The sequence below is a fragment of the Corvus hawaiiensis genome, chromosome 26, assembly GCF_020740725.1.
Source record: "Corvus hawaiiensis isolate bCorHaw1 chromosome 26, bCorHaw1.pri.cur, whole genome shotgun sequence".
In the NCBI taxonomy this organism is placed as follows: Eukaryota; Metazoa; Chordata; class Aves; order Passeriformes; family Corvidae; genus Corvus; species Corvus hawaiiensis.
This window is the reverse complement of record NC_063238.1, coordinates 20907317-20969188: the sequence shown is the minus strand read 5'-3', so window position 1 is coordinate 20969188 and position 61872 is coordinate 20907317. Positions and strand designations below refer to the sequence as shown.

General features: G+C 42.0%; 1 protein-coding gene across 2 annotated transcripts; it reads left to right on the top strand.

Annotated features, from left to right (window-relative positions):
* Positions 1–3339: 3339 nt before the first annotated feature.
* On the top strand, positions 3340–29256 carry CDH17 (cadherin 17). Of its 2 annotated transcripts, XM_048287153.1 has the most exons (18): positions 3340–3427; positions 6016–6085; positions 8762–8860; positions 9519–9656; positions 11307–11445; positions 12641–12799; positions 13465–13664; positions 16015–16146; positions 17000–17150; positions 17852–18067; positions 19348–19424; positions 20694–20885; positions 22099–22343; positions 24071–24201; positions 25115–25351; positions 27184–27300; positions 27407–27523; positions 28402–29256. In XM_048287153.1, exons 2-18 carry the CDS (start codon positions 6041–6043, stop codon positions 28506–28508), a joined length of 2502 nt encoding a protein of 833 aa, XP_048143110.1. In that variant the 5' UTR covers positions 3340–3427; positions 6016–6040; the 3' UTR covers positions 28509–29256. The 2 variants fall into 2 exon arrangements, with proteins under 2 accessions (XP_048143110.1, XP_048143111.1); XM_048287154.1 differs by lacking the exon at positions 3340–3427 and having other exon boundaries at positions 5758–6085.
* The last annotated feature ends 32616 nt before the right edge of the window (positions 29257–61872 follow it).

Sequence of the window (61872 nt, the reverse complement as noted above, 5' to 3'; positions counted from 1 at the left end):
TGGGGTATCAAGAGTAGAAAGGGCAAAGTTACCAAAAGAGAGGAAGAGATGTCAAAGGAAGGTTTGAAGAACACCTTAAATGGAAGGAATATGGGGTCCTTTAACACTTAATATGTTCTCAAGGCTATGAGAACTACAGAGATTTGACTTAATAATTTGAGACTGAATTGTTTGTATAGAAGGGTAAAGTGTTTCAGAAAGAATAGTCAGGAAAATAGAACTGTCAGGAAAAAAAGTGAAATGTTGATGGGCATGCATGTACATATTTTAAAGTGCTGGGTACAAGAGATAGCAATGATCTAAATATCTGGTAATTATACTATGATGAGAATCCACAGTCCTCACAAAGGAAAAGAGGAAAAAGTAAAAAAAATTATAGTGGACTTGGAAAAAGCAGACTTCCATAAAATAAGATTATTGATAGGAAGAATTTCATAAGAAACAAACCAAAGAAAAGCATTAACAGGAATGACCAGCTCTCTATAAATGGACTGAATGACATACATCCCAATGCAAAAATGGTGTTAGGAAGGTTAGTAAGAATAAACTAAATCAGAGCTAATCTTTGCTAAATCAGAGCTCAGTGTTCTCAGTCTCACGAAGAAGCTCAGACAATCATAAGTAGGTTACACCACTAAACTGACTATATAGAGTAGGCATATACAGACAAAATCATAATTATGTCAGTGCAACTATCAGTGCAATGAAGATAACATGAAAATACATTATAAGTGCATTGGTAAGAGGTACATTGTTCAGGAGATACTTTTCGTAGGAACCTTTCCTCAGCGGTGTTGTAAAGTCTCACCTGGGAGAATATGGGGGCACAGGTCATGAGCAAAGGTAGAGTGGCTGAGCAGTGTACAGAGGGCATCCATGTGAATGAGCAGCTGCTGAAAGTACCACAGTGGATTAGCTATGGAAACTAAGACTGGTTATTATTTGCATTTTTTACCATCAGGGAGGTTGCAGGTATAGGTGGCTCTGCCTCACGAGAAGTAAAGGAATTAAGTCAATAGAAACTTGAGTTTCTTTTAAACGTTACTTTTCTACGCTTCTTTTGCCTCCAGTGGTACTAGCTCATTTTGATGCACATTAATTATGTTGTGAAATTATCATACCCTAGTAGTTCCATAAAAGAAATATTTTCTAAACAAAAAGAAAGGGAAAGAAGCTGACATCAAGCAGCTCCAGCTAGTTTGGGACATGAAAGGGGTATATGGAGAGATATCAGCTGAGTTGAAACCAGGAGTAAAAGTAAATAGACAAAATGAAAAAATTAAAAAGGAGCGAGGCAGAAATGACAAAGGTGATAAATGGGAAGGGCGAAAAGGATGTGACTAATGATATGAGCAGTTTTTTCTGGAAAAACTGACTCATTGAACAATGATTCACACAATAAACACCTGGACATTTGGCTTTTTTTCATCGGATTTACTCAGAGAAACAGCTGGCTGAAGGACCCAGTTTCACTGCTGAGTTTCTTTTTGTGATTTTATCTGTGGCACAATGTTATGACTGTTGTAAAGCCTTAAGTGCTTCTGGACTTTGTAATGCATTTGAAATGGGAGATTTTTTTTTCTCCTGTGTGGGTACAACATGTAAGCAGTTGCTCTGCTCCTGGGAAACTCTTTCAGCCAGAGAATCTTACTGGGTATGACACACTCATCTCTGACTTTAAATAATAGGGACATTCAATTAAGCATATTAGTTAGCACATTTGTGTATTTGTACTTCAAGTAATACACTGCACTTCCCAGTAATTGAACTTACGAGCAGAGACACTAGCACTTGAAAGACAAATGCTTGACTTGTTTATATGGATTGAACTTCTGACATCATGACTTGGTTACTCTGCACTTGTCATGTGAAGGAGGGCTAAAAATGTCATTAGGATTTTGTGTATGTGAATTCGGTTCTGCCACATGAAGTCTTGCTGTTTTAAAATTACCACTTCATGTTGAAAGTACTGCTCATTCATATCCAACTAGCACACAGTTAAACTGCATGTAGGTCACTTAAAATCAACATATTTCCAAGAAAGTCAATTTCCCTCTCCTTATTATATTTATTCTGAAATCATGAACAAGGAGTTTTAGTGCTTTATTCAAAACTGGTTTTGAGCTGTGCTGTAAAGATAGCTCACTGCTAGCAGACAGCTTTGAGAAAATCTAAATCATTCTGAGTGCATGAGCGAACGGAGAACACTTATGTTTTAAAGCATGCTGAAAGCATAGCCTAGAGGTTTTTTCCTGGAGAAACAAACACTGATTTTGAGGGAGAAGTGTGATCTGAAACACAAACAGAAGGTCTAACTTTTCCCAGAACTGTACACCTTCAACCTGCGATCAATTCTAAACCTTTCTTTAGATGCATAATTCAGAAAAGAGTGTGCTGCACAAATAATTCAACAGTGTTCAAGAGCAATCTGACAGACTGAGGAAACTGAAAACAGGAATTAGAACCTGGATGAAAGCTAATGTTTCTCAAGACAATAAAATAAAGCTGTTCAAAACTTCTGAAATTAGCATGATTTTATTTAAAAGTGAGATACAGAAAGCATAGCATTTAAAAGACTGTAATTTTTTAAAAAACTTATCTTTTTTCCAAATATATTTTATTTATTATTTGTTTTACCATCATCCTTTACAGCCCAATTGATTTCAGTTCCCTTTACTGCAGGTGTCATAATGCAGAGACTAGTGGGGACTAGTTCCCTTGAAAGGCTGCAAACATAAACTGACATGAAAGATGTCACACAAGGGAAAGGAATGATTGCATCCCTTATAAGTACTTGGAAAAGAGCCGACAGAGTGATTTGCCCAAAGTTACCCAAAGTAAATTTTTAGCAGAGCTCAGAGAGAATTTGAACTTTCCAAGTTGAGGACTGAAGACGTATTGTCATAACTAGGCTGGGTCCTTCCCATGAAAGGATCTGCTGTGAAAACCAGCCACCTTTATGTCCAGATTCTTGTTTTCTGAATTTGAATTATTCCTGCAACTAAGCAAGTAGCAAACATGCTCTCCACCCAAGACCCATGCCCTCTCCTCTCCACCTGCTCTCCTACAGAAAGACTGTATTTCACCTGTGGCTCCAACCTGTGCCCTGCTTGTTCTCTTCTCACAGCCCGACTGAAAAAAATTAAATCAGAAAGAAAATCACAAAGGACATAAAAATATTGAAGACTGTAAATTACCTTGGAGCTACATTGCTTCCTTACAGGGCTGCCATTTCGTACCACACCTAGTCATTAGAATCAATAATTGTCCATGCAGTTAATGTTTGAGCTGCTGAAACTCTGAGGGCAAATCTGAGGGACTGTAAACTGGATAAGCACAGACAGACATCACCAACCTGTGCAAAGGTGATTCCCACAGCTGAAAGAAAGAAGCATTTTTAGAGCAAAATAAGCTTTTCATGTTACAGGTAAGGGATGATCTAACAGACATTTCACAGAAAGATTTTAAAAGCAAGGGTTTTGCTAAAGGATTTTCAGGCAGTGTCAGCTGTCCCTGTAAAATGGATGACTGCTGTGCTAAGGCTTAATCTGGTTTATATTTGATTTGGATCAATTTCCTCTGTTTTCTCTTTGCTGAATTTGAACATCTGAAATCAATCAACTAAAGAAAATAATATTTTTTTCCATGGAACCAAATACTCATGATTGTTACTGATCTTTAACCTCCGGGAATATTCTTTGTTCTCTGAATGTTTATTATTGAAAGTCGCTGGAATATTTGTATGATGGTTATCCTAGAGATTTCTCTTCAGTCATGGGAACTGTGAGGGATTATTAGGGATATAGCACTGAGATGAAACTAAGAAATGAAGGAGAAAATATGGCTCCAGTCCTCAGCCAGATCTCAAGCTGCTTTTAGTTAAGCTGATGCTATTCTAATCCTGAAACTGCTTATTGCTGAAAACTTTTGTATGAATCTATGTATATTGGAACTCTATTCTGAGTGACAGAGGAGTACGGATTTTGGGGCTTTGGTCCTTGGCAGTGAGATGTTTCATGAGACTTCGTAAGAGTTTCCAGCCAAAAATTAATGTTCAAGGACTGATCAAGACTTGCAACAGGCACCGCAAATGGCATGACATAAGGAAATTATGCTTATGTTTAAAGAGAAGGGAACATCAAAGGCACTTGTCATGCAAATTGTGAAATGGTTACATTTCCACTGCTGCATTTGGTAGTCAGATCTGGACAGGATAACCTGGCCATGAAAAAGCCACATTTAGGAATTAATTTTCCAGCATTTTCTGTCCCCTAAAGTAGGGCTGGATGTGTCCCTTCCTGAAACTTCCTCCTCTCCATAGTAGATCTTGCTCCTTCTCTTTTCCCTGAATGTAGGGTTTGGTACCCCAGACCACCCCGTACGATTTTTCCTCCCTTTTGATGGCCTCCCCCAGTATTTTCAGCTTCCTGGTGTTCCTGCACCACTGGCTGGCAAAGGGGCACCTCCAGCTGTACCTCCTCCAGAGGGGCAGAAAAAACCCTGCAGGGAGGCCCTGGGCACAGACTGCAGCCTTACAGGATGGAGAGGGCACACCTTGGGTACTCTGTCCCACCTGCCACCCCAAATTAATAAGGAATGAGTTTTTTGAACTTCCCACCTGGCTATTAAGTGCAGCTGAAACTGGCCAATATACTCAGAAGAGTGCAGCAGGAGGGGAGGGGAGAGGCTGTTGTACAGGTAGACGAACTAAAAGAATTTTCATTGACTGTGTTGCCAGAATATCAGCAAGAGTTCAAAGTGTCTTCTCCTTCTCTCTGCCCTGCCTGTGCCACTTCCTCTGGCTTCAGGGAGGCTATGAAGGACCTGTTAAGGAGGCATCACAGCCAAGCAGCTACAGGGCACTCAATTTCAGCCTTTGGCCCCTGAAAAATTTAATGATTTTCCTGATCACTTCTGGTTTCAAAAGTGTATCGTATTATTTTCTTCCAGTACCCACACAGACAGCTCCAGCCCAAGGAAAGAGCCCAGTACTTTCAAAGGGTGTAATTGCACACACAATATGACCCAGCTCAGAATGGGATTTGGATGATAAAGTCCTGTGGCATGTCCTAGAATGAATGTGTGCTGGAGAGAACAGCAGTGTGGGTAGCAATTTCTGTATTTACAGGTTCCCTTTTCGTTTAGCTATCGAGGAAAGAAAAGGAGGGTGGAAAATGGTGTGATGGGAAGCACAAGCAGGAAGGCATCTAGAGGGAGCTGTGCCTCCACACTGTGTTCTTCCCCTTGGGGGCCTCCATGGGACAGAGCTGTGGAAGGATACCTGTAGGTTTGAGCCATATAACATGAAGCACCACTGAAGATAGTAGCACAATACGCCAGCTTCACCTCTTTCCAGAACTGGCCTCATGCTCTTTGTTAAAATCTAGAAGCAGTAAGGAAATAGGATTTAATTTTGAGAAAGCCATCTAGTTTTCAGGAGGATGTTAACACAAATTGCAGAAGTGTGTGCTCAACATTTCTTTGAAATTTGAGGCAGAGAGTGCTCCTTGGACTTGGAAATTTTGTTTCCAGTAGCCATGTTGTTTTAGGGGGTGCAGACACCTTAGACTTCCTTTGCCTCTGCAATCTGCAGGAAGCAGATTTTTGGAACCAGAAGACAGAGACCTCAGGATAGTCTCTGCAAGACTTTTGTCCAGTGGTTATAGCATTTCCTGTGAACGCCTCATTGCTTTCAGTACAGCAGAAATGAAAATGCGTTTGCGTGACAGAATCATTGTAACAGTGTGGTTGCACGGCTTGAGTTTTTGTTCAATCTTTGACAACTCTTTGGGGCTCTCATGTTGCATCTCTTGCACTGTTAGGTGCAGACCTGATGGTCACAGCCTTCCAGGGACACCAGTGGTCTCGCCTCTGACGGGCAGAGCTGCACCTGCTCCTTCGGGGCTCACTCCTCAGCTCTCTCCCTGCAGCTTCAGGAAAACTCAGCTGTTGCCTTAGTTTGCAAATCGACTGGGCCAACTCTATGGGGTTAAAGTGACTGTAATCTCTTTGCAGGAGCTGAAGCAAAGCATATTCCAGTATGCTTAAGCTGTGTGGACTTCAATTTCTGCTTCTCATTCACTCGGTGAGTTTCCTTTGTTTATCTGTGAGCAAACGGCAAAGGTTGCCTGCGAGCCTCTGAGCTCCGTGGGGTGTGCCAGCCTGCAGGTCAGGCTGGCAGTGGTGCCAGCAGAGCAGCTGTAACTCTGAGTGTGGGAGTGTGTCCCCGCAACATGTGTGTGACCCCACAGGAAGCTAAGAAGACATCTCAGTCATTAGGGAAAAATACTTCAAAAATCTTAGAAGTCACCATTTTCCTTATTGTGTCTGCTTCTGCTTCCTCTTTAGATATCCCCGTTTCCAATATTAAAGATTTAAAAATACTGCCACAAATCACCAAATTGTGAAGACATGAGTATCATGTGTTCTGCATTATAATCCATACATGTGCTGACATATTAAATGTATTCTAAGACACATAACAGCTCATAGTTTATAAACTTCCCGTTAAATATGTATCCTCATTATTTGGTCTATGTGAATCCCTTTTCAAAGGATTTTCTGGAACTGAAATATATTAATTATACTCTTTATGGACCTTATGTATTAAATTCAATAGATTTACTGATGTTTGTAAAGGCTATAGCAGTGGTGACTTCTACTTCACAATTGAAATTAACAGAAAAGATTGAAAAAATGAGTCAAATTCAAGTTCAGTAAAAAATGTCTCAGAATATGGAGACCTTGAGGGGTGAGTGAGCACCTCCTTTTCACTTCCCATATCACAAGTGGCTGCTTGTGGCAGTGCTGGCCCCCCATGAAGCCACTCTGCAAGAATTATAGCCGTCTTCAGAAGGGATGCCAATGGATATGGGCCAAGAGGTAGAACCTCTTCCCCCTTCAGTTCCTGAGTAGTGATTCATGCTGTAGAAATATATTTGGAGATAATTATGGTCCACATAAAGTAATTTTAATCAACAGAAGTGATATCGTTGACTTGTTTCATAGGCTGCACTTTGAACTTGCTGGGTTTTATAGCATCAGCCTTTGCTCCTCCATGGCAGGGAACATGATAAAGAAAAATCTGTCCACAAAATGGCCCTGGGAGAAGCCTCCAGGAGCCAGGCTGTGCCAACCTGTGTGACATGGGAATAGCCATAGCAGGTCAGATTCAGGGTCCTTGGCAGAGGCCAGCAGTCAGCATTTGGCAAAATATTAAAAGGTAGCTGCAAAGTGAATTTTCCTGGATGCATAACTATCAGATGGCATTTCTTGATATTCTTCTGCTGACACTAGTTTTCACTAGCACCCCTCCCTCTCCTTCCCCAGCTCTCTGCTTTTCCCATTTTCAAAAGGAGTCACAAAGCCTTGTAGGCGAGGGAGGCAGTATCTCTGGCTATTATTAGGAGGAATATGGAATTATTGAAACACCACTTGTGACACACACACACAGAGCAGTGCTTTAGGGTAAATTGTGCTGAACTTAGCTGTGTTTTTGTCATAGCCAGAATTAAGCTTTCCCTTGGTAATATGCAGACTGTGCTTTTCTGTGAGAGATTGAATGGCTGTCCCAGCAGCAACAGGATCAGATCCAGAGGAAAAGTCACGCAGCAGAGAGCACACACTCAACTCTGTGGGGTGATGGACAGGGTGGCAATGATACTCTAAATTTGTAAAGCAAAATAAATTAATTTTTACTGTGGGAGAAAAGAAATTTTACCTGTGCAGACAAATAATGGAGCCCTAGTTCTGACAGGCAGCTCCTCAGTGTTGTCAAGATAGGAGGTTGAGAGAGGGAATTTGGGGGAGCTTGGTCTGGCCTTTGAAGAAACAGGTCAATTATCTGAACCACAGTGTGAATTTTCTTGTGTGCAAATGCTCCCCTGAGAGGCTGATTTTTGCTTTGCTTTTTTGTTTGGAAGCAAGAACAGCCCTGAAATATTAGGGCAGGAGTGTGGAGGTCTATGGGCATTGGGGAGTGTGTGATAATAAAACTCATAAAAATTTGGCAGAAAAAACCATTATGTTAAGACACTGCTAGCCATTAGGAAGAGAACAGAGGCTGAGACAGATTTGTATGACATTTTTGCCATCAGGTAAAAGCCAAAGATCAGAAGGACATGTTTGTTCTCTTTGTGGTTTGCATTCACTTGCAATTGATGTGAAGGCACAGGGCTCAAGTGGCTTGCCCAGATGGCTGTGGCATAGGGGGGTGGCATAGGGGAACCAGGGAGGGCCACCTCATTCCCATACAAAAAAAAGATTTGAATTTACTGGGGAAATTACAAAAGGTGAGCCACAGCTCCTCCCCATCCCCAGATGTGATGTTCGGTTTCCAGATACACTTATTGTCACAGGACTTTGTGGCTTCTGGATGGGATGTGGATGGTCCTGCTGGGGACACAGAGGTGATCCAGCAATAATTTTATGAATTCCCTTTTTGCTCTTAGTCTACATTCATCTATTTTATTCTTCTGTTTGCTCTTGAAGGCAGATCCAATCTCATTTAATTATATAGTGGTCAGAAAAGGTCAGGGCACAAGTCTTTGTTCTCAAATTAATTAATAAATCAAACTTCTTTTAAAAATTACGTACACTAAAGAAGCTGGAGATGTTCAGTGCAAACCTGTAGGAGTCTCTACCATTCTTCTATAGCAAAATAACTTGCAGGAGGCTCAGTGATGGAGAGCTGCTGTTTGTGTGTGGTGATAGCAGACATCCCTCATCTGCTTTCCTTCTTCCCTCTCTCTCTCTCACACAGGCTATGTGGCTTAATCTGGAGGGCCTGCTTGTAAGTGGGCCTCTGAAGGACACGGACTTCTCTGTTCACGAAGGAGGGGGTCCACGCATCCTTCACCAGGTGATCAAGTGTCTCGTGTTATCCACCCCGGTCAAAAACCCCATAGCCTGCACACAGAGACCACATACAGAGCGTAGTCCTCTGTGCTGGTGGGAAGAACAATCCCCTGAGAGGATCTGAAATTAATTTTTAATTCCTCTCTATGGGAATTCAAGAGTCTACATGCAAAGAGTAGGAGACAACCCCCCCCAAACACATTTTTAAGAGAATATTCTAAGACAGGGATTAATAAAATCGGCATTCCTAGAGAATTTCTTTCCATGTAACTTGTGTCATCATTTTCCTTTGACTCTGAGGTTTTCCTCCCAAAGCCATAACCACAGAAGGACAGATCCAGCTCCCAGGCAAATGGAGGATGTGTGTCATTTTTTTCCATTCCTGTGCTCAGACAAAGCCCTGTCCTAAGCAGACGTTTGCTTTGGAAACAAGCTGCAGTTGGGATTTCTTGCAGCATTCAGGAAATAATGTGAAAACTCCTCTGTTGAGGATCAGACAAGAGCAGATTTGTTTGAGCAGACTCTGGAATATCATTCTCCCAGCCAAACACACTGTTTGCAATAGATTTTAAAAGTCACAAAGGCATGAAATTATTTTTATTATGGTGAAAATGCAGAAAAAAAGAGATGATTTTTCCCTCTGTTTTTTTTTGCCATTGTAGTTCACACTTGAGCCACCTGCTGTGAGTTTCAGAATATCTGGTGAAAAAGCTGGAATTATTGACATCGAGCCGAAGTCAGGCATCCTGTATATCAATGGGTCTCTGGACTGGGAGACCAAACAAGTGCACAAGCTGCAGGTAAAAACTCAATGAAAAATAGGAAGGGAGAAGTATTCACATTCACCCTCTTTTGGTAAACCTGATATTAATAGAAACCTGTTGAAATTCCGAATTCTTTGTTTTGCCTAAGTTTACAGGCAGCTTTTTCATTTTTAATATCAAGATTTGCTGGAAGACACACGGTTTTGTAGTTCTGAAAGACTGAACAGGAAAATGCTCCTTTGCAGAGGAAGGCGATGTTGAGAAAACAAAAATTGTGATGCCAGCACCAACCCTTTACTGCTCCTAATATGATGGAAATACTTGACTGAAGTAAAATCTAGCCTCATGAATGAGTTTCTCTTGTTATTCCTGAAGACTGATAAGGTGAATTCCATGTCTGGAGTGGAAAAATAAACTGATGTAATCATATAGAAAGCTTGTAATATATCTGGTGACAAACTGAGATTAGCTCAGTTGGTTAGAGTATGGTGCTAATAATGGTTTGATCCCTGTATGGGCCATTCATTTCAGGGTTGGACTTGATGATCCTTGTGGGTCACTTCCAACTCAGAATATTCTGTGACTCTGTGAAACAGTGTGAGTAAAAGACATTTAGGCAGAGAGGCACAGATCTAACCTCTGTCAGATAACAGCAGAAAGATGTTTGGCAGATGTTAGACTCTAAGGGACAAAAGAACTTTGTGCGCTATTACACCCTTTTCATGAGGATCTCACTGGTGTAAACACTACTGAGAATGGGGCAGTGGATAGACAGTCTTTGGGTCTCAGTATAGCCTTGTGCTCTTAAACTATGTCCAAAATGATATTGTCTTTTTCTGAGGCACTAGCAGCTGAGAAGTAGATGATCATGAGAGGATCAATATCTGAACAGACAAAGTACATGATGATTCTTTTAGCTAGACTTAGCTGTCTTTCTAAAAGTCTAACACGTCAGGTTTCATGGTTTCATGGTCTCAGCTCTAAAGCACCCTTGGATTGGAATTAGAGAGGACAATTTTCTAGACCCAGAAGTTAATAACTCTAAGCATGTGGATCATTTATAAACAAGAAGTGATGACAAAACAAAAAAATTATACTTGGTTATGCATAAATAATCATTATTTTATCTATTATGTGCAAACAAAATGAAGTGTGACAGATATACACTTGGTGCTTTAAAGAAGGCTATAAAATGAGTTGAATTGTTTGGAAAAAAGTAATTAGAAATAAGAATTGATTTTTCTTTACTAACCCTTATAGCAAGCTATTTACCTGATATATAATAGCAATTAGTTATAAATGCTATATCATGTTGGGTTTTCTCCTTGTTTGTTAGAAAGTATATATTTCTGTTTAAAGAAAAAGATGAATTCTAAGCTGTGCAAAAATACAAGTAGTCTGCTGAAACTGGAAGTGGGAAATTGTCCTCTGAAAGGGGTCATCAGAAGCAGGAGTGGGGTTTTTTTTTTTTTTTTTTTTTGTTGGCATTATATACTGTGGCAAAACTTTGTCAGGGAGCTACAGTGGCAAATTTGTCCTTGTATGTGGAACTACCCAGTGATGGCTCTCACCAGATTTCAATCACAGTGAGAATGACCTGGCATTTGACATCCTGATATTAATTTATGCCTTTTAACTTATCTGCATGAAAATATTTCTTTGCTGTTCCTTTTTTTTTCAAATCAGGTGGAAAGTCTGGATGAAAGTGGAACCGTAGTTAAAGGTCCAAATGCTGTTACGATATATGTGGAGGATATCAATGACAACCCACCAGAATTTAACCAGACAAAGTACTTTGGAGTAGTGAGGCAGAACTCCCGTCCAGGTAATTATCACCATAAATAAATATTATAATAATATTATAGGTAATAGGAAGGTAGGTAAATTAAGCAGGAAGGTAAAGTGGGTGCTATATAAGATGGAAAATGATCCATTTTCCTTCCCATAGGACTGTACAAAATCAGGATGAAAGCCTCTATAATATAATGAAAGGGCAAAGAGGTGACCACTATGTGGTGTAAATGGATGAGTGCAATCAGAAATATATTTTAGTACTTTTTGCAAGTATCACATAACAGGTAAATATTGCTGCTCTCTCCGTTGCACTGAAAACAACTCCCTTATGCTAGAAGGGGTTTAAAATTTAAAGGCTACCAAACACTATACAGAAAGGGAATGCTAAGGCTATGTGAATCTTTACATATCTGTGAAATAAAGTGCCAGGGTAGATATGGGGTATGTGCTCACCATGACTGATGCTTCTTAGAACATGAGCTGAACCTTAGCAGTTAGAAGTCTTAGATTATGGATTGCAGTGATCCAGTCCAGGAATTATGCAAGTATCAAAGAGCAGTTTGAGATGTCTTGGAAATTAAACTAAGGACTCATACAGCTGTTATCGCTGTAACTATGGACTCAAGAAGAAACTTTTGCTAAAGAATGTGCACGTAAACCTCCATGGGGTCAGAAAATCATTCTGAAACACCTTACTGTATTCTTAACTGCATCCAAGTCAAAAAGATTTTGAATGTTGCACTGGTGCTCAAAAGGTAAAAGTTGAGTTACATTACTGCGTATTTCCACTTTTTTTTCACTGTATGATTGTTCTTTAATTATATCTGTGTTTCAGGCTGTATGCCACTTTTATCAAGGTGCTTTGGATTAAAGTGATTTGTGTAAGAACTACAAAGTGGCCTTAAAGAGAGACACCAGTGATCTTAATTCTGGGTTCAGGCACTCTTGTGTGATAGATAGCTCTATGCTGATTTAACTCTGTCACCTTCTTCATCAACTGGTCTTCACACCTATTGTGATCCTACTAATCAGAGCTGGTGGAGGGTTGATTGTGGGATGGCATACAGCAGTGTAACCTCTACATATGGCTTCCCGTGAGAGATGCATTACGGAACAATGGTAGCTCCTCGTAAGTTGCCTTCCTGGCTTGAGAGGTCTGCTTGAATGGATTATCTGTTGGGGTTCAGTCTCCTCTTTTACCACTGTTACTTCTCCAACCCAAACAGGCAAGCCCTTCATGTATGTCCATGCCACTGACCGCGATGATCCTACAACTCCCCATGCACATCTGTCATACAGCATTCTCCATCATTTTCCCAACCCTTATGAAGAAATGCTATTCCAGATTGATAATGTAACTGGAGCAATCTCACCAAGCAGGACAGGTATGTAAAAAGATTCTTGCTTGCAAAGAGCAAGCATGAGTTCTGGGGTGTGCATAGCAACAAAAAAACAACACAGGTCTGATGCTACATTCTGAATAAATGTGGTCAGTGGGACACTCTCCACTAAAGCCCTGGTTTTGGCGAACTTGTTTTTTGTCTCACGAAATTCAAGGGAAGCTAGCAGAAATGGAGATTGAGATTTAAAAGTACACTGAGAAGAGAGACAGATCCTCTGGCCTTCACTATGAGATATCTTGGAATTAATTCTCTGCCTTGAAATCTAGAAACCCAAAAGCAGTAACATGAAAAATGCAGAGAAAACTCAGCTGGCCATGTGATCCCAACTAAATTGCAGTGATTTAGAAACACCCATCTACTCTGTTGGGCTGAACAAGTGCCTAAGTGGGGTGAGGGCTGTTCAGTGATGCGTCTGCACAAAATGAGACCACAGCACAGAGGCCCCATATGATTACATCCACATGATGCTATGCAGCATTGTTCAGAGGAGCCAGAGGAAGTGGTTTGCTGAGATTTGTCACAAAGGACCATCTAAGGAGTCAGTCTGAAGCAGTTAAAGAACCACAGTGCATGTTGGAGGCAACGGGCAGATGAACAACCCCCACAGCCTCTGTGTCATTTCTCTTGACTCTTTGCTCTGTCTCTAGGCTCTTATTACTTGGATCCTCAAAAGCAGGACACCTTCACACTTGTTGTCTCTGTGAAGGACATGGCAGGGACGACAACAAATGCTTTCACCAGCAGTGTTGATGTGATCATCACTGTGAGGGAGAGCCTGTGGAAAGCTCCCCCCACCATCCACATCGAAGAAAACTCAACCCAGGCCCACCCTGTCAACATCAGCAAGGTAGGTTCCTTGACCACACTCCCTGAACAACTTCTTGTGACACACAATTGTTTCCTCCCCACTAACTGTGAAGGTGTCCTCACTGCATTCAACACCAGGTTCTTCAGAAGGGCTTTGACACCTCACAGTTATTTTTTTTAACATGGCATCCTGTGGAAATGATTGTTAGTGGAGGTCTCGTTGACTTTTTGTTAGTATGAAAGTTAATAGTTTGAAGGTGACTGAGATACAGTCAATATGAACACTAGAGTGACTGATCTTGTTTGGGAGCATAATCCAGTCCCAGGTCCTCCAGGCTTTGAGCAAACCATGAGTTTGTTGGAACTTATTTTGAGGTTACTTCTTCCACCTGCAGAAGAGTGGGGCAGGGGACCAGCTCCACAACAGCCCTGCTGTAGGCAGTCCCCCACACTCAGGGACACCTGCTGTGACCAGTTTTGTATCATGCAGCACAATTTCTACATCAAAAGTACCTAGAAAAGACTGAAACACCCTCCTTCACATCCTGCATTCCCACAGTATTCCTCTTTTTACAGTTCAAGCACAAAATATGTTGCTGATAACTGTAGACCAATAGCAGTCAATACATGAGTACATATTAACTAACAGTCCAACAGCCTTTCAGAAATACTTGACTTTGAAAAATGCCTTGGCAATGACACCCCCAATGCTGTCACCCTTGAACATGGCAGGATTCCATGGATCCTGTTCACAAGAGTAACTGGCTTGGTGCTATTCCCATTGGCCTCAGTGACAGCCCAAGGAAGTCCAGAGCAAAAACAGGTGGAAGGAAGACTAATGTGGAAGGGTGCACCCATTTTGGAGTGACTTGTATATAAATTTAGTGTGGTAGTCAATGGCATGTTGATTCTGCCTAGGGGAAAATGAAATGCAGTTGCTGCTATATAGAATATAAACATTAATACTGACTCCTTCATTAATCTGACAGTCTGTGTACTTCATTTCATTTTAAATGTGCAGCACCCCAGAAGAGATCCTGCATCACAAGCTTTGGTGAATGTAGAGTGTGCATATACCTATGTACAGATAGGTGGCAGGTATTTGTTTTCACAGAATCACAGAACCATAGAATATGCTGTATTGGAAGGGACCCATCAGGATCACTGAATCCAACTCCTGGCCCTGTCCAGGACAACCCAAGAGTCACACCATGTGCCTGAGAGCATTGTCCAAATGCTTCTCGAACTTGTGAAGGCTTGGTACTGTGACCACTTCCCTGGGGAGTCTGTTCCAGTGCCCAGTGACCCTCTGGGTGAAAAACCTTTTCTTGGTATCTAACATAGACCTCCCCCAACTGAGCTTCCTCAAGCCCTGTCACTGGTCATTAAAGTGGAGAGATCAGTGCCCTCCCCTCTGCCTCCCCTGGTGAGGATGTTGAGGTCTCCCCTCAGTCTCCTCCAGGCTGAACAAATCAAGTTCCTCAGCTGCTCCTTGCTAAGGCTTCCTCTCCAAACCCTTCACCATCCTTGTGGCCCTCCTTTGGACACTCTCTAATAGCTTAATGTCTTTTTTATATTGTTGTGCCCAAAACTTCACACGAGACTCAAGGTGAGGCCGCCCCAGTGCAGAGCAGAGCGGGACAATCCCCTCCCTTGCCCAGCTGGTGATGCTGTGCCTGATGCACCCCAGGACACGGATGGCCCTCCTGGCTGCCAGGGCAATCCTGACTCACATTCAACTTGCCACCAACCAGGACCCCAAGGTCCCTTTCTGTGGCGCTGCTCTCCAGCCTCTTGTTCCCCAGTCTGTCTGTACATCCAGGGTTGCCCCATCCCAGGTGCAGAATCCGGCACCTGCCTTTGTTAAACTTCATACAGCTGGTGATTGCCCATCTCTATAACTTATCAAGGTCTTTCTGCAGGGCCTCTCTGTCCTGGAGGGAGTTGACAGCTCCTCCCAATTTAGTGTTGTTTTGGTTTTCCACTTCTCTGAATTACATAAAACAAAACAAGAGGCAGGAACAGACAGCGTAAGGAGATGGAAATAATTAGTATCAAGATATTCAAATGCAAATAATGCTTTTTTTCCTATAATCACTATTTATCTCCGTATCCCAAAACCCTTTTATAAAAAGATATGTGTTGTAGCCCATCTGGACAGATGGAGAAACTGTGGTAAAGTGGCTTCACCACACAATTCAGAGAGCAGGGGCAGATTATCAGTCTGATTTTCTGCAGTTCATCCCAAGAGCCTGCCAAACTGTTAATTTTCTGGTTTATGAAGCTAACAGGAATGCGATTGTTTCTGTTTGTGGTCCAGAAATGATCCCTGTTAAATCAGTCTACACTTCTGACTTCCTTTGCTGACTTATTTTTTGGGTTTTTTTTAGGTGCAGTCAAATGAACCAGACGTAATCTATGGCATTTTTGAAAAAGAAAAGCTGCCGAGGCTCCCATTTTCCATCAGTAAGAATGGGGATATTTATGTGACTGAACCACTGGACAGGGAAGAAAAGGATACTGTAAGTAAACACATAAAACTTCACTGTTGGCAGACATCATAGCAGAAAGCTAATTATTGGTGTGGGAGTAACTATGAGAAAGCTCAATAGAAAAGAAGGGGGACGGGGAAGGGGAGAATACATAAAAGCTTTGTTTCTTGTCACTTTTGGTTGGAAATGATGTGATAGATGTGAAAGTTCATCCAACTACTACACTGTAAACTGCCTTCAGGTTCTGACCCTACAGTGGGTCTGGCAGTAGCAAACACTGCCCACAGCATACGTACAGTGTACAACATGGACCAGCTATGGCAGGGTTGTAGGTGCACGAGTAAGAGGTAGGTGGTGGGATTTGTGGAGTGCAGGAGATCTGGATGTTTCAGATTTACTTCAGACCTCGGGGACCTCAGGTATCTTTACACACCAGAAGCAGAATTTAACTTGGATTTGCAGCTGTAAAGTTACCTTGAAGTTACCCATCTAGGAGTCTTTTAGACAGAAAATCCTCTGTTCCCTTCTGTTTTTGGAGGAAATTTGAGCAGAGCATAGGTCAGAGACCAGATATGCTGGATAAATTCTCTCTCCGTATGTGACAGATGAATTTGCAAAATTGCAAATATGAGATATTCCTGGTTGTCCTAAATTTTTGCAAGAGTAAGGACACCGTGGAGTGAAGTATTAAGGAATTTTAAAATCTTTTGAGAATTCAGGCCTCAGAAAGTAAGGGGTGATGGAAGAGTTCTGATTTAAACAGAGTGAAAATACTGAACAAACTCATGAGAGGATATTTCATATTCCCATAGTTACATACTTAAATGCAAAATACTGTCACAGTGGACGTTCAAACCATCTAATAGTTATATTCTTGTTGCAGTATACGTTCTTCGTGGTCTCAAAAGATAGCAAGGGAGAACTGGTGGATAAGCCTTTGCAAATTCAAGTTATTGTGGAAGACATCAATGACAATCCCCCTGTGTGCCAGCAGGCCCTCACCGTAATTGAAGTTCAAGAAAATGAAATTGGAGGTAAGAAAAGAGCTTCTGTTAATTTAAACACCTCATTACAGTCCTGTTGTTGTTTCCAGCTGTGTGTGAATAAAGCTAGACATTCTGATCCCAAAGAGTAAAATGTGGCTGCCCTAGAGAAATGTTCTTCTGTGCAAATAACCCCCCTGTTTTTCCTTCAGTAATTCATGTGGAAAGGATTTCAATAACCTGAGAAGGACAGACTCTAAACACCTACTTTAAAAATGCTGTTTCATTTAAAACATAAAACTGCATTTTCCCACAACCACAGTTTTGGATAACTGCTTAGACTGTGTAAAGAAAAACATCCCTTTTATTACTAATAGAAAAAAAATACTGTTCTTAAAGTGGTATGAGTCCATTTTTCCTCAGCCAGCTGCTCCTCCAGCATAATGCCTTTGACTTCAATGGACCATTACCACAATCTGTCCTAAGCCTTGACATCAGTCATTTGGTTTCAGGACTGACGAGTTTGCTGTTACAGTCTTTTGAACTGCCCTGACCCCAAAACCAGCACGTTGGGATGCTAAAGGAAAAACTCCCAGAAGTGAAATGATTGTGTCCTTTTCAGTGTTTTCCATGCAGCTTCATTTTTATTGATGCTCTACTCTTTGCACTGGTGTCACAGTTGTCACTGTGTACTTCTGTGGAGAAACAGGACCACTGCATTCTCTCTGACTCTGATCTCTACTCTGCTACAGGAAGTCATATTGGCACCGTGTTTGCTAAGGACATGGATGAGGAGGACACCCTTAACTCTCGTCTGCAGTTCAAAATCCAAAGTCAGGAACCTGAATTTCCTGAAAAGAATCTCTTCTATATTCAGCAAGACACTGGGAATTTGCACTTAACTGGCCGTTCCTTAAGCAAGCGTGATTCAGCCAAGTATTCCTTGAAGGTCCTGGTGTCAGATCCAGGTATGTAAAGCCTGCTGTTATACATTGGAATAACTCTGTTCACACTGGCATCACTTGTGTTCAGTGTCCAAGGGATGTGGGGAGACAAGGAGGATTTGCTGAACAGACAGTAGCACTGAGAGCTGTCTTGCTCTGGCATGGTACTTGCCCTGCTCTTGAGATGCAGGGAGATTAATCATGATTCATAATGCAAGCATGGAAGACAACCAGCTCTAGGACAGAGTGTGGCTAGACTGGGAAGCTTGTTAACAAGTACTTCAGTAAGAGATTTCCTTCCACAGGGAGGAAAAAATGAAGAGATCATGACTGTGGTTTTCCCCCAGGTCTTTCAAAGGGACTTCACTGAAAAAAAAAGAAAAATCAAGAAATTAAACACAGCTGCTCAGACAGTCCAGATAATATTTTAAAACATTAAGAGAAAATTAGGCTGAAATTAAACTTCAAAAATAATCTTGTCCCTTATGTAAATTCCCAGGAGTCCTTTGTGATTCACTGAATGGAAAGGAAATCGAACTCCATACCAAAGCTCAAAGCTTTGTGCTGGAGACCCAAGAGTCAGGCAAAACTTGTGCATGAAGGAACAGGCATGTAAAAAAGTAGTGTGACATGTCTGTAAAAGAAATGGCATCATTTAGGCAGATGATGGAAAACCTTGCAGAAGGAGAAGCTGGTGGTTTGTTTTGGATGCTTATTTGAATTCCACCCAAACAATGTTGTTTAGAATTTTCCATAAATTTCAGCTCATGAAGTATGTTCATAAAGCACTAAAATCCATCTATATATGGATAGCACATGACCAGATATATTATGCTTTTAAAATCACAACCTGCCATTGCTAAGGGTGCCCCTGCTCAGGTAGCGATTAGATTTACATGGATCTGAAGTTTAAGTCTGCCTTTAGCAAAACTGATGGTGCTGCTTGATGACCTGCCAAGAAGACAAGGTAGCATCACAACCCAGGGCTTACTTTTTGACATGGAAAAGTGATACTGAGATGGCTAACACAATTCCCAGATATCATCATCCTGGTAAATGGATATGGTTTTAAAAAGTGAGGGAAATGAAACAGGATGGGGCAGTGCTGAAGAAATTGGGAAGATCGATGGTGAGATAGAGAGTGAGGTTGTCACTGACTAAGAGATATCTGAGGTAAGTTCTTCTCTCAGTGCTTAGATTGGACAATCTGGCAGTGCTGCTTTTTGCTCACAGTGAACCCATCTGGAGGAAAGTTATTTTCAGTAGAATGGCTGGTGTGACATTGTTTGTCTCTTTCCATGCAGGATTCCAAACAATCTGTGACGTGGAAGTACATGTCATCGACATCAATGATCAAATTCCCATCTTTGAAAACTCAGATGTGAGTATTTTTGACACCATTTTGGGTGTTCCAATAACTTTTGACAAGTGTTTGAGCATGCCTTCAATGTCTATAGAATGTCAATGGGAAACTAGTTGTTTACAGAACATATAACAGAGTAACTACTAGTGAAAATAAAGGCAGAATATTGCTGCAAGTCTGCATATAAGCTCTATCTAGGCAGTGAGCAAGGAGACAGACTAAGAGCTAATTATGAAATCTATGGTAATTTTCTCAATGGAAAACTATGTGTACAGAAAGAACTTATTCTATTAAAGCAGTTTATTCCAGAAATGCAAGTTCTAAAGGGAAAGGGGGAAGAAAAGGCTTTAAAATTAATCAAACAGCTAAATGGAAAAAAGCTGGCATCTCCCGAGCACCTTTACAAACACAGCACTAGTGTATCCAAAACAGCCAGAAGGTGAATGGGAATCAAAATCCCTACATGGTTTGACCAGAAACAGTGGCCCTGTGATCCATGCCCAAAAACATACCTGGTTTCAGAATTGGTGTCAGGCTCTTGCCTTTTCCTCTGATGGAGGTGCTGGCATCTGGCAGAGACTTGCAGACATTTCGTGACTTCTGCCAGATGGCCCAAGCCTCCTGACAGACACTGGAGTGGCTGAAGTACCTACACAGAGGTCTCCCAGCTCCCACCATTCCTGCAGGCTGTGTAGGTGGTGGGCTCAGGAGAACTGCCTGGCCCACCAGGAATAGGTGTCCTTTTGGGGAAGCTGTGCTGGTTTTTGGGCTTTGCAGACTGCATTGCCCAGCTCTCTGTTGGTGGCAATGGCAGCACACTCACATGCAGACAAGGTGCCTGCATAGCAGGTTTTGCACCATCTCACCTCAAGGTCTTGGTCCAGGACCTGGTCTCAAGGTGACGCTTCTGGGCGAGGGCACACATCAAAGAGTTAGCAGAGCTGGGATGCCAATGTGGCAACAGCCTGTGGTGCATGAAGCAATCAAATATTCAACAGTGAGTGGCCAGGGTGCTCATGGGGTGCAGAGGAGCTGTACTATCCCTGCTGCATGATCATGGGCTGGTTTTGACAGAGGATGCAAAGATTTGGGACTGGTGCTGTACTAGTGGCACTGATCCCATCACCTATGATAAATGTGTGGCTAAAAAGCTTCCCTCCCTCATGTAGCTGCTGGGGATTAAAATATATCCATGTATGTGGGTCGCAAGCTTGTGGTTGTGCTGAAGTTTTTATCCACAAATGGTGCTGGGTATGTCATGTTTCAATGACCTCTCTCTCTCTTCAGTATAACAATGTGACTGTGGCAGAAAATATCCCAATAGGAACTGTGATATTAGAAATTCAAGCTACTGATGGAGATGAGCCTGCCACAGGGAGCTCCCTCATCATTTACCAAGTGAAGGAAGGAGATCCAAACAACACGTTCATCATAGAGACAGACTCTGAAACAAACCGAGGCTTCGTCAAGATTAACAAGGTGAATAGATGGATTATATTCTTCTCCTTTAGTGTCACTTATTTGTCATACACAGTATCTGCCCTGGTAATGATTTGTGGGGAGGAATATTGGCTGGTGGTGGGGTGGGAACACCCTAAGCATGGTGCAGACTGCAGGAGGCTCCACTGCTGGACTCAGGCTCTGTGCCTGTGCAGTGCTCACACACACCAATCCTCCTGCCTTTGCTGTGCCTTCACCATCCGCCACCACCACCAGCTCCCTCCACTGGCTCTGCTGCTGGCTGCTTCTCCAGCAGAGCAGGTTCTGGCCAATGAAGTAGGTCTTTATGCACCATAGAGACAAAAAGAATGATATTGAGTGCTTTTGCAGCACCATTTCTGGACAAGAGAAAGCCAGCTAATGCTTCCAGGGGCTGTGGTGGTAGTGGTGGGCTGTGACAGGGCAGATTCTCCTCCCTGCAGTCGCTCTGGCCATTAGTGGCCTGTGCAAAATGAAGTACAAGTGCAGCCAGCACGACTCAATGTCAGCATGGAGATGCAGTTTGTTCCTGCTGAGGGAAACATTACTGTGACAAAGCCAAGGACAGCGTGTGCTGCAGCAGGTGGTACAGCCCATATGCTGAATGCTGGAGACAGGCATATAAGGAACACTTTCTGCTGCATCCATGAATTTCAATAGCAATATTGCTCTCCCTTTGAAATTAGCCTTCTCGAAGATGCTTGGACTATGGGTCCAGAAAACCCATTACTCATTTTCAAGGGGTGCCATATAATGTGCATCCAGCTCGTGTGCTCAAGCACAGGCAGAGGCAGTGTGTGGTCGACCATCTTCAGGATCAGCCTCAGCCTCATTTTTTCCCAAGGAGGCAATTGTGAGAAACTCTGTGGTGTAACAACCCTTGCATGACTTTTGGCACCCGGAGGTCATTTGAGGCCTTCTCATACAGAGCTATAAATACTATTTCTGTAAACAGGATATTGTTATTAAACTTAGTTGGGCAGGTGGCAACATTATTAGAAAATTCAGTGAGGAGACCTCTAAACAGGCATATGGTTTCACTTAAACTTACCATTCCGAGTGTCATTTTCTCCTGACAACTCCCACTTATTTTGCCTGTATCTGAGGTGAAATCTCCTCCTTGAGAAGAGGGGGACTTTCTAATTTCTCATTGGAGCTCCCCACAGCAGCAGGGCCATTGCTTCAAGACCCCTTTTTTTTCTAATTCATCCAGGCTCTTGATTTTGAAACAATGCCTGTGTACAACCTGGTGATCAATGCCACAAACCCTGAACCGCTGGTGCCAAGTGTGGAGTACAACTCAAGCTCTCTTACCACATTTAAAGTTTTTGTAACAAATGTGGATGAGCCACCTGTTTTCCTGAAGCCAATTTACAGAACAGAAGTGTCTGAAGACATTCCTGTCAATACCCTGGTCATGACGGTGGAGGCCTATGATCCTGAAGGGGATTCTGTACGGTAAAAAAAAGTGACTGTCATTAACTAATTGAATTTAAGGTTTCAAAAATTGTTCTAAAGGAGGTGCAAGGAAAATATGCCCAATACTTGGCACGTGGGAAAATACTTTTTCTACAGAAGTCTTATCTCCTAGTAGAAGGTGGATGTGTGGTGGGGTGGTGGCCAGCAACCCACCTGCAGCAGACTTCTGGGCAGTGCTTTTCTGACCAGACTTCTCTCTGTGCTGTGATAAACATCAGCCTTGAAACAGAAAACCACAAGGGAAGCAGGCTAATTTATATCACAAGGAAAAAGGTAGAGCTGGTCTGAGAATAACAAGGTTTCCCTATCAATAACGCCTTTAACAATAAAATGAAGCATATACTGGGTACCCCTGAACCAGCAGGAGAGTTGCTGCTTTTCATGTCATGCAGGAAACCACCAAAATACACAACCTCAACTTTTTCTCCACCAAAATACACAACCTCAAGTCTACAATTGAAAATTAATTCATTTTCTTTCCTAGCTGTCAGAAATGACACACCTCTTTCTATTGTGGATGCAAAGCTCTGTGCTGTGTTGCATGGTGTAAATGTACCTTACACAGTAGAGTCAGATAGAAGAATTATTTGTGACTTTTGCTGTACAATTCCCAGCTAGAATGCTGAACAGACCAACTCAAAACAAACAGTTTTTGAAATTTAACTAAAATTCAGCAAAACATGAAGTGGTTAATGGAATTGCACAATATGACTCTTAGGCCTCCTGTGGATTCTTATTCCCAGAGATTTCTCATCTGGCTTTCTACTTGTCCCTAACTTTTGGGAACTTATCATGTTTGGCCTTCTGTCAAACCAGTTTGAAAGTCAGCCACATAGTCCAGAAGCTCTGGGGGATGATGACAGAGACAGATGTCAGGAATTCAGATATACATAAACCACATTTCTGCTAAAAATAGGTTAAAGGGCATAAAGTAAAAAGTATAAAAAATAGAAGATGTACAAGCACCCTTTTTCTACTGTAAAGGGTACTGAAAGAACAAAAACATTGAATGAGAAGGTCGGGTCACTTCTACTCAAGCAAGTGCCTGTGCTTTAACTGGGTCATATGTTCATGGTTAAATTTGTATAAGTAAATACCCAGAGACCTTGGTGATTTTTTTAAACAATGATATAAATGCAGTTATGTGGTGATGCTTAAAGCACTCTCTGTTCCGAGGCTGCCCCAGTGGTAGTTACAGGCTGCTCCACACTGGCAGAAGATAATCACCATAGCTCACCTTGGGGTCCTGGCGCCTTCTTGATCCACAATAGGGTGCCTGGCTGGTCCCTCTGTCCCCCAGCCCTTGGCTTGTTCCCCAATCAAAACCAAGATGTGGGAAATGTGATGGGGTGAGATGGACATGGGGTTTGGACAAATCACAGTTCTAGACTAAAAGCTCAGTGCCATCCCAGGTTCCCCACTTAAAAGGAAAGTGGAGTTGCAAGTACACAGGCTGGAGTAGTGGTGGCATTTCCATAGTTCTGCTCTCACGCTTATTCTGGATGATTTTGGCCTCTCTTCCTCTGTCAATCTCTTCTGGTTGGCTCTAGCACTGTAGTACTGCGAGTCTTTCAAGAACCCTCTCTTGGAGTACAACTGTAATCAAGCTGCTTGCATAAAATCAACAAAGAAGTATTTGCTTTGTCAGAATCTTTTCCTGATTTGGAATAGTATATGTGATTTTTTTCCCCTATATCTTTCCAAAGATACTCCTTGGAAGGTGACGTGAGAAAATGGCTGAGAATTGATTCAGCCACTGGGCAGGTATACACTGCTTCCCTTTTGGATCGAGAACAAGAAGAAATGTACTCAATAGAGGTTGTTGCATCAGAGCAAAGTAAGTGATGAAACAACTAAATATACACACAGAGGAATCCCCTGTCCTTACTCTTTTATGAGGAATTATTATACCTACCATGACTAAACTCATTAAAAGTACTGGAACATGTAATCTTGGATATACATCCTGTGATGTATCCTTAGAAGTATATATTTCTTAAGATTTTAAATTTCTTGAAGAAATCTTGATGCTGTAGATAACAAGGATTAAAATAGCTTTCATGAAGTCGGCTGTGGTCTTTTTCTTGAGCCACATGACAGAAAGAGAAGATTAGAATTTCTTCACTGTTTTCAGTATTAATATTTTCTGCCACTTTTTTCTCTACAGCTATGAAGAGTTTAGTCTTTCTCCTAGGCATGGTTAGGCTTCCTGAAAACATACCTGGAGAGTAGTTTGTAACTTTCTGTCCTGAGGTGACTGTATGATACTGTATTCCTGTATACCTTCTACAGAATTTCATTTTATTATAATTAAAACTAATACTTTATTAAGTCTGAAATATATTAGGACTTCTAGTTCCAGCCATTAGGATCTTTCAATTTTGACCTGCATTTCTTGTATGTAGAAGAGGGGTGGAAAACTCAAAGCATTTCATGCTTAAGAGTGCTCCAAAAAGCGCTGGTCCCTGGATGTGACTGGTTGCCAGACATGATGGATGTGACAGATTACTACATACAACCTGCCTCCTTTCCCTTGCTAGTGTTCTGTAGTTAGCAAGAACTGGTGATAAATAAGCCATGCTTGTTAAAAAGTAGTGGCAGCTACCACAAATCCCTCAGGACATCCTGAGACAGAATACCACCTCTCACTGCATACCTGATGGTGTACCTCTATGACAGCTGCAAATGAAAGAGCCCAGAGCGTAAATCCAAGATGTGCATGTAACTTTGCATTCTCTTAAACTTGACAGATAATGTAGCTCAGAAATCCAAAGTGTTCTTGATTCTACACTTACGTGATGTGAATGACAACCGTCCACAATTAGCTATGGATTATCCTGCTTTCTTCTGCTACCCGGTCAGTGGAGGAGAGAGAACTCTTATTCAAGCTACTGATGCTGATGAACACTTATTTTATTCAAAATTTACTTTCTCCCTTGCGAATGAGATGAATACAAGAAATAATTGGGAAATCTCAACGTTTAATGGTAAGCTAATACAGCCATTCTTACAATGATACGGGACTCACTTGCTACTCTGGTAAATAAGAAGAACTACAGAATTCAGAACTTTTCACTCTTACTATTGCAAATCCAGTGTTCCATGTAGAAAAAAAATAGGTTGTTGAGAACACCAAAGTAATTAATTATTTTTTGCAAGAGATAAAACATAGTATGTTGCAGGCTATAATTTCATGAGTATTTTTGAGAGAAGCAACATGCAAGAATGAAATGTATGTGTGTTTAATGAACACGAATCACTGCTGAAAAAGAAATAGAGCAGTTTGCAAAATGTACATTTCTGACATTTCATGTGCAAAAGGAAGTCCTGTCTCACAAACTGAATGGAGCTCTTTGAAGGGGACAGTAAGCACATGAATATGTGCTTGGCTGATAGAGCCTGTCTGAATTAATAAAATATGTTCGATGAACTGTGCCACTAGAGAAAGCTGGGCTACCACAAATTTAAAGTTATGAAAGAATAAATAGTAATTTAAAATTCAGGACTTGGAGTAAATGGTCAGCTCTTGCAGTGAAGGGAGTTCACCTGTGTTTTTTCAAAAGATTTTTGCTGGGATCTGCATAACTCAAGACAGATGTCTATGCAATGAGGAGGCACAGTTTACTCATTATACAAAGTTATTTGAGTAGGAACCAAGTGTGAAGAATTTCAGAACATTCTTCCAAGACTGAGTTGGTTGAACAATAAAATTGGCAGGTGCTAGTGAATCCTGGACTCCGAAATTCACTTTTGAAATCATGGGTGCTGAGCTGGCCATTATGAGTCATGAAGGAGACCTGTAAGCAGCTCCAGGGAAATGTGAGATCAATTTATCAGCACTGTTCAGAAAAGCAGATCAAATATTGATAATTACCAGGAAACAACCAGAGAAGAAATCTGAGGACATCATTTTGCTCCTGTATAAATCCATAATTTGTTGACATTTTGAACTCCAGTCTCTCTATCTCCATAAAAATTCAGTATAACAGGAAACAAGTTTATATAGTGTGACAAGGATAATCAGAGTCATAGATTGGCTTGATGTAAGAAAGTGTAGCAGCAAAGTAAGTTACTACCTTTTATCTTGGAAGACAATAGGGAAAAAATACAATAGAAAGATATAAAATTATGAATGCTATGGTCAGGGTGGCCAAAGGTTCATCCTTTGCTCTCTCTTCCAATAAACAAACCTGGGACCCTCAAGTGAATTTTGTGGAGTTATTTCCAGTGCAGATAGGATGAGGAGGTATTTGACTCGGGAACTTGCTGTAATAGGGTGTTGTCTATGCAGAAATTTTCTACAAGTGCAAAGAAAGAAATTACATCTTACTCAAGAAGTCCCTGAGCTGAAAATGTTTGAAGGGTGAGAGTGCATTAGGAGAAAATAAAATACATGCTTGCTTTTTCATTGTAATCTCCATTTATTCTGGAGACAAGATACTTACATCAACAGACCTTTGATCTGGTTCCAATGGCTATTATTACCTTTTCCAGTTTTTAAAGAGTCTCAGATGTGACAGTGTAAGGTCACTAGAAGGATGGTGTGTCCTACTACATTTCCAAGATCAGATTTGGCCTGGTCTAGAAATTAGGAAGGAAGTTCTATAGTCATATTATGATGAAAGCCAGACTAGGCTTCTAGATGTTCCCTTTTTACTTAATATCTGCAAACCAATGAGATCTTGGAAGACATAGAGGAAAACATGAATTACTATCATGTGCAAAGCAGCCTTTAAAAAAAGAATATTCGCAGCTGGTCTGAATGTTGAACTCAATTTCTTTCTTGTGCTGACATGAATGTCCCATTTCCTACTTACAGCTACTCACGCTTACCTGTCCCCAAAACATGCTAACTTTGAAGAGAAGGAGTATAATGTTCCAATAATACTTAACGACAATGGAAAACCTCCTTTGGAAAACAAAGTGAATCTTAAAGGTATTCTATGCACAGAACTATTAATTTCAAGACAGCAGTTACATTTATAAATAACCAAATGTGACTACTAAATTTCTCACTAACCTCATGGCATTTCCTTTTGCAGTAAGCATCTGCAAGTGTTCCAGTGAAAATTCATGTTTTATAGAAGTAGACCGTGAGCACTCCTGGCCAACCCCTGGGCAGGCAATTGGGATTCTAGTTGGGGTCCTGCTCATCATTGGTAAGTCACTACTTCTTGGTTGATTTGAAGCCAGATTGCTGAGATATGATGGTGCTGCTGCATTTCTGACACTAGTTCACTTGTTGGGTGAAGATTTGTCATGCATGTTGCAGAATGAGTGAAAGAGGGAAGATCCCATGATTGTGTATCATGGTGGTTGCAAACTTCTAAGTTTTTGGCCATAAGAGAAACATCCAATGGCACAACAACCAGTTAGGACAGAAGAAACTGCTGTACTTGTAGCATATTGTCACTTCATTGATACTTACTGCCCTCTGCCAGTCAGGGGATTTGAGCTGATTATAGTGGGCATCCAGATTATAGTGAAAATAGTGGAGCTTCCTACTTAAAATATCTGTACCTGTAGCTTATAGTTATCATTTTATTCACCTATTTCAGCTTTGTAGGTTTACATGGTTCATATTCATTCTAACACTGATAAAGAGGAAATAAATTTATGTTCAGTGTAACGAGCTCATTATGATTTTAAAAGATCAAGCTATACATTATATATATGTATGTATATATATATATGTATATATATATATAAAAGGGGGACTACATCTCAAGACAAACATGACAAATCACTGCTTAAAGGGAGGGGGGCTAAAATAGACACTTTGCCATCTGGTCAGATCCTAGAGGAAAAGTTCTTCTTGGGGGAAGGCCACTGAGCCCCAAGGCATCTGATCCTGCCCAGCAGCACTTCGGATCCATGCTCTTGGTCCGAGGCTGCATGGTTCTTCCTCAAAGCTGTTTGCTTCTGTTCAAGAGGTAAAGCACTGTGGATATTACAGCGCAGTGTCACGGCCCTTGCTGGTACATCTTTTCAGAAAGTTTTCTCTTCCCTTTACAGACAAACACTCTCTGTTTTTCAGGTGTCATTTTAGGGGCTGTCTTTTGCCACATGAAATACAAAGAGAAAAATGAAAAGGGTGATCACAAAGATGCAAAAGATAAAGCTGAACTTGACAGACTGGCTTAATGACTGTTTCATCAAGAGACAAAACTGCCCATTGGGTTGTGAATGAGTGAACTTTGAAGCTTCCGAAGCCCAAACGTATACTATCACAAACTGAGGATAAAGACACGCAAAAGTTGACTCCCAGGGGTTTGACCTCACTTTTGTACCTAATACTGTTTAGTCACAAAGCATGAAACATATGTAACCTTCAGCAGCAGCCATTAATAAGCGTGTCAGCTTTGACCGAAGTGTTAACTCATGACAACACCAAATGCTGAGCTCTTTCAGGGATCTATACATGGGACCAGTCTTCTTCATTTGACAGCTGAAGTAAATATGGACTTTACAGAGGACTACATTTTGTCAACCTGCACATATTTGTATCTTTCCAACTCAGTAAGTCACTGAATATCAGATTGGGGAATAAAGTCCTGTGCTACATTTGAAGATATCCCATTAAATTGTAGGAATCTCTGACTCTCAGCAAAGGAGGTCCCAAACTTACTGCAATTTGTAATCTGCCCTGGGTCATGCCTGCTTTCATTATGCTGAATTTCTACTAGCAGTGTGACTTTCCAATTTTTTGTTTTTGATATCCACAGAGTAGAACCAGTTTGTGAAGCACCATGGCCTTTCATTACAATTTCCAAGTTAAAAACCCCATGCCGAGTCATATGGAGTTGGGTAATATTCTGTTTTATCATACTGCTGCAAATATTGCTCTTGCCCCCTACACATTAGATAAGAATAAAAATGTTCTTTAAAGGTTTTAGTGCCTGCTTATTTTATAAAATAAATAAAAAAGGAGAGAGTGCATGAGAGCAAACCATTGCTGCTTGGTTATCTACTGTATTTAACCCTTACTTTCACATAATACAGATTAAAAATGGCTCTTAGGCCAGAGAGATACGTGTCCAGCTGATACAAGATGCAATGATTGCTGGAGCCACTTCTATCCTAGTTAGAGTAAAATGTATTTGAACCCAGGGTGACACTCAGAGAAAGAAAGCCTTTCTCTTGACAGCATGCCTATAGAAGGGCATTTTTTGGTGACAGTTTGAGGAAGGCTTTTCTTTTAAGCTATAAATAAAAGCTGACAAATATTGTGTTAAACCAAAAAGACAATATACTTTTGAAAACATTCAAGAAAAGGTCATATGGAAAAGAATATATTTGTTTACCCAGGATTTTTTTAATGGTTTTTGCATGCAGCACAGAACTAGAAAGAAAAGAGCACTTTTTTGGTAGCATTTCATTTATAATAGGTTTTCCTAGAATGCTGCCAGCAAAAACTTGGCTTTTGGGCTTCAGCAACACAACCCAATTGTTGTACCTCTTGCCCCAGCTTCCCCAGCTGTTGGAGCTCTGTTATTTGCTGGGGGACTCACTGCTGGAATGTATTTATTTTATGATGGGAATGCAATCCATTATATTTGGAAAGTATGACATTCAGTTACGTCAGTGTGTCCAGGGATTAAGATTAGTATATTGTTTTATAAATAAAGGAGCCAAAGTTCAGGAGTCGTTGTACTTGTGTATACCAACACAGATTTATCTGAAGACAGGGAAAATGTGCAGAAGTTCCACTTTGCTCTGTCTCCCTGACCTATCTTTCTGTTTGCTAAGTTTACTCAAGTGCATCTCCTATTTTGAACAATTTCTTTTCAGGAGAAGAGTCAAAAAATTTCTTTCCTCAGTTACCTACATTCAGGGCTGGTTTGACAGCAGGACTTTGTCCCTGTCCCCAGACTAACATTGCCCTCTCCCAGCTGCTCATAGACTGGTGGAAAGCAGAGCTCCTCAGACAAGCAAAAAAGTTCCCCATCCTCAGAGTCTTAAACACTCTTTCAGTCTTGAAGCCTTTCAGTCTCAGTGCATTGGAAGTCAGCCCTCCTGCAGGTAATTACTAAATGTTGTTCATGTGGGGTTGGAGAGTCTGAAGGAAAACACCTTGGGGTGCTCTTTCTCTGGCATCTGCCCTGGGGTGACATCCCCAGGGGCTGAGCACATTCACCCTTGCTGCTGCGATGGCCCCTTGGCAGCCCATGCCTCTGCCTGCATCAGAGCACAGCCAGGGCCTGCAGCACCCCGACTGCCTCACCCCACCTCTGCCCCCTTCCCCAGCCCACTTGCCAAAAGTCCCCTGTGCACAAGGGGCTTGGGCTGGTCATACTTGCAAGGGCATACCCAAGAAATGCAGCTGCTGGCTAACCTGTGCCTGGTCAACCACTGCTTCTTAGTGCTACTTGTACAGTTCAACCTTAAACAAAATTAAAAAAAAAAAAAAAAAAGAAAAAAGAAAAGACGAAAGAAAAAAGAAAAAAAGAAAGAAAAAAGAAAGAAACCTCAATTTCCAACCCTGACACAAATATTCTCATTTTCTTCACCCTTCTCCTGCCTGCCTGCCAGGACTTCTCCCCCAGCCCTCTAGGGTTTATTTAACCCAGTCTTGCTTTGGCTCCTTCATTGGTTCTGTCTTTTTTGGGAGCCAGACAAAAGTTCTCACCCAGCCTTAACCCCCCACCCCCCCCCCCCCTTGCAGCAGACTGCTGCCTCCGGCCTCCTTTCCAGAGGACAAATTCAGTTTTCTTTGGGTCTCTGGAGAGGAAGAGAAGCAATACTTATTATTATTCCTTCCCACCATGCTTCCCACCAGCTCCAGCTAGTTCCCAGGTCCCTGCAGAAGTGCAGACATTAGGACATTTTGCCCTTGTATGTTACACGTTTGCTCTGAGTTCAAGAATGAGCACTTCTTTTTGAGCTCCTCAAAATCTGGACAATGTCTGTAAGTCACTGCATCCTCCAAAGTTGTTTCATTGACACTTATTGGTAATAACTGACAACACATAAACTGCACTTTACACATAAAAGTGCAAAGCTATAAACAGAATTGGAACAAGAATTTTGTACAGACTTCCAAAAAAAATAGTTCTCTGAAGTTGGCCACATAATTACTTTTTTAAACACCTTGGAAATATTGCCTTGTATTCATTTTTTTTTAATGCTTGAATAACAGATATTGTATATTGGCATGATTTTCACACCTGCAGGATTAACTAGGAAGAAATTAGTAAAATCTGCAAGCATTGAAACTGAAGTAGTGCTTTAAATACATGATACTTACAAGAAAATGGTAGAGAAGCAAAAGCTTTATACCCACAAATTCTTAGAATAACTTTATACATTGATAGGAGAAGGACAAATTTTGAAAACAACATTGATGGTTTTGGACTCCAGTTTTTGCCAAGGACAATATCACACAAGAAATTCAGTGATGAAATCTGCCGTGAATATGTCCTCTGGCACTACTCCTTTCCATGGCTCCTCCTCCAAGCATCCAGCATCTCATTACAAGGTTTACAGTGAGCAAAAGATGTTTCAGTGCTTTCTAATTATTTTTTACAAGATTAGAGACTTATCAGGCTTTTGATTATCTCCAGGATTAATGGCATACATTAATTAAACTGTCATTATGCCTCCTTTTCCACCCTTTTGTAAATATAAACTTGAAAAGTAAGAGCAAGAATTTTATCTGGGTTTATAGAACAAATGCCGCAGAATAGCAGCTTTTGGGGGGGGAAATGTGTCCTTAATCCACGTTTTGAAGGAGAATTCATCAGCCCTGCTCACACGATCAAACATACAAGGCTGTATCTACCACACGTAGCTACTGCTGTGCCTGTTAATGGGGATAAAGGTAAGGCAGCCACTGGTGGGATGGGGATGGGTGGGCAGGGCTGTGTGCCAGCAGCATGGCTGGGATGGCTGTGCCATGTGGCTGGCTGGAGCCACCAGCATGTGTGGGGGGACAGACTCCTCCCAGATCTGGGAAGTGCAGAGGGAAATGTGTTTTCACCCAAAAAATGGCTCTGTTGGGGTAGGCAAGCACCATGTGGAACAGAGAGGGAATTTAGGTGGGATTAGGAAGCTGGCTGATAAAGAACGACTGGTTTTGGCTGAAAGCAGATGGGTGCTCTCGCAATCCCTCTGTGTAGCAGCTAATCCTAAATGCACGTCTCTAGAAGTTTGAAAAGACTTTACTTTAAAATATATAAACACATTTATTCCTAGTGTTATTTCCCACAGATTTGCCAAAACTGGGAGCTGAAATTAGCTAATTGCTTATACCAACTAGAGCAAGGAACAGATGTAATCCACAGATGTAATCCACTGCTTCTAGACACCAGAGATCTTGTGCTCAGTCTCTAAATATGATTCCAGTGCCATTAACCCACTCAGAGAAGCTCTCCTTCCCTCTTTAGGTCTTGAACAGAGGACTCAGAAATTTGCAGCTTGAATTTCCAGACAAAGTCCCAGAGCTACAAGTCTGTGCCACAGCAAGGGACCATCCTTTCAGCTCAGATTGTTCTGTGATTGTGCGATCCTCTATGGACAGAGCTCAGAAAAAGGAAGCACCACAGCCTGTGACCAAAGGCTTACGAAGATGTACGTGAGCATCCATTAGTTCAGTAAAATACCATGGAAACATTCAGCAAGATGGACAGCATGAACATGTTAATGACCATAAGCCAGGAAAAATGCTTCAAGTTTTGATTGCATATTCCAAAAGAAAAACAGAAGATTAGAGGCAAACCAGGAGCAGCTCTTTGAACTCGTTGCTGGACAGCATGTTCCTCCACTGATAGTGAAAGGCTGTACAGCACAGGGAGACAAACTGCTTGAGCCTGTTCTGTTTACAGCTTGGGGGCCAGAGATGGGTGATGGGTACAGCTGTAAAAAGATATTCTGCCATAGATGAGCTCAAGGGGAAGAAGTGCCATGTGTTTGCAGCTAAAAAGATGACAACTTTTATTGCCCACTTACATCTGGTTATGACATCAGTATCAAAAGTGGGGGTTAAGCAAGCACCATCTCACCATTCCTGAACCATTCCATAATGCTGAATATGGTCAAGAAATGTGTTTGCACAACCTGCTTTTCCAGTTCGCTATTCCTCAGGACTAACATTAACATGAAAATCCTCTAGGGAGGTGTAGATCTATCACATGATTCCTAGCTCTCAGAAGTGAGCAGAAAGAACAGAAGCTGGGGAAGATGGAGACCAGGGCAGATCCCTCTGGTGCATTAATCCCATCACCAAGTGAAAAGAGCTGCGGTCCAGCTGCTGGCAGTCAGCGTAGGCACGCACCTCCTGTTGTTTCTCCACCTGCCAGAAACAGCTTCTTTGAAGATTTCACACCCTGAGGCCTTCATTGCAGAACTGCTTGCCTACTTTTGAATTATTTCTTTTGTTTGGCAAAGCAGAAGTGATGCAACAGCTGAATCCACAAGACATTTCCTCACATGAGGTTCACAGAGAGTTTATCCCATCCCTCTGTGCAGTGCAGTTGAGCTCACCTGTGCTGCTTGTCCCTTCCCAGCAAAGTGACATGTCTATGCTCACTCAGCACAGAAAAGCCATTGTGGAAAGGCAGAGGAGGACTAGTAGTACCAGGGTGATGACAGTAAAGATTTACTGACTGGATTTACCTTAGTTATAACTCAAGAAAACTTCTGAAATAACTTGTCCCATCCAGTTGAGCAGACTAACAAGAGGTGGGGACTGGCATAGCTGGTGCTGTGCTGCTTTCACACATTCAGTGTGACAGCGAAGGGCTACCAGCAGAGGTAATGGTGGGAGAGCATCAGCAGGTAGAAGGAACAGGAAGGCAGCACCAAGCAAGACCTACTAAAAACTGAGAGAAGAAGCATACTCTGAGCCCCAGTTGAAGACCTGAATGAGTGGGCAGGCCTGAAGGCTGTGCAGCTCCTCGGAACCATCACTGTCTCTCCTGCCTGGAAGGATGTCAGTGAACTTCAGGTTGCAACTACATCCTTCTGGATCTGGTGGCCACAGAAGGATTAGAGACAGCAAAGTGACAGGGGCTTCAGAAGCCGAGTGATTTCCAGCTGCCACCCCTCTTGAGCTCCTTTTGCTGGTGGCTGCTGCTGCCAGACCTGACTCAGAAGGCGCCTGTTTTTCTTTCATTTTTGGCCAACATCTGAAAGACTACAGATTTTTTTCTTGCCCTTTGGATAACTCTGTTGATGTTGCGATCTACTCTTATGAAACTTTTTCCATTTCCCCAGGAAATATTTTGTGTTAATATATTCTTATCCTTTCCTTATTGATTTTATCTGCATTAGACTTTTGCCAAGTCTAATTTTTAGAGCCTTACGTTTATTGTCTTAGGTCCCAGTTGTTAAGTGTTTTGCTGGGCTCCTTTTTTTTTTTCCATGATGCACAGTGCACTTCTTTTAACTGAAGCATAGCTAAGAGGGGTTTATTATTTCTGTGTAAGTCAAGCTGTCATTGTGGGCTAGCGGACTGGGGGAATGTATGAGAAGCAGGGCATATTCCTATGTGCTTACATCAGGGGATCTGAGGCCAAAAGAAAGCTAAATGAATTATTTTAACTAATTAGTTAAAATAAGAAGGAAAAGAATTGGACACATGTGAAGCTCTACGCAGTGACTATTTCTGCTCATTCTGCTGTGTGGGTTTGAGTATCAGTAAACCATTTTGTACTAACAAGTCATTTAGTCACAAATACCTTGTATTTTAGGAACAACCTGGATGCTGGGCTTGTAGGTTTGTCACTTGCTAACGTCTCTTGCCTTTCCAGAGCTCTGTGATGGTGCAGGAGAAGATGGCCCTGAGGCCAGCAGGACTCTGAATTCCCAAGCTAGGGCATGTTACTATGTCCCCTCCTTGTATTGATCATTTCTTTTCTTTGCAGTCATCAGCACATGTGTGAGTGTCATTTTTTAAGCCCTAGCTCCTGAAAGCTGTAAGCAGGTGCCTTCTCTGCCAGATGCATGCCTGGCAAAAGCCAGACCCGATAAGAAGTGCCTTTCAAGTCAGCTCATGGAATTCCATCACCTGCACGGGGCTGCGGCCATCCCCCGGAGAGCCCTCACTGGGCAGAACCTGCCAGCAGCTCACCCACAAGGCTGCAGCCACCACCCAGCTCCTTCCACGCTGTTTGTGTGAATGATGTCCCCAGCTCTGATGACAAAGACAGCTAAACAAATGCCAGAGGTACAGACTAAACAAATGCCTGGCGTAAGCAGCAACGAGCAATGGTGGCAGTGCAGTGGTGGCCCAAGGTGCCCCAGCAGAGCACCCCGGAGAGACAAGAGCCCTGCCCGGGAAAACATTAGTGCTGGGGAGTGAGGGAGGGAGACACTGAGCTTGGCCAGAGACACTGAGATGCCAAGTGACTCAGTGGGTGCCATGTAAAGGATGGTCAGATTCCAGGGAAGAGGAAAGAGCTGTTTTCCCAGAAGCTCAGGGAGGCGTTATCACAGCAGAGCTGTGATAATAGCCACTTTCCCAGAATACTGGGAGTGAAAGATACCTTGCATATTAAATGTTATTGATACTAGCAGTCTCCAGAGCCTGTTTGATTTGCAAGGGCCTATCACCCAGCCTTGGTCTGCCTTTGATGTGCATTCCTGTATACGCACAAAGCACATTCATTTCCTTTTGCAGTGTTTCATTTGCTGCTAAGAAATCTCTCAGCCCCTCAGACAGGCCTGTGGCTATTAAACCAGTGTCAGTAGTTTTCATATTACTGAGACCCTTAAACAAATTCTGCTAGCTTTCTGCTGCACTGCATACCAGTGTTTTACCATGGTGCAGAGAGTTAAAAATTCCCACAATAAGACCTTTCTCTTCAGAAATTACCCACTATCGTCACTGCAACTACACAAAATATTCGTCTGAAAATTGAGGTTTTGCCAATACCCACTGTGAAGCCCCATTTTCTAACACTGCAGTATAAAACAGGGCTTCCCTCTCCCTCAGAGGTATCAAAGGGTGCCACCCTTTGCACACGGCAGGAGGAATAGAAAAAGGTACAACTCAAATATAGTCTGAAGGGGCTTGTAAAGTGTGCAGATTTGCATGTGGAAATATTAGTTGGAAGTAGTCTTAACAAAGAAGTGTTTCCATAAAACACTTGCACAAGAAACATCCCAGTAAAAACTAACATGTACGGGAGACAAAGCAGTTCTCTATCATCATGCTGTTTCTTATGCCACTTGTGCCATTTTTTGTCAGCAGGATGACTATAACCAGCCTGCCTATAACTGCATTACTGTTTCCCAGGGCTATGCCTTCAGAGGCTGGTGACCTGAAAAGACAGGCAAACGTGTTGCAACTTATATCTGCTACCAAGGCTGTACAGTGGACCAGCTGAAATTGGAGGAAAGCAGAAGTAATGGAAGTAGACAGGGCCTGCAACAGAACAAGCTGGGACCAAAGCCAAGGTGGAATTGTGGACAAGGCAGGTCCACATTTGAGGGTCAGGTCATGATTCAAAACTTTAATGAGCCTTGAGCACGGTGCATCCAATGGGAAAGCAGGAGAGCAGTCTGGAGTGACAAAAATGTCATGAATCCTTAAAAGCAGGAGGGTAGGGAAGAGAGCATTTGGAGCAGGGTAAACAGGCTGGTCAGATGCCTATAAGACCTAAGCCTAGTGTGAGCCTGCTCTGAGGAGCACTCGGGTGCTGGGCCAGGCCAGTGCAGGTCTCCAACAGACCCTGGGTCATGCTGCAAAGCCTGGGCAGACCCTTCCTAGCTTGTGAATGTGGGAGCTTGTGGCCCTAGCCTCTGGGCTTCAAGGAGTGTGTAACTATAAAGCCATCATGACCACGGGAGATGTCATATAAAGAGAGACATGACGATGACTAATGGGAGAGGAAAACGAGGAGACGTGAGCAAACAGAAAAGGGGTCAGCAGTGTAATGGGACAGTCTTTCCTGGAGCCTTGTAGTGCTAGGCAAGAAAACACAGCATGCATCAGTGCCTCAGCTGAAAACAGGTTCAGGTTACAGTGACAAGTAGTTCTGTGTTTTGAGGACTTCCAACACTCAGATGTCAGCTGAAAAATTAAGGGCTTTAGAAGAGAAACAACGCAAATGTTCTTGACGAATTTCCTTGGCATGGTGGCTGATCAATAGTGCTTTGTTGGGGATTCAGGGGGATCCAGTAAGTTCAGAGTGGAAGAAGGGAAAATCCCAAGCTGATGAAGAAGCACCCTGGAAAATGAAGACACAGAGGCATTGTCCTGAGCAAGCCTGGCCAAGGGTTAGGATGTACAGCATATCACACTGATGACGTTTCAGAAGACAGTGGTGTCACCTAACACTGATTTCCAACACACGGGACTAGCTGACAGAGCAATGTAGAGAGATTTGAAAACCACATTTAGAAGACTAAGGATTTACCACCAGGTAGAAGAAATCAGCCTGAAATTATTCTGACCAACACTGCATGGAACCAGATGCTCTAAGGGGGAGGGGGGAACTCTTGCATGCAGCCATCCATTTCCAAGGATGGTGGTCATCAGGTAAAAGTCTTGTGAGGAAGGCAGCTCAAAGACAATTTCTGAATACAGGGCCACTGATGTCTGGAAGGGAACAGGGTGCTGCAGGCCTTTGTGGATTGGTCTGATCTCAGGTATTACATGAGTCAATAGATATTCAGACCTCTGGTTCATATGTCTGGCCACCAGAAATTGTCCATGTTCCAGGATTTCTAATGCAATTTGCACCTCCAGGATTAAAGCTCACCTTATTATAACAGAGCAGGCTTCAAGTCTTAATTTAAATCCCAGGTAGCTGTTTTAGTCTGCCAAGATAGGACAGATCTGTACTAGGAGTTTTACTGGAACTCTCTTGCTAGGATAATTCCAGCAGAATGACCTCTGTAAATTGCACATTTTTTCACCGTTGGAACTGGCATTTTCCCTTTACTCAGCATCTGCTTTGATGTTTTTTGATGTACTTCCCTGATAAATTAAAGAAATTTAAACACTGAGGAGAACAATGACCATCCTGCCTGCTGCTTTGATAGCCCATATTTAACTGCAGTTAGAGGAATCTATTCCTACAGAAAGAGTTCTGATGGGTTTCAATGTGTAACATGTAGGTGTGAGGTGATATCTGCTTTGGCTGCTCCATGGCAAAATGGACTTCCCCAAAACATTTAATCTCCATTCTGGAGACTACAGCTAGAGGGGCTACTCACAAAAGTGTTTGATGAACTGGTAACACACATCAAGAAGGCAGACTGTATTTTTAATTGATTGGAGCGGCATCCAAGCTCCCAGTATCAAAACAATGATCCAGAAGAAGAATGTCGACGGTGTCTTGGAAGGCACTATGCAGAAATACCACTCATACCACTTATACCACCATACTGTCACTTATTTCGGATTAGATAGGCAGATTGACAAAGATGTCCCAGGGCAAAGGGAATACAAAGATTACTCTAGTTTTTCAAGAAAAATAAGTGATTATTGTATTACGTCACTATAGAGCAATCTAATGCTAAAACACTATGGAAAAATTTTTAAGCATTACTGAAGCATTTCAAGACATTTGGGTATTTAAAGATACCAAAGCATGTGTATGAGATGTAGAATATGCTCTTCCATTCATTGGTCTGATAAATGCAGGTGTGTTCCCTGAAAGATGACTTAAATTATAGTACTTCCTGCCATCTTTGAAATACCTAATTTCTTAAGAGTGCAGAATCCCATTGTCTACATCAATGACAAAAGCCTGGACTTGACCTTAGTAGGAACTTCACCTTTCACTAGCAAGCTCCAGAACATCTCTGGGTGCACCAGCAAGGAATGGTATTTTCTTGTTCATAGAGTGAGTGGGAAAAGTATGCCTTTAATGTTGTTAACTCAATAGAACCATATGATGTTATGTATGGCAAAGCATCAGCTACCCCAAGATTGGGCAGAATAACTGTAATGACTCCCCATCCCACCCAAATAACGTTTTGTTTAGTGTTTCTAGCTTTCTAAACACAGGGCCAGGAGCATTCTAGCCTGGGCATGGTGTCAAGTGTCTTGGCTGCGGTAATGGTATGGCATTAAACAACAGCTGCATTGGAACCAGGACAGGTTGCAAGGAGGAAACTCCTCACATTTCAGGATCTGTCGCTGCCTGCAGGACATGTGAGGACACTGAGGGCAGCTCTAGGATTATGCCACTTAACTGCAGTACACAGGGAGTGGAAAGGATTTTCTTTGGCTGACTAGACTGGGCCAAACAAGAGGAAAACAATGAATAAAGGTTATAAAATGGGTATTTAGAATTCCCTGCAATGACTGTGAAAAAAATGTAACGGATCAACAAATTCAATGATCACAATTTTAATTAACTTTTTAAGGCAGATGTAGAGATGTCTCCAGGAATGGATGTGATGACAAAGATGGCATAAGTTGCAAGAGGAGTTACCTGACAGCAACTATCTATGCATGAAGCCCCACCTGATGTGGCTGATGGAACAGAGCACCCACAGGCAAGCAGCAACACTGAATATGGACAGAACATGCATGGTGGTCTGTGAAAGGGAGCAGGAGAAGTGTGGTATCAAGAGAAGAAAACAGTGAGGAAGGAAGAGTAAAAGAAAAAGTTTATACAGGAGTACAAAGCAGAAATGAAGCAATGAAGAGGATACGGCTGCACTAAAAAACAGAAGAGCAATTACATCAACCAAAAATAGAGTAAGACAGAAAAGATACAATCTCCAGAAACTGAGCTGAGAACAGGGAGCAGACCATCAGTGTATGTCTTAATCATCAAACTGAATCAGTATTTAGGATGTAGTGACTCAAACTGATGCAATCATGAAGTTCCCAAGTTCAGCTTGAAGAACTGGATGTTAGCTGCTCCTAGATATACTAGCCAGGAGATACTTTCAAAAAGCTGATGAACCAACAAAAGCAATACTATTTTAGTCTTGACTTCAGTAAGTAAGAGGAAATTATAAAAGGCCTGATTATAAAATATAACTTCAGATATAATATTAAACATTCATATTTTCTGGAAAGACTGCCAAATATAGGTCAATAAACAAAAATTGCAAGTCCTAAATCATGTGCTTTGGTTAAGAAAAAGAAAAAATGATGAAGCTGACTGAACTGAAAAACTCGGAGAACTGAATAAGGACTAATGTTGGTACTTCTTTAAGTCAAAAATACAAAAACTACTTGTAGCGAGACACAAACTTACAGAGATAGAGAAGCACTCCAGACTTAATTGGCTGAGTATCCTCTCAAAGAAGACATTAGGCATAGTCCTTACAGAATACAAACAAATTCTTATGAGCAAATAAAATCATATTTTGTACATCAGGATGTGGAGATGTAAAATAAGAATAAGCCAAAAACTATAATAATTTTAGATGTTGCAATGAAAATTAAAAATAAAGCATTTTTTCAGTAGTATAATAAGGAAAAATAACACAGAAAGATGAAGTGGAGCCACAATGGAGCAGGGACTAAATAGCTTTAAAATTCAATTCATACACTGACTTAGTTTGCAATAAGAAAAACGAAATAAAGTATGGAAACAAGCAAGGCAATTAAAGGAAATTATATCATTTGAGGTGCAAACAAAACTTCAGGTACTCTAATAATGGGCTTCTGTCTCCTAAATTCTAGAAGAATTACTTAAAGCGAACCACAGTTTTGGTAGCCACAGTTTTGGTATCAAGTTAAAAATGTTGCAATTATGAGTAGAGAAGAGCAAATATGATGTTTCAGGAAGGAAAAAATAGTGTACTGGGGCAGGACCAGTACTCCTGACTTCAAGAGTAGGCATGGGTTTAAAGAACAGGCGTAACTGAAAGGAAAGAATAATTAAAGATATAAAAATAATTGCTGAACAGGAAGAAAGACACATGGGTTTACAAAGTTTAATTATCTCAGGCTGATAGAAGAATGAATTTCCCCTGGGGAAAAAAACCAACAACAACCAAAACCAATCAAAAAACCAGAACCCAACTGATCTAATTCTACTGAGTGTCAGCTGGTATTTTGATACCCTGTCAAATGGAAAATGCTTAATATAACTCAGGAAGGTAGAGGATAGAAATGGGATCAAAAATTACACCAGGCTTTCACACTGAGAAGGTAAAGCAGATCATATTGAAAAGGAAACTACTGGGCTGAAGTACATTGTTAGAGCCTATCAAAGATCAGACTGGGTTTCATCTAATTAAATATTTTCCTCTGAGACTTCAGCAAATACTGCATCTTTTCCTGTGGCCTTTTCTAGAGACATAAGTAGACTGTAATTGTCAGCACAATGCAAAACTAGAGTATCACAAAGGAATAAAAGGTGACCTTGAGAAATAGGTAGTAGGAATGTGTTGAACATTAATACTGTGAAGGGCACTATCACTTGAGGATCAAAAATTTTTTTTGTTGATTCTGAAACAACAGATGAGAATGGCTTGGGGGGACGCCTACTACAGTGGTATGAGTTAGATGAGTGTGAACAACTGCTGTGACACAATCCTGAGAAAAACAAATATGTGAAGCCAGCAAATTCTGAATATTGGTGTCTCACACTGTGAGATCCCATCTGAAACACTGTGTACATTCCTGGGCATCCCCTGTCAAGACGGATTAATTGAAACAGGAGCAAATGAGACAATGATCAGACTAATGGAGACTATCCTACAGGAGGGACCGGCGCCTGCTTAGCAGGGAAGAGAAAAAGAATACAAAAGGTTTCTAAAAATACATCAAGAAAGAGTAAACACCAAGGGAAGAAAAATATCTATATAAGGGAAAGTGGCATAAGATGGAAACTTAAACTAGTTACAAACAACATTAATGTAGATGATAGAATTTGGCTTTTATGACTCAGAAGATCAAGACTGGCACGTCATCGCAGCAGCAGCACTGGAACAAGAAATATGCCTGGTATACATGGAGCAGGATCTCTGCAAAGAAGGACTGCACCCAACAGGATTGCCTGAGAAGCAGGACACTGTGCTTTGTGGTCCTGTGTGCTCCTGGAGGAGGAGGCAGGAACACCACAAGTGTTCCTACCTCTGAGCAGTCAGCTGGTTTAACTAGAGCTCTGCAGCTCTCTTTAGACCTTGAATTAAATGCTCTATATGTGAAAATCCCTAAGTGCTCACCTTCTGCAGCCAGCAGTGCCTCTCACTCCTGTTCTGCTTTAGCAGTAGAATTCGTTCCTCCCATTTGACTGAGAAGCTCTCCATGCCAATCTGGCTGTTGAGCTTTATGCATTGTTATTATATGTTTTGTGTGATTATACCATATCACTGCTGGACATGAACCATTGGCACCATTCCACAGTGGGGGAACACATACTCTGTTCCCTTTTTTGGGACTGCCAGGTCTCTTGACTGCCAGGAATGTGTATTCCCTTATAGACGACACGGTACAACCTTCTCACAGTGGAAGGTTATTTGTAACTTACAGAAAAATCATAGTTCCCCAGGCCATGCATTACATAATAAAGCTATAAGCTGTGCATAATTTTACAATGTATTTTTCTTGCAACAGTAGATGTCTTCAGCAGAACAGTGAGTGAATTATACCAAAACCAGTCTAAAGTTGGTTTCTACAGTGGATTAGGTGCCATCATTTTGTCAGAGACATGTGATTAGGAGAACTGCTTTGTTTAAAAGTTACAAAATCTTTTTGAAGTCTAAGCTTGGATGAAGCTAATCTGCACAGGAAGCAAATATTTTTCTTTCTTTATATGTCACTGCTGTTCTTCCATTTCAGCTCCCTAAGATTTTGTGCCTTTTAAAGCAAATAAATACACTTCAGGGCTGATGGGAACTGGGCAGCTGTGTGTTCCTCATCTTGCACAGCGATGGATGTGTCCAAAAGCCTTGGGTTTGCTTGAGCGCCCACTCCAGAGCACAGGACCTTGAGAGTCAGATATTCATGTTTCACATTAACTTCAAGTGTGTGAATAACTTGAGACTCACTGGGCCTAGGATTTAGGAAAACAGGAAGAGAAAACCAATACTTGTGGCAGAGAATATAAGACAGGAGAGGAAGCAGGGGAATGACAACTAGAAATCTTGGATAGCAGCTAAAGGAGAAGTAGAGAAAAAGAAAAGAACAGAAAAGAAATGAGACAGCTGAGTGAGAAAGACGTGAAGTACTCACCCAGCCAGCACTCATCCAGGAGCTGGATGAGAGGAGAAACAGAAAGCACAAAATTACCGATTTCAGAAGCAGTTTGCTGACCATGCAAAGCAGGTGCTAAACTTAAAGCACACCTAGGTGCATTCAGGAACATGGAATCATAGAATAATGGCATAATATAGGTTGGAAAATACCCTTAAGATCACCGAGTCCAGCCATTAACCTGGCACTGCCAAGTCCACCACTAAACCATGTTCCTAAATGCCACATCCACATGTCTTTCAAATATCTCCAAGGATGGTGACTCCACCACTTCCCTGGGTAGCCTGTTCTGGTGCTTGATAACCTTTTCTGGGAAAAATGTTTCATTATATTCAATCTAAACCTCCCCTGACACATCTTGAGGCCATTTCTTCTTGTTCTGTCACTTGTTATTTGGGAGAAGACCCCAACCCCACCTGGCTATGGCCTCCTCTCAGGTAGCTGTACAGAGCAATAAGGTCCCCCCTGAGCCACCTTTTCTCCAGGCTAAACACCCCCAGCTCCCTCAGCTGCTTCTCAAAGAACTTGTGCTCCAGACCCTTCACCAGCTCCACTGCCCTCCTCTGGACACGCTCCAGCATCCCAATGTCCTTCCTGAACTGAGGGGCCCAGAACTGGACACAGCACTTGAAGTGTGGCCTCACCAGTGCCCAGTACAGGGGGGACAATCACTGCCCCGGTCCTGCTGGTCACACTATTGACAGGATGCCACTGGCCAGGATGCCATTGTCCTTCTTGGCCACCTGGACACAGTGCTGGATAACAGGTTAAAATTAAACACAAATCTAATTTCTTTTTTGATCCCATTCTGAAGCAGGACTTAGATTAAGAACAGATTCAGAATATCTGTTTTGGGCAATTTCTTTATCTAATTGAAAAAGAGCACCATGAAATTTTCACAAAGTAAATGAAAATGCTGAAAACCCACCATTTTTCTCCATAAGGATATTTCACATTGACTTTTGCATTTCCACTAAGAGAAAAGCTCAAATATTTTGAAAAAGATTATCCTGATGTAAAAGAAAAACACCACATTTTTAAAACTGACAGTGGAAATTTAAAAAAAAAGAGAAGTAATAAACCAGATTGAAATATTTCATCTTCCTTAGAGGCTTCTGGAGGTTTTCCTTTTCTAAAATAAAATGCTTCTGCCATACTCATGTTTCCATGGAAACTTTCTGTGTTAACATGAATGGCATTGTTTAACTGAAAAAACAGTCTTCCACTGGAAAAAAATTGACTAGTTCTTGTGTGGCCATTCACACCCCTTTCTTTATTCCCAGTATCTTTTTCCAGTCTTGATCGCTTAACCCCCTGCCAAAAAAGCTCTGTCCACTAGAAAAAGGAGCAGACAAAACGTCTTCTGCTGCTCTGCACATTGCTGTGCATACTCTCTGCTTTTTCACATTAACTCCTTCTCCACCAAGACCCCAAAGAAAGCAGGTTTTCAGGGCATCTGCCACCTCCCTCTCTGCAGGACTAGTATGATGGGGCAGGATCAAACCAGAGACCCCATCCTCACACTCTTGCTGTGGGCAGTGGGAGTAGCCCAGTGGGAGCAGGCAGGCTCTGGTCCTCAATAAACACTTATGTTTCGTTGTGCTTCATGTTGACTGTCCTGTTCCCTCCCTTAGCTGCCTCAGAGTTGAGTAATACTGAGTAAGTGCTGATAACTGACAAAGGAATTCTGTGTGCAAACAACACTGACAACTCAGGCCTGAGGTGGGTTGAGCAATTTTTCAAATTGCTTCTGTGCTGAGGAGGATTTCTGAGGAGGAACAGCCAAGGTGGTTAAGTGTAAGCTCTGTACAACAGCATGTCAGAAGAAGAGGTATTGCACAATACCTCTAGGCTTCTAGTGCTCTAAGTGCATCATTAATTTCACATCATGCCAAGACAGGTGGCTTCACAGCTCTGGCAGCACTGGTGCTGGGCCCTAGAAAGATTTATTACTGTTACTTGAGTTTGTTAACAGAGCCCTTGGACAGTGGTGGAGAACGGGGTCATTCCAGTAAATGCAGTGGAAAAGTCATCCATAGTGCAGAACCGCATGCATCTCGAGGAGCCGAGGGACGGAGGGGCAACCATGGCCACTGAGTCTCCCCGTGTGACTCTTGAATGATCTTTAACTCTGCATTGAAATCAGGAGCTTGTTTTAAAATGTCTACTATGGAAAAGTTAAACACAGCTAAACGACAGTCAGAGCTCAGCTACTATTTGGCTTCAGATTATGATGACATTAAGAGGGGGGTCAGGACTGGGGTGGGATGTCTCACTAGCTCAGTATACAGCTCAGCACAGCGAACCATCCCATGGACTGCCCCAGCTCCAGCATGGGATGGACGGTGGGTGTCTGCCCTGACAAAAGGGCCACTCTGCAGTGGCTACTCTGCAAATCTCACTGAGTGGAAAGAACAAATGCTATGACATAGTTCCTTGCTCAAGCTTGGCTGGATGGCACAAACACTGCCCTTGCAAACCTTTGTGGAACTGCTGCTGGTATGGCTGAACAGCGGCAGGAACTGCTGTGGAGATGACAGACCTTGGCAGAAATATTTATGGGTCTGTAGCTGCTTAGAACCAAAAGAGCTCTTCAGTAATCAACTCATGGTTCAATATAACAATGTGAACAGGAGGGTCTCTTATCCCTCAAATAGTTTAAAATTAGCAGGTGCTTTCTCCGCCAAAAGAAATCTTTATATCTTTTCAGTATTTATCCCTTATAATTGGCATGTTTGTTGTAGCATTTGTCCTTGAGTCCATGTTTTGAAGAGAAATCCAAGAAACACATTTGAATAAAGCAAAGCTTCATAAAACACCATATCATGACAAGAAGTGTCACCACTCAAGGATCATTGTTACACCATAGGCACTCCTTTGTGTCAGTGCTGTCTCTTCTCCAAGCACCAAAGATACCATTCCCACCAGAGCTCTTGATTTTTGCAGAGCTCCCGGGGTCACATGCCTTGGAAGTGTCTCTAGTCTGTGCCTAGGGATGCTACAACACAATTAGAATGAAAGATGTCTTTTTTTGTCACTGATGGCCTCCTCCCAGAAATGCTTGGCACCTGCACAATGGGGAGGGGTCAGTAGTTTTCCTTAACCATCCCCAAAGCAGGGAAGAAGAAGTTGCTAGGACTTAAATGGGGCTGTTACAGAGGTGGTATTCCTCTAGCTCAAGATAGGGCATAAACATTACCCATGAAAGGCACAACATCAGTACCAGGGAGGCAGAGCTCGAGGTTTTACAGACTGACAGGGAGCAGTCAGCAGACAAAACCAGGCTTTAGTGTCTGAACCTGATTTTGAACTGTGTGTGTTGCCATCACTTGCAATGACACAGCAGTGGTACAGCACAGAGGTAAAGCCTATAGGGTTTTCTTGCACCTTTTCCTTGCTGGCAGGAATATTCAGCAGAGGAAGGCAGAGAGCCTGTTCTGCAAATCCTTCTCTTTACATGTTTCTTTTCTTTGTGTCAATGGACGTGTTCATCACTGTTTATCCTGGCACCGGCCGGCAACAGCAGCAAAGTCAGAGGTCTCCTTTGTTTGTGATCTCTGCCAAGCAGATGAATCATTGCTGTGCACCATCAGATCATTTCTAGTTTATAACACCCTGCTCATGTCTTTACAAAAATCCAGCCTTGAGTGGAGTAAATTAATTTATATTTTGTCTTGTCGTCATGTTCCTTTTGATATTTAGAATGTGATTTCCACAGAAAAACAGTAATACTGATCTGTGCTTGGGAACGCCATCACGCCACAGGCTGTGTCCAGCATACCACTTTCTGGACACCAGCCACCATTTCATAGATGACCTCCATGGAAACCTGTGGGGTATGCCCAGCCCCTGCCCTGGAGGGATATCTGCTGAGATTGTGCAATCGCCCAGCAGGACTCCCTGGAAAGGCAACCACTTCTTTAGTCACGGCGAGAAAAGACAGACCCACAATCCTTTAGGAGACCCTATGCAGATCCTTTGTAACCCACTGGCCTTCACCCATCCCCTGCATCCCTATAAAAGTTAGCCCTCTGCCCCTGTGAGTTGGAGAGCCCTCGTCCCCCCGCAAGGGAGGATATACTTTCCTGATGGAGCTTGTATCAGATATTAAACCAATACTACACTTGATCTCAGCAAAAAGGCCATTAAATCTCACAACTTGAAAAAGGCATCTTGCTCCTTGAAGCAGGGAATCCTACAGTACCTGCTGCCTGCTAACCCGATGGCCTGGCTGTGCTCGCTCACAGAATTCATTTCTGCTATCGTTTCCCCCAGTCTCGGGTTTCACTGTCATGAGCAAAACCTTGGGCTGCACGAGAAAATACTTTGAAATGGTGCCTAATTGACTTGGGTCTGGTTCAGGATATAGTACACCACACAAACCACCATAACATCAATCAGAGGCACAGAGGATGTCCCCACGTTTGGCTTAAACTACAGGGTATTTCCTTTGCCGAAAAGCATTTTAATCACACTTAAGTATAGGTTTGCCATGGCAAAAAAGACTGACCTATTCCAGTCATTGATTTTTCCCACAGAAGGAAAATTTTGTCAGGCATCCCTGGAAACGGCCCGGGGTTCATTGCACCAACTGCACTGACTTCACCAGCCTTATTGCGCCTCCCCTCTTTTTAGAAACTGGCCTCCTTTAGTTGTCCAGTTCATGCCCTGTCATCACTGACCTGCTGTTTCATCTTTCTGAAAAAGTGATATAGCTCTTAAAAGTTTATTATGCCCAATTCTGTTTGTCTAATGTCAAATTTAAAGCTTTCCTGGCCTTTTTTTATGTGATTTCTCCTGGGTACTTTGTACCCAAACTGCACTGCAATCAGCTCAGCAGCTGCCCGCAAATCAGGAGATGATTGTGTCTCAGTGGTGCTATGCTTTAAGTATTTGCCATATAAAATCTCCGGGGGATGCTAAAATGAAAAGCATGTGTAGTTATCCATGTATTGTCCAACCATACCATCCCCCAAAAGAGCAAGCAACCTGAAGGTCACCAAGATCGACATGGACCTTCCCCAGAATTTGCAATGAGGCTGAAATTGTATCTGTCCACCACATGTGCGGTGTGCACAGTGGAAAGTGCTCTCCCTAAGAGCTCCAAACAAAGGGAAATTGCTGCTGGGATTAACCCAACAAGCATAAAACAGCTCCTTCTCTGGTGTGAGTCTTCTAAGATACCACAATACAATTTCTGCTGCCTTTCTAGTTTGCTTTTTTATTCCTGGAACTCCTTGTATCAGCTGTGAATTTCTTTGGCTCAGTGTAATAGTAAGGAGTAATTTTCAACATGCAGCTGGTGGACCAATAACAGTGGGAACAAGGGCCTGTCCAGAACTGTCATGTTGTAAAGCTAAATAGGAAATTGCCAGTGGGACAGCAAACTTCACTGATGCCCAAATACAGACACTGATATTGGCACTTAAGGGTATTCGTGCTCCTGCTCTGAGCTCCCAGGGACTAACACAGATGGCTGCATGTGTTGGAGCAGTACATCTCCCTCCCATCTGTGCCTCCCTCTGGCCCATGGGGTCTCACAGTAGAATTAAAGGGCAGCAAGGTGCTTGGTGGGCTGTGCTGTACCAACCATCCTAAGTTATCCCAACCATCAGGGTGGTATTGAAGCTGCACACGTTGACTGCTGGTTTCTGTGAGTGTGACATACATGTGAAAAAATGTATTTCCCAGTTCCTTCTCCACTGACTGCAATATCCTATGTAATCTGCCAGGTCTGGGCTTCTTGGGACTGATGCAGAGACCTTTTGTCTTGCAAAATCTTCTGCAAAGCAGTTCAACTTTCAGGCCAGCACCATGGCCTCTATTCACAGGGCATGGCAGCTTAGAGATTTGCTTGCTGATCTCCACTCAGGGTTGTGACTTCACAATTTTCCATTAAAGAGAAAATAAATATTTTGAATGTGACTGATTTTTAACAGAAAAAACAAAAACTCTAAGAAAATTATGTATGTAAAGACTTTTGTAAGCAAAATGTGTTTGGAATTTAATTGAGGCTTTTCATGCACATACTAGCATCAAGCTTAATTTATTGTGATTTGTTGCTTGAAAAAACATGTGAGAAGCATCTTCCTGCATGTTAGTCATTATTTAAAAGGGGAGACTCTATTAGTAGGGCATTGAACCTTAGATCACTACAGGCCAGGGAAAACAAATTCCTTCACCTGTGACCCTCTGCTTTTCTTTCTACCTCTCCAGGTCTACTTAAAATAGGAGCTCATGGGTCAGGCAATGCCTAAGTTCATGTTTGTACAGAGCCTGTTGCCATGCTGCCTGAGGTGTGCCTGGGGATGCTGCTGTACCTAAGTGTTTTATCATAACATGATTGAGAATTCTATATATTTCCGAAGTAGCAATCAAGGCTGTTGAGATAAATTTTATGATTCAGCCACTGCTTTATCATTATTGGTGAAAGTCACACCTACCCCTGCACCAGACTATGGTGGAATAGGAACAAGGGAGTTTTCTCCCCTGGCTCTCTGGGACCATGGTAGGGCTGTAGAAAGGAGCGAGCTCCTCCTTTCCTGTGTGTCAGATGGCAGAAGATATTAATTTTGGGAAGTGGTGTATCCTTCTGAATCCTATAACCAGACACCAGACCTTTCATTCTGTTTGAGTTGAAGTCTTGAGCAATCCCAAGGCAAGCTAGAAAAGTCAGACAGTACAACCATCTTTTTCACTCTTTAGGACTTTTTACCACTGTGTGCCTCCAACGAAAGACCAGTAGAGCAGTCAGACAAGTGAAGGACTTTATCTTCCACCTCAGAATCAAATACCATAGCTCTGAAATATGAACTAGTTTATGGAGTCTTGTAAAGTCCAAAACTACAGGAAAGAAATCTCTAAATGCATTGAGCCCTGTGGCCAGTTTGCTGCTGTGTAGGATTAATTCCTGGGGTTACTCCATTCTCATGTGTCACTGGGCCCTCTTGGCACAAGTCATGCTTCATCCCACAGCAAATCATACACAACTCCCTGTGCCTTGTGTCTGGGACTTGTCCCACCACTCCCCTATACTCTGCCCAGCACAGGTCATGCTGAGCTCTCACCCTGGAGGGGAGCCAGTGGAAAGGACATGATAAGCTGTTGCCTGTGGCAAAAACACTCTTGCAATGGCTCTTTGCTTGCTTCTCCCTATCGTAGCATCTTTTCATTTACCAACTGCTTTCTCAGGGTCTGGTAGGGGATCCCAGGCCAGCACCCTTCTCTGGGCAGCTGCCCTCCCACATGCCTGCTCTCAGTGCCTCCCCAGTGCCTCTGGCACATGGCCATGCTCCCTTCCTCCTGGGGATGTGCTGTGGCCAAGGTGAAAAGTGCGAGTGAGATCCTTGTTAACATTTTGGGAATACATTACTGTATGTGTTTGTACATAAACTCCTGGAGATTCACCAAGTTAACTCTGTGTCATGATGAATACAACCACTTGTGGGACTATTGCTTCATTTCACAGATAAGATCGCTATTTGATGCTGAGCCTTCTTCTGATTTGTTTTGTTTTGTTTTTTTTTTTTTGCTACATGTACTTATTCCATGTACTTGTTCTGGATCTGTTTCTAATGTTGCTTTATTTTTCCTTGTGAAGAGGTAAACAAAGCTACAGACTCCAGTTCTGTGTTTCCTCGCCTACAGCTCAGGGACACTGCTGTAAATGACACTGCACAGCCGAGCCAGGTCAGAATCCAAAGCTCTGGATTTTGCCATTGCTCAACCATGCAGATTTGGCCATGTGTTTAGGGAAGAGGCCCTTTCTCTTAAGTCACTAAATACTGTCAAACACATGTTGAGCTGTGGCATTGAAACAAACCCACAAAACCTGTGCCTGTGACTTCTGTGAACAGCAGCAAAAGAGATCACTACCTCCCATGAAGAAAAAAACCTCACAGGAAGTCATCTCCATACTACCTAGTGTGTGGAAACAACAGCAGTCAGAAGTTTGTTGAAAAAGCAGACCCAGGTAAGTACATTCCGTCTGATTTTGTGCTTTTGCCAATCAAACTAGGCTGTTCTTCTCATCTTTTAACAGAGGACAATAAGGAAACAATGGCTTCTTCAAAGGAGAAGTTTTCTGTAATTCAGATCTCCCTGGTCACATAAAGGAAATATTTGACAATATATAATGGAGTACTGGTTGAATGTTACCAACATTCAACACTTTGTTGTGTCTAGCATAAATCCCTAGTGGCTTACTTTATCAATCAGCCAATCCCATTTAAAATGTTTGACCACACTAGAGGGAAATGAAAGGCAGCAGCAGGTGTATCTTCTTAAGCATCATGCTTTCAGGAAGGAAGTGGAGAAAGCTGTGCAGGATTACGAGTAGGATGAAGAATGGTATGTTTCTCTTTCATCGTCTTCACTATATTTCTCTGTTGTACATATCCAAGCAATTTATGGATAAGTTTTAAATTCTTTTTGGAAAGTGATGGTTAGCTAAATGTTGGTGACAATAATAGCACATCTAACAAATCATTGCTTCTCTTACAGCTGAGACTGATGTTGAGCAGAAGGTGTTGACCTCTGGTCACTGTGCAGAAGAATTACTGAACTCAGCTGTGGCATCCTGATTCTACATTTTTACAATACAAGTGTCTACAGCTGAAAATCACTGCCCCCATTGAAACCAGCATACCTGTAGCAAGAGACACCAAAGAATAAATGAGGATGGGAAATCAGTTATTCTCTAACCCTTAGAAACTAATCTTGCTTCAAATAACTTACAGTACAGGCAAAGTTGGAAGTACCACAGCACCCAGATGGGCCTAAAAAGAATGACTGGATCTTGTTGCCATCAACTTCATCCTTGTCTTTGCAATCTTCCTAAAATCAGCATCTCACCAGCACCACACCAGCTATAAGATGTAGCTTGTTAGTAACTTATTGATCATATTTTAAATTATTTTTATTATTAAAATATTATTTTAATAATGGTGATTGAACATGTGGTGTGGAGAGGAACACAGCATGTGATGGCTCACTGTTAACACCAGGCAACATTACTCAAACAGGGAATACTCTCATGTCTCTAGACAATGGCAATACCAAACACAGATTGATATCTATGTTTCCTACCATGGAAACATAGGTAGGAAACATAGATATCAATCTTCTGATATAGTAGGTCCCTTTTCAAATGGGTGATATTTTCCAGAGGCCTCTATATTGGGAACAGTAATTATTTTTGCCTACATGCAACATTAAAATGAGTGGTAATGTTCCTGAGTCATCAGCTGCATCAAAGCTTGCAATTTGCAATTTTGGAATTAGCATTTATCTTACTCATCCCATTAGTCTTATTTTGGAGCTCTCTAGCAAGACTTAGACTTAACTTCATGTATTAGATATTAAAATTAACATATTATAAGCTGTGATATAGTTGTTTAATGACATAATTTGTTGTTTCAATAGCAATTTAATAGCAAAACTGTTAAAAGTATACACAGAATCCTCATTGCAAAACATCAGAACTAACAACAAGTACCTTAGCAGCTGGATGCAGAAAGTAATGTGAAAGGGCATATCTGTAATCCAAGATAGCTTTTTTCTAAACAAAAAAATGTCATGTCATATTTGAGAAGATCATTATGTCTAGTCTTGTTCAGTGTTTTCCTGTATTAATGGACTTTTCTTATGTCTTACACAAAACTGTTAAGTCTTTCAGGATATTCAATTCTAATTGTTAAGGGCTGTTATGCACTACAGATTCAGAGCTGGACCCAACCTCTGGTTACAGTGGTAACTTCTATAAAGACCTTTTAGATCAATAACATCAACTTTCCAGAACATATAATGCAAACAAAACAGGCAAGCACTACAGAGGTGGTAGGCAGAATTCCCTGTAATTCCATGAAATTTCTACTGCAGAACTGAAGACAATGAGAATTTTGAGTGAAATGAAACTATGGTATGTGGACCATGGTAGTTAGAGGAATATTTCTTGGCCTTTTGATCCTGTCTTTCATCTATCTGTATTTTTCTAAAATAATGAAAAAAGCTATGCAGCATGCAACCTCTCACAGGCAGGATCTCTGAAATGTAAATACCTTTTCCAAGGAGTCAGGATAGATTTTTTAATTCTGTGTCCTTACTTATAACTTGATCTGCAAAGTATATCAAAATAATCACAGATTACAGATGTAACATCAAATTCTGTCAATATATTTCAATGATGGCTTTGTAAATTTTTCTTACATTCACCAATGACATTTTGTTACCTAAAATGGTGTATACAAGGAAAATGTCATGAATGGTTACCATATATCCATCTGTGTATGTGTACTTGAACATATTGCCACCAAACTTACTCAAGTAGATGTCTTTGACATCCTCTTCAGTTTTGGTGCCTTTGAGTTTTCAGCATCAGACATTACATTTGCAATCTTTCCCAGATGTGCCTAAAGTTAAGTGGTTTTCAAGATTTACAGGTTCTATGATTTGATATAAATGAATTTACATTACCTTGCAAAAATAGAGTGATGTAAAAACCAGCAATATTTGCAAAATACTAAATTTTGTGAAAGAAAGAGCATGGATCGATATCGCTGTTTTTGTAAGTTATTTTTAGCACAAGCATTTTCTAACTGCTAGGCTTTAAAGAAAATTTCTGCTAGAAAAAAAATTTCCAAGAGCACACATTTGACCCATCCTTGTGTTTGTAAATACAGAGATTATCATAAAATGTTCTTGTTTATCAAACAATCACATCTTCCTGAGAGCTGTTTGACTTTCTTTTAATTCTGCAATGGCTCAATGTTCACTAGCTGGGAAGAGTTTACTCCCATCTCTTCTGTTTTACAGAACTCAAGGAGCCAAGCCATGTCAGGTGGTGGCAGAAATCTTCTCCAGACCTCCTCAAGCAAAGACATCCCTCCCACTCTTTCACTTCCCCCTTTTGATTTTCCACATGTATAGCTGTTACAGGGAATGTGAAAATGAAAAAACAACACAAAATCCCCAACTCAAACCTCTCCCGTGAAGAGTCATTTTTCCAACCTTCCAGCCACATCTAGTGCAGATCTGCCTGGCCCTGCTGGACCTGCATCCCAGTGTCATCCACAGCACCAGTCAGTCAATTTTTTCAAATGCCTTATGCCATTACAGTGTTCCTGGCCTGATGCACACTATGGCTGTGACCCTCATGGAGAGCTCCCCAGTGCCTTTGGAAAAGCCTCCCCACCCTCCTTCCATCACACTATGCTCAGGTGTATAAAACCTACATCTTATTCTTTCCTATTTCTGTACATCTGGAGGACAGAATGTGCTGTCTATATTTAGTGAAAAAATAAAACTGTCCATATTGTGCTCCATTTAAATCCATGGAGAGCTTTGTTCCTGATTTTAACATGGAGAGGATAGTGGCACTTCTTCCTCCCTGGGCTGGAGCTGCAATTGCTGAGCTGCTGCCCTTGAAGCCTCAGTACTAAGTCAAAGCCTATAAATCACAGGGCTCTATGCACTAGCAAACACATGCCAATGGGCACTGTAGGAAACACTTCTGAGAAGTCACAAAACCAAGGAAAATAAAGATAATATAAATTATTGCCAGTTATATCAAATTATTATCAAGAAATAAAAGGGAGTGCATTGTTATGCTGCTGGGCTGTTTTTCTGGTGTTGGTTTATATTTAACCTACTTAAATAAACTGTAAGGGCTGTTCTGTGAACACAAAAATGGATTGAATGTTTCCATTTGATTAAATAAGGAGAAGAAATTACCCTGTGGCTAATTTGTACATTCACTGATCAACAATGAAATCTCAATGGAAACTAGTGACCTGCCACTGTCAACACACAACCAATTTGAACGGAGCTTGAAAGGGGCAGTCATGCAAGCACCACTTTGGACATTTATTTAACACCACTTTAAAGCACAGCTCTCTGTCCAGCTCATGCTATTTTCCCTGTATCGTTGGCTGAGATGTTGGCTCAGGCTATACAGATAGATTGGACAGCATCAGGCTGTGCCGAGCTGCTGTGCAGCTGGGTGGATGCCCTGCACCCTGGAATCCCCACCAGGGGACACCAGGCATATTGGGAGATGGTGTGGTTAGGGTCTGTTCTCAGGGTCAGGCAACCTGGATGCTGGGCAGAAAAGGAGTTGGTAGCACAGATGCCAAGCACTCTGAGCCAGCAGGCGCCAGTAAAGGAGAGCAGTCTAAGGAATGTGGCCTTTGCATTTTCTGACTTGATATTTTTCCTTTGCAACAGTGCTTGCAAATGCAATGACTAAAACATCATTCTTAGCTTGTTGATGTACAGTAAAAAGTACTAATTTCTTCTGATTTTCATCCAGCATTAAAAGCAGTTCCAGAGAAATCTGGCACACTATAACATTCCTGGAGATGATGTACCCAATACCTGCAACCACTCAGCAAGGCAGAGCCCAGTTCCCCAGTGCCCTTCAGCCCCAGCTCTTTATCAACCATGCCAGAACAGGATCAGCTCCTTCCAGAGCCACCGCTGTGTCTGGCTGCTATCCCCCCTCAAAACCGATCACCTCTTTTTTTTCTCCACTTCAAGCACCCTGGGAAACGTAAATTTAACTGCACTTCCCACTCCACGCTTACCACCAGGACTCTCTCAGCCTAAAATGATGAGATTCAGCCTAAGCCCTTTCAAGCTAGAAGAATTCCTGACGTGTTGTCTTGCATGTTGGAATAAAAAGACAGCTAAAAAATTATGTAACCACACATTTAACATATTGCTAAATTTTGCCTCCCTTTTGCAATTTCTTTCCCTAAACAGCCAATGCTGAAAATACAGTTCCAGAAGAATTTGCAATAGAATATTCTGCTCTCAGGCAGAAACTGGACTGAGGGAGATGTATTTAACCCATACAATGAATTTTAACATAAACAACCAACCATCCTCCCACTGGTTTCTCAGAAAACTAGTCTGTGAATTATCCTTTATTTTAAGATTCATTATCTAACATGTGAAAAACACTCAACACTGCTTACTTAGTTTAGGAGAAAGGTTGCTGTGAAGTTCTTGTTAATTCTATGTAATGTAAGTGTGCTCGCTTTGTCCTTCAAATATTTATTGGCTCCTGGAATTCCATTACTAAGTTTGAAGGAAGACATAAAAGCAGGGCTTCTCCAAGGTGACATCTCCTTGCCTTTTTGCAGGACCTGCATACTTTTCATGCTCTTGAATCCACACTGATTTGCCCCACAGAAACAGAAAATCTTTCTCCTCTGGGGGAGGTAAGTGATCTCTGAGTTTCTCTCAGGCAGTTTTCTGCCTGATTAGAAATCTCTTTGATTTCAGATTTCCCCACAGATCCTACTTTTTAATTTTCAACAATTTGGTCACCTTTATTGGCCATTGCTTTTATCATCTTTGAAAAGTTTCAGTTGCTGTGCAGCTGCCTTTCCCTAGTAGCTGAAGAAGGAACGATGACAACCCGTGAGGGAGACTTCTCTTCCCTCCTTCACTAAACATCGGATTATTCAGTTCACAAACACAGTTTTAGGAGAAAGCATCTTGCAGGTTGGGGAGCCCCAAATGTCTCTGTCTTTGTGACTGATACTAAAAATGGCATTTGGGGTACATCATCTCCAGGAATGTTACTGTGTGTCAGATTTCTCGGGAACTGCTTTTAATGCTGGATGAAAATCAGAAGAAATTAGCACTTTTTATTGTAAAACAACAAGCTAAGAATGATGTTTTAGTCATTGCAATTACAAGCACTGTTGCAGAAGAAAAACATCAAGCAAGGAAATGCATTTACAGACCCTGTTTATCAGCAGGGCTCCTCCTTAGCTGATCTGGGGCTTTATTTACCTTGCAGAGACCAGGATCAAATGTCTCCTTTCTCCTAATATTTCCAGAGCCACTTAGAGCCCCCAGCTTTTTTTGTGCCTGTCTTCCTCTGTTAAAGGTGGAACTGTTCTGCCTCATTTCTTTTTTTTCAGCCTTCAAATACTTTCTTGCTTTTAGTTTCTTCCCATCACTGACATCTGGGAAGAGAAGGATTATCCCTCTCACCTTGAGAGCTCCTCTGATTCTGCAATTCCTTTGGATTTTTAATTAGCATGTTTCTGACAGCCTGAGAAGGTCACAAAACCTTCAAAATCATCCTGATATTTTAGAAGTTGTTAGACACTGACAATACTGACGTATTTTAAACTCATGCCTCCCAGTTTGCTGTTAGCTTTACAGCGCCCACATATGACAAGCTAGTAATAAGGACTGCAGATAATAACTCAGTCACAACTGAGATGGCTTTGAGAACATTTTTTCTAAATTACCTTCTTCACCGTGGGAAAGACATTAAGATACTTTGAGGGACTGGGTAATAACTCACAAATTGGCCTGTACATTGTCAGGAGAAACTTTCAAGACAAAGTCAAGGCATACAAGATAGGAACGGTCTGACTACTTCGAAAAAAAGCAGGGCTGTGTTTGCTAGCAGGTGAAGTGGGAACAGTTTCATGCCATGGAAAATGAGGCCCCAACGCTGCTGTGTTACTGGAGTAAACTGTGCTGTCGATATACTAATAAAAAAAGGGAACATTGGCTGTGAGTACAAGGAGTGTGCTGACCTCATGAAGTGCAATTCAGCCTGGCTGGGAGAGCTTGAAGAAATGATTAACTAAAACAAGAATGTTTTATTATACCTTTTCTAACATCATCTGCAAAGACTGGGTGGGGAGGCATGGGGATTTATATTTCTGGGAGGCACCCGTCCTCAGCAAGCCTGGGCTCAGTCTCAGTGCTTGGTAGGTTTTCTGCTTTTTTCTTTCATGTCCCACGTTTTCTATGAAGTTTTGGTTACTGACATCATTTATTATGCTTAGCATAACTCTTTGTTCTCTAAGGAAACTATGAAAATTATCAGAAGCCTGCCTTCAGTGCTCAGAGCTATAGACCATGTATATCTGATTATTTGTGTTCAAAACACAGGCAAACTAAAGAGGCACCAAATGTAAAAGTTCAGAATAATTAAAGATGATGCTGGCAGTAACAAAAAAGTAGTAGCTTGCGGATTAAAGCTACTTTCCTGAGTTGTTTTCATGGGGTTCAGCCCCCAAAATATTACTATTCTGTTTGGAACTATAGAACCACTTGTAAAATGGCCTTAGGGCATTTTCACTGAGAAAAAAATCACTGCCAATGGACTGGGGTTTTGGGAAGAGGTTGGACACAGAGACCCTCCCAGATGCAGGGGTTTGAATTGCCCCATCGTTCTCTCTTTGGTTTTTAGTCACCAACATGTGGTAATGGAATTATCATATTACAGACAGCCTCAGGCAGATGAACGTTGCTTTCTGGTGGCTGAGCTGCAATCCCTGTCCCACTGACAATGTTAGGCTGTCAGGCTGGCTTGTGTCATGCCCATTACAGATAAACCAAGTTACAATAACGTTTCAGCCCCAAAAGTAATGACGAAGATCACCAAAGAGAACGTCTTACAAGACTCACACACAGAAAGACCACTTAAAGTTGATACTCCAAGTTTCAATTTTAAAAGCAAGGGCTGAGGGATGCAAGCATTAGCATTTCCCTGGAGCTAGCCATATGTCTCACTTCAGACCTGCATACATTGGGGGCTGACAAGACTCACATCTCAGACACAAAATCCTGAAGAGTACAGAAGAGGAGATATGAATATTATACTAATTAATGTTATAATTAGAGATTTCTAGATCAGCCCAGACTTTTTTTGAGGACATGTTGTTTCCCATAAATAGGAGACTGGAATATAAGAGCAGTGCCAACTGCTCAGAAGTATCCACTGTAAAGGATTCCCACTGAAAATTGTTTAAACTCAGAGCAGAAGAAAGATTGCAGTCATAACTGTAACAAGTGGGAGTTCAACAACATTTGAGAATACTGTGTAAAACCCAGCTTTGTATCTGTCTTTTCTTTCATATATCTTCAGCTACAGCAAGTAGGGGAGGGTTTTGTAGTGAACCTCTGCCTGCGTGCCATGTCCCCGTCTACTTCACTTTCCCCCTATACTCATATCTTCTGCAAGAAAATAGTTAGACAGAGAAGTAAAAGGAAGTGGAAATTAAGAGTGAGACATGTATCTCAACAACACAGCTCTATAAAAGGGAATTACTCAGCAGCATTGGAAATAAATCAGAAAGAAACAAATCCAGGATTTACTGCCCTTGTCAGCTATTTTGGATGAATCAGATCCAAACCCAAATCTGATCTCTCGTGTCTGGAAGAAAGAGTGGTACTTAGTCACGTAGTTAGGCACAGTAATGCTTCAGATTGGTAGTGTGCCTCAACTGTCTCCTCTTTTTGTGATCAACCCCCATGCTGGGTCTGTGTGTACTACAGAAACACATTATCCCCAGTTATTCGTTTTGCAGGGCCCAGTCTGCAGGATTGCTGACCCTGGCTGGCCATCCAGGTTCCTGCAATAGAGAGGCAGCCACGTGGCTCTGCAGGCACTGTCCTCCCTGAACACGAGGCCCTTATGAATCCCTTATGGTTCATGGACCATTTCCTGTGGCCTTGATAATCATCAGTAACCACATCTTTGGGATTTACTGCTGGGGGTGTCTGCATTTTAATACTCATTGACACATCTTCCAGGTGAGTGGCTTGAACATAAGCAGTCAGCAAGCTCATTGTCATGTTCAGCCTTTGTGCCATGCTGCAGAATAGTGATATTTCCATTTAAACTCCAGTCAGGAAAGCAGTGTACTGAGCAGAGTACAGGACACAAGTCAATCTAGTTCAGTTCAATATTCTTATTTGAGAGTTACTGTGGGCTAGGCAGAGAGCAAAATAGCCTGCAGCTTTCAGTACTGTTCTCTTCCTAAATTATCCTGAACAATTTTATTGACGTAAGCCACTCCCTCCATTTAGTTTGAGGTCTGAATTTCTTATGAACCCAGATGAGGTATCATAGTATGCATTCAACAGTATCATGACATTTTGCAACTGTGTATGATTTGTGAAGATGAACTACTTTAACCAACCAATGTGAGCCCTTGCAGCTGCAAGCTGAGGTCTAGCTGATGCTTTCTCTGTCCTTTCACACACATCAAAGCCCCATTTCTAATTTAATGTAGATTAAATTAATCAATAAATCCATGCATCTATTTTAGGATTTAGGGAGCAAGAACATTTTCAAGATGAGTCAGCAAGGTAAGACCATGAGCAAGCACCAGCCAGGTAAAGAGGGAGGATTTGCAGCCTGGGGGAACCCAAGTGACGGACAGGGATGTTGCACACTGGGTTCTCCACACAGGTAATATGTACAGAAATGGTCACCTCTGGAGAGGAACTGAGCACCAGAGCTTACCCTTGGCATCCTGCATTACCCTCTGCAAATTTCATCTTTCTCTTTTGACTGGTCACCAAGGGGGTTAGTTCCCCCTTAAAACAGCTCTAGTCTTCAGAGGCTTAGCTGGAAATTGAAACACAGGCAGTTTGATTGCCCCTGAAGAGAACAGCAGGATCAACAGAACAGCAGAAACATACACTGATGTGCTGTGCCTGCTGCCAGGTCAGCAGGGTAAAAGGGGACTTTTCAAGGTCAGAGACAGTTCATAGGTATTTTCTGGCTCTTCTGGTTCAACTGAAGGGAAAACAGGATCAGGAAAGGTTCTGGGCAAAAGGGCAAAGGAGTTGTGTGTGGGTGGAAAAACTTGCCTCTGGTTTATAGCTTCTGATCCTGGATTCAGTGGCTTGTTGTATGTGAAAGCACCATTTTTCAAATGTGCTTTGTCATGAAAATGCTGTTAGAGGAAGCTGGGAGAAAAAAGCCCCGCAGTGAGCGGGATGCTGACTCCAGCCCAAAGATGGTCACACAGTCCCTCAGGTGCACGTGTACAAATGACCTTGCTCTGAACAGGGAGAGACAGTGGATGTGCAGCTGCCAGCATTCCCTGCCTCCAGCTCTGCACATCCCAGGCTCCTGTTAACCACTGTTTTGGAACAGTTGCTTAGATACCACAAGAGCCTGGCTTCAACTTCAGGCAAGTTAATTTGACATTAAAACTTGACAATACCAAATGTATTCCAGGGTTGGGACACACTTACAGATGAAAACCACAACACTGGTAGACATCAGTACTAAATCTAACTGGAATGAACAAACCTCCTGTCAGAGATCTGGTTGAGTTGCCCCCTTTCTTCTCCTTAGGCTCTCAAGGATCGTAGCAATAAGACCCACATCTAAAATTTCATGTGCCCTTGGCTTTCTGGAGCTGCGCATCAGTTCAGTCCATCCCAGGCCTCAGGTCCCTGAAGGTGCCCCAGGGCCAACTTTACATTTTCCAGTCCTTGTAGTGTCTAGGCCCTACAATTTAAAGGTCATGGCTGCAGACCTAAAGCCACAGCTAGAGCTTGCATATTCTTTCAGGAGCCACCTGATGTGAAAGCTTTCTGGCTCATTGTTTATTTCTGCAA

Coding starts and splice junctions, on each gene's coding strand:
- CDH17 (XM_048287153.1), top strand. CDS start 6,041: ATGCTTAAGCTGTGTGGACTTCAATTTCTGCTTCTCATTCACTCG. Junction 16,147..16,999: donor ACAGGGAAGAAAAGGATACT/GTAAGTAAACAC, acceptor TTCTTGTTGCAG/TATACGTTCTTCGTGGTCTC. Junction 17,151..17,851: donor TCAAGAAAATGAAATTGGAG/GTAAGAAAAGAG, acceptor ACTCTGCTACAG/GAAGTCATATTGGCACCGTG.